Here is a 60,948-nt window from a genome sequence, read left to right on the forward strand (position 1 = left end):
ATAACCATGCTGGTAAAATATGAGGCTCTGGAACTTGCTATAACAGTCTCTGGATGTTAATCTTGATCCATGCAGCAATACTTTGTACTATTTTTCATACCCTGTACAATGCTTGTTTAATTGTGAAAAAATTATGGCAGGCTCGTCTTTAGGTAGACAACACTCAGTTAAAATTTCATTACCAGTACTTTCATAGTTTGACCTGTACAATTCATTTTTGCTTCTAGCAGTAGCTGGTTATTTTATTTTTCATGGTTAATGGGCTGCATGAAATAGGCTAAAAATTTCACAGTAGACAATTTACTCAGAGGTGTATCTTGCATAAAAACTTTCAAACCCAGAATCTCTGTTTAACATTATTTGTGATAAGGACATGCTTAACCTAGTAATAAATGAGAAAAATCCTTTCTTTTGCTGCATAAGGATAAAAGGTACAATCCACCCTAGTTACTTTGTGGAGTCAGTTAATGATTATCACTCTATAAAGGATTGTCCAAAATGATGTAACATAATCCTTTGCAAATCATCTTGAGTTTGTGTTGGATTACAACTCTTTAGTGAAGAATTGATTAAATCGTATCACTAAAATAACTCACGCATATGCCTTTCATATAGATTCGACTACTCTCCCTGACGGTACGTACGAGTTGGTGCTGGAGTCCGAGAGTGAGCAGCGTGAAGCTCAAGTGAATCTAACTGAAGCCACTGAAGACCTGAACCCGAGTTCAGAAAAGCCCAAGGCTAGCTCCGCGCAGGAAGGCAAGCCCCGGAGCATGTCCTACCTATTTTAATTTATGCAACTATTTGTATTCCTGTTTATTATGCATTTAAGTTGCAGGAATTGTTTGGAACCTTAGTTGCATGATCCTAGGTACCTATGCTTGAACACTAGTATGTGTAGGTCGCTAGTTGGCTATGCTAATGGTTCGGTAGAAATCGAGTGATTTCCTGTCACTCGCGAGCTCATAGGAGTTGAATGCTTACTACACACTGCAATATAAGGTTTACGGGCGGGGTTGTTGTACTTGTGATACCCCGTCTGTTTAGTCAAAATGGATAAGGCTACGGTGTGTGGTAGTGGTGGTTAAGCGTTTGAACGTACTAACCACATGCCGAGAATATGGTAATCGGTAAGCTTAAGTACCTGATGGAACCGGCCGTGGAACATACTCCCCACTGTCTGGTCTATGGTTACGCACGGGTGCAGGGCACCCTAGGACGGTGGGCCTGTTTCATGCCCGGGGAAAAAGGGGAAAAGTCGCGTGGGTGATTGCATTCCCCATGCATGTGTTTAGGTCTGCCTGGACAGGTTAACAAATTCGATTCGAATCGTCCGTCTCTCACGGATATTGAGACTGCTTAACCCTTTTTCCACATAGAGTAAGAAGTGGAACAATGATGATGAGAAATATGGTTGAATGATGAAAAATAATTGCTTTTCACCATGTATGCTTTAGGATAGATGCTAATGTAGAATGGTTAATCATAATAGAACTTGAAAGCTAAAATCGGAAAATAAGGACTTACTGCTTTTCGGCAAAGACAAACCCCTCAAGCCAAAAGCCTTGCATGTCTAGTTAGAGGGTTAGTTATATCCGAGTCGGGTAAGCCTTGCTGAGTATTAGTATACTCAGCCTTGCTTGTGGCTCCACTTTGTTTTCAGGTGATACTTTGAAGATCAGATAGCTAGTTTGACTTGGCCATGTGTTTTACCTCCTGGTTGGTCGGTGGAGTGGGATACGACTCTGGCCAACGATGGCAATGCCGAGTGATGTCATGTACGGGCTTCATCATGACATCATGTATCGTCGTTTAGAACTCGTTTTATTTCCGCTGCAATGAACTCTGAACTACTTTCAATTTGAACTTCAAGTACCCTTCGGAGATTTCGAACTTGGTTTGTAATAATTAAGTTAAGACTCTGTAATATAATATATCTGTAAAATGTTGTACTCTCTGGACTCACCTTCGTGTGGGTTACATGTAAGCTTTGGGTTCGATCGACGCTCAGGTGGATTCTTCGGGACTTTACCCGACAGCACTGCCGAATTACTCCGTTTGAAGTGCGTGACAGCCGGGATTATCTTTAAGATGATGGTTAGCGCACTTGAGCCTGATTAATTTGGGCGGTACTACCACAGAAGACCACGCGGGGGGTCGAGCTGGCGGACAGCGCCCTCCGCACCGTCTCCCCGAGAGCAACCTTGTCGTCGGGGGGGGGGGGGGGACGATGCGGAAAACAGCCGCCAGACCTGGCGCCAGCGCCACGGTCAGGCGTCTCCATCCCCCTTCAAGCTAGGGGAAATCGCAGGAGCAGGACCCCATGGGCCCAATGCTCTTCTGCTGATCCCACTGAAGCTGAGGGATGGTGCGCACGCCCACTCCGGTCTTCCCCCACCGCTCGCAAGCTTTCTTCTAGCGCCAAAAGCCTAAAAAAGCCAGGCTGCCCCATCCGGGGGCCGGTCACAAAAGGGCAGAGTAAACATTACAAGATTAGGGCGATACTGGAAGAAAGAGCTGAGAGGTTGGAGAAGAAAGGGAACCCCATGACCCCTATTTATAGCTGCGCCGGGCACAAAGCTTCAAGCTTATCAAAGAGCGGAGGCTTGTATCGCCTGTGATGAAGCGGCGCTCCACGAGCAAAGGATGTCCTCGATCCCCGCGCCGAGACACGACCGAACGAAATAAAGCAGAGTTGAGCCCCTGGACGCTAAGCGGTGCAGTGTCGGCTCTGGCCGGCTGCCCTCGAACGGCGCGCCGCAAGGCAAACAGGAACGCCGGGCCAAGGCCCTACGTGCGGGACAGCGTGATGGGAGCACCAGCTGCCGAGCAGCGGGCGCCACCGTCGCCCTGGCCCCCCTCAGTGCGCGGACACGTCTTGTCCTTCAAATAAACGAACAAAGAGGCGCGCACCTCGAAGTACTCCCCCCGCAGACATACTACCCCGACCGCCATGTTGTCACATCCGCCGGGCTGGCGCTCAGGCGCGTCTGACGGGTGCGCGGCATTGACTGATCACGACAAAGGGGAAATCGCCGAATCACCCTTTGGCCGAATCCATTGACTCGACCAAAGCCTCGGGGGCTACTGTCGGGTGCCACGATTAGGGACACCCTAATCGGGGTGCTAAGATCGCTTTAAATACGAACACCTGTTAAGGCGACTAGGCCCACAAAGGCCCACGGCCTGCTTCCCGTCCGAAAAAAAGGAAAGGACTCAAAGAAGCACATCATGCGGCCCATTCGCATCCCCCTCGCACCCGCTGGACAAACTCCGCCTCGCTCGAGGGTAGCGGATCTACCCTCGAGCGGGTGACTCATTTTCCGCCTCGCTCGAGGGCTCCCCTCGGGACCCTCGATCACACAACACACCTCCGCCTCGCTCGAGGGTAGCGGATCTACCCTCGAGCGGGTGACTCATCTCCGCCTCGCTCGAGGCCGTCTCTCGGCACAAGGGACAAACGGCCCCGCCGCCCAACCGCTCGCCGTACAAAGGCATTAAATGCCAGCCACTCCGCCACGGCACCCAGGACAGGCGGCGTCAGACTGCCACTCCCACAGTGGATGTGACCGGGGTCCCATCCGCTGACTTCGGTCACCGCTCCGCCGCCCCAGTTGTTGTAGCAACACAGTGGGACCTGTGATGCGGGACAAAACAGGCCCGACACTGCTCCCGTACAGTTCTGCCGACACCGACCATCCGGACTCACCTCCCACTGGGGAAGGGGTCCGGCGATGTCACGTGTCCTTCCGAGAGGGGCACTCAGCACGCACGGGCGGAGCACCGGACCTCCCCCCTTGTGGAGTCCGGGACCTCCGCGCGTCCCCAGGACCTCCTAGTATGCACGCCCGCACTCCGACCAGGGGGTCCGGGGCCGCCGCGCGCCCCACTGCCGCTGGCACATGCAGGACCCTAGTCCGCAGGGCCCACCGAACGCCGCCGCGCCGTATATAGAAAACCATACATCAGCCACGACCACGCCGCCTGCAGGGACACTGTAGGACGATCGGCGCGATCTTCGCAGAACCAAGGACGAAATCCAGGACGACAGCGACGCGCGCCGCCTTCCCACAGTGTACTTCCTACAGTATCCGACCACTGTACCCCGCGATTCAGGGGAAACGACGACTTCCATGCCCCCACTCATGTGCACCACCCCTCCTTGTGACTATAAAAGGAGGAGGTGGGCTTCCTTTAGCCGGGTTGGTCTCTCGCTCTCTGGCTTCTCTCTTCCAAAAGGACGTTCAGGGACTACTGAGTACTCATCTCAGCCGACTCCACTTCTAGCAGAGACTTGAGAGCTTCCCTCCCTCTCTCGCCTTGCTTGTATCCCCTGCTACAAGCACTCCGGGTGCAAGATAATACAGTGCCCTCGCACACCCCCTTTGCTGGACGTACGGCCCCGCGGCCGGAACCAGGATAAACCGTGCATTACTGTGTTGTCTCTTACATCATCATCTAGGACGAGGAAGCACGCCGCATTTACTAGTTGGGATCCGGACCCCCTGGGTCGGGACACCTACAGTTTGCACATGATACGTTCTCTTTTTTAGAGAGGGCATAACTCTTTATTCATAAACAAAGTTATAAGAGTTATAAAGATCTTGAGGCGGACTTAACAGCCAAACTAGCCCGCCAAACTCAACATAAACCGCACTCCTTGAGATGGTATGAGCATCCACATTAGAGCGCCTATTTTCATGAACAAAATCCGCGGTGCTAAAAAGCGTTGCTATCTCCCTGATTATATGGCCATGAACGGCCATTCCATCCTCCTTGATTCCTATGATCAAATTAACATTATCCTTTTTATCACCTTGATTATACAGGCTTTTATCTCCCAGATTTTATTTTTTGTTCTTTTTATATTTTGTGTTATAAAGATTGTGTTGTCTTCTGCAAATCCGTGTAGAAAATATGACTCTGACAACCAAAAACCTTAGAAAACAAAGAATAAATAATTTAACTCAGTCACTAGTAAATCTTACTTTAAAGTTCGTACGGGATCCCGGTTTTTACTTAGCACGGCCCTGCAACGGCAGGTGCCACAGCCTTTGCTTCAATTCTTCGAAATTGCTGCATCGACAATGATGGCCAACGCCAGCAGCAAAGGAGCCAATCTCCGGCCCAATTAGCTTACGATTCTTTGGATGCGGACAGTTTCCTCATGGGCCGAATCATGCGTGTTTTTGTCCGCACTAGAAAAGGCCTCTTAAGGTGAAGATCAGAGAAGAGAATGGGGCCTCCAAAAAAAAGATAAGAGAATGGGCCGACCAATCAGGACGCAACGAAAGCCGAGGAGGAGGAGGACCCAGCAGCCCATCTGCCTCTGCCCACCGGAAGAACCCTCCCCCATTTCCTTCCTTCTCCGCCCCCGACTAAAACCCCCAAGGCCTCGCCACTCGCCGCCGGCCGCCGCAACCACTCGCCTCCCGCGATGGCTCACCTCCGGCTCCTCCTCTCCCACTCGCGGCGCCACCCGCAGCCGCACCGCCTGCTCCCCCTCCTCCACTTCTCCTCCGACGCCGGCTCTGGCTCCGCCCCGCGGCTGCCGCGGCCGCCGCCGCCGCCCATCAAGCCCGTCTCCTACGCCCCGAAGCCGCAGCAGGAGGCCCCGCCCGAGGAGCCCGCCGCCCCGCCGCCGTCCCCGGAAGCTGCCCGCGGCCCCCAGCCCCCGCTGCCGCGGCGGCCGCAGCAGCAGCAGATGCCGCCGCGGGAGTGGACGCGGCAGGACATGCGGTTCGTCAAGGACGCGGCGCCGGCGATCTCGCCCGTCTCGTACCCTTCCAAGGTCGCGCCGCTGCCGGAGGACCGCCCGGCCGGCGGGCAGGCGGAGGGGGCGCCCGAGGAGGGACTGCGGGGGGAGGGGGAGCGGATCCGGATGGACGCGGCGCGGGCCGCGAGGAGCATCTTCGGGGTGCCGGTCGAGGAGGAGCAGGTGCCGTACCCGACGATCATACCCGTCGTCAAGCGGCCGCAGAAGGTCGCCATTGATCTCGCTGACGCCATCTGCCTACTCAAGGTCTGCTATGCTCTTTATTTTTTGAAAACATAATGCACATAGTCTCCGCAATGTTGGCAATGAGAGGAGTATATATAGTATATCCTCTAAGGTTGTTTCATATTAGCGGGTTTTGAGCTTGAACTGGATAACGATTGATTGGGCGAGTTCTATAATAGAACTCATCGCTATGCTTGCACATGCTAGCTTTTATGTGCACGCATTTTGTTTGATTTGCAGTCAAGTAAATATGGTGTAGTGGTTTACCATTACTGTAAAATTGTGAAACCTCAACTGTAATGTGCATAGTCCTATGATCTATGCTACAGAACAACCACAAGCAGATGGATTGCGATGTTTCATGACTCCAGTATTATGCAGATGTATGACCTCCAAGTTCCAGAAGACAATGCTGTAGTGCTTATGATGACAGTGACCTTTTTGTTTACTTAAAACATGAGCCAAAATTCAGAACTCAATTACGTCTTAGCCTCAAATAATGTAACCTGCCCATCCTTGAATACCTTCTCATTTAAGTCGTGGATGCTGAGAAGTGTGGGTACAACACATAGGTTCTGCTAAATTGTTGACCCTGGAAATTCTACTCTATAGCTTGGCTCATTTTTGTTTTCTATTATGTTCATGCTTTTTGTGATGCTGGACTTGAATGTAATGTGGCATCTTTCAAATTTTCTTCCTTTGAAGTTATCAAATGATAATTTGTTCTCCTTCTGCCTTCCAGACCAGTACAAACGAGAAGAAGCGGAATTTTGTTGAAACGGTTGAAGCTCATGTGACCTTAGGTGTTGATCCACGTCGCGGTGACCAGGTATGCATGCTACTCTGCTCTCTGCTCTTTTTTACTTGATATTATTGATTTTGTTTTGCTCCCTCCAAGATCGAACTTTGTCTGTTACTTTTTATAACCTTGTATTGTTAAGTATTAATGAAATGAAACTACAGCATTATAAAATGTACTTTTAAGGATATACCTAGTGATGTTTCTTGTATGCCCTGCCGTGGTAAATACTTTATTATTTAATAAATTTTGACTGCATAAAAGCCTCGCATAAGAACTATTTCTGGAAATTCTTGAAGATGTTCTTGGCCTTGAACTACTTAGAGTGTGAAATCTTCGAGTTTTAGTTTGCATGCCTTTAGGTCCATGAATTGTCTTGTTAGGTCCAAATATAAGCTATTTGGATGGTAGAAAAAGTGATGTCTCCATGAGCCAAGGGGCTTGGCATGTATAGGGGTTTATCAATGCTCTATAGTGCCCCCACTTAGTTAATGAAAATAAATGGCACAATTAAGGTAACCTAAAATACTAATGCACAATTTAGAAGCAACACCCAACAATTATGATGACATATGGTGCAGTTTTTTCTTAATTATTGTTTAAGCTTTGCTTGAACTGCAGCTATTGTGGTGTCAGTGATATTCACTAATGCTCATCTCTACTCACATCATCTTGACTAGCTTGTTCTATTACTCTGTTGGTTCAGCATAATCGATCAGTTATGACAACACTTACCAATTCACGGAGAACTATTGCTTCAATAATTTGAGTTGCAATAACAAAACGGACAATACCTCTTTCTGCTGATCGCGAATCCTTAAAAGCAGGGTAGAAACCACATAAGTGAACAACAATATTGCTAACATGATTTTGTGAAGATTTGGTATTTTTCTTGTTGGCCAAGTCAAATGCACAATAATTTTTGTCACAAATATGTTTAACTAGTGCCCCATCAATTCAGTAGCTAAAATGATGCACCGAACCAAATGGTCTGGTTGTGATTGATTGGTTGCTGGAAACTTATCATCTGACATACTGACCATACTTCTACCTGGGTTACAGATGGTTCGTGGTGCCTTAACATTACCTCATGGCACCGGCAAGGTATGATGGTATACTTTTTGAATACTACTTAGTTTATTATGTGTATTTTTTCCTGAGTTTTTTGTTTATTTTTCAAGACTGTTAGGGTAGCGGTATTTGCTGAAGGTCCTGCAGCGGACGAAGCTAGAGCTGCTGGAGCAGATGTTGTAGGTGGTGACGAGTTGATTGAGGAGATCCGCAAAGGTACATTGACTCCCTCTGTTGCTGTACCATATCGTTCACTTTCCATCTACATGCATGTTTTCTTGTGTACTGTGTGTTGTATATTTGAGGAATATTTCCATGAAGTTGAAAGACTACATTTTTCTTCAGTTATCACTCAACATTTTTATAGTTACCAACTTACCATTCATTCTTTTTGAAAATCCTCAGTTACCATTCATTAATTTGTCTTTACCTCGTTCAGTGTCTTATTGTCTTGGTATCCTATAGTTATCTTTTAATCAGTGACCCTTTAGTTTCCATCATCAATATTTAATGCTATTTGGATTTTTATTTATTTCCACCTATGCTTATGTGTACAGGAGGAGGCAAACTAAGCTTTGACAAATGCATAGCAACCCCGATGTTCATGCCCCGTCTTTCAAAGGTAACACCATAGCACTGTGAAATTATTAACATTAGTTTATCTCTGATTGATGTATATTAACATCCTGGTTGCCTTCCCTTTTCAGGTTGCTAGGATATTGGGTCCGCGTGGTTTGATGCCTAATCCTAAGGTAAGAATGTTCACCAGTTTTATTGAAGAATCATCCTCAACATTCTGCTGTTGGTGATACTTATTGCTTTATAGCTAGGGTCTGTGACGAATGATGTTTCAGGTGCTGTCAAAGCAGCAAAATCAGGCCGTGTTGATTTCAAAATAGATAAAACTGCTATAGTGCATGTTGGCCTTGGAAAGGTATGGAAGATCAGCACTAATCCCAATAGCCCTAGCGGCACTACTAAGATTTTGGGTTGCTGAGTGCAAACTTTTTTGTTTACTGGCTCATCTTATTATTGTTTTGTGTTATTTGCAGGTGAACTTTTCTGAGGAGAGTTTACGTGAAAATATTGGTGCTTTTGTGCATGCGCTTTTACTTGCTAAGCCAGTGGGTCTAAAGAAAAGTAAGTGATGTGTTGACTCTACTTATGCTGGCATTCTGTTGTACACTTGACCTTACAAGCAAAAATTACCCATAATTTGTCAGTTCCCAACATGATTGCTGAACAGTTCTTTTGTGGTGTGTTCAGTGCAATGCTGACAAATTGTCAATTTTCTTTTGATCCTCTGTCAGCTACTGTCTTGCTTCCTTCTTTAACGTTCTTGTGTAGTTCCCCTGATAATTATGAAGCTATCAAATGTACGAACTCTGAGCATGATTGTTGTGTAGTTCTTGTGTAGTATAATTTATAGCTCCTATATGGACTTTTTGAATACCAATGCTATCAACATGGCATGAAATATGTTTTCATGCAAGCTCATTTGGACTCTGTGAAAAGCTATCTGATTATCTGATATGGATAGTAAACATGTCACCTTTTTTTTCTATAAGTGTATATTTACGCATTTTAGATGTTCACAGTTCCCCTGGTAATTACGATGAAGCTATCAAGTCCAAGCTGTTAACATTCTCCCTTTCTTGCAGCTTCAAAATATGTAGGATATGTGAAGAAGTTCACACTGAGTAGCACAGTAAGTTATCTTCTTGGCTGATACTTAGTGCTGAATCCTTTTGTTGCATTTCCTAGGGATGCCATGGATTACTTACAGAAAATAATAAAATTATTAAAACCAACTATAATTTTTATTCTGGTGGAGTAGAACCGGCTGTTGTACCTGGTAGTTGCCCTGTGGTTATTTGTATCTACATCATGTGTGTGCTAACAAACCATGCTTTGTGTGTTTGCTAAACGTACTTCCCTTTAGGCACAACATATTCCATTCTAAATTCAATAGTAGTGAACTAGTGGTTCATATTTCTTCATTTGTCTATACAGTGGAATTTTTTTGTTATGAATAATGGAGGTTTGTTGGGACATCCATGAAACAATAGGCCCTATCAAGTACCATATTCAGTTCAGAATGAGACATGTTTTTAAAACTATACTAATAAAGTTCATAATGGTGGATGGAATGGTGCAATCACTGAATACAGTATTGCTACTGGTTGGATGTTCCTTTACGCTGTACTGTAGAGAGAGATGTCTTCTTAATGATTGCAACCAGCCGCCGTAGAGTATCTTTGCAGTGGATCAAAAATGAATTGTCAGTCACATTATTGAATTGCAACGTCTAATTTCTATCAAGTATCTTTTTGCTTCTAGAGTTCTTTCAATCACTAGTTGATACTAGTTGCTAAGTGTTTCTTGGGCTTCACAATCTCTGAGCAAAACTAAAAGTTGAGCATATTTTTGCATGTAAGCATGCCCAAGAGTAACCATAGGTGGATTATCACGAGTTATTTGATTTGTCCTTTTACTGGCATGCATACTTTTCTGTGTGATAAACTTCAAGGCCTTTTACGATAAAAAAAACTTAAAGGCCTTTTTGATGCATTTTCTCTGCAACTTGTTCTTCTATTTTTCTTTTCTGACTGGAGTAATTTCCTTGCAGATGGGACCTGGATTTCCTATTACCATACCATCATTATCTGTTGCTGCTGATCATTATAACAAGGTGCAAGTCAGCTAAGACAATACAATAAAAAGGTGAATGGAACTTTCTTTCTCCTCTAACCGTGGCTTGCAGATGGTAGCCTGTTTGGCAATGGACCATAACTGATAACCAGGTTGAGAACATTTGGGTGGTTGGCTATTTTGCTACTGGGGATGATAATTTTGTGGACAAGAACATTCGGCAAACATTATCTCGTTAGATCTCCTGGCATTTCACAGGGGATGTTTAGTTTGTCCTTGGGTCATGCATTTTTGTGATTGTTGTTGCTGGTCCACTTTTGTCATCCAAGGTTTTCGCATGTTGTATGAAATGTAATCGCGAATTCCTTACTATAAAGATTGTAGTTTTAGGGCATATCTTATTTTTGATAATAAGAAATGAAGTATTGAACCATGCTTCTGAATACTTGTACTCGAATCAAAGGACCTGGAATGTGCATCCACAAGTGAGAATGAGCTAACTGGCACAATGTCCTTGGGAGTTGCTATCAGTTCCTGTCGGTCGGTCCTAGCGTTTTAGGACCCTAGAATGTTTGCTGCAGCTGATGGTGTCCACCTCGTTATCTTATCCTGTTGTTGCATGTGGGACAAACAACAAACCACATACCTCATGTCTGCTTGGCTCATCTGGATAGTTGGTCAAAAGATTTTCACTGCTCTGTTGGCTGATGGTGCCGCCATTTCAAAGCAGATGGCTACAGGTGTATTTCCTCGTCTTGTTGCACCAATATCGGATGGCCTGGACTCGGTGCGGCTTAGGTTTATTACCGAATGTTTTGGTGACCAGTGACGGCTCATCATCTGGCAGAGATCGATGAATCCGTTGACACGACGTCGACATCCATGCTCCACACTTTCCGTTCGATCGAAGTCAGGTCTCTTCACTTTCGCATATTTTTCATATGAAAGCAAAATTCTTCTAGCAGACACACGCATATGCGATTTTTTTTTGTGTTTGCGAGAGAATTTACGCCGTTTCCTTTCATCTAGTAATTTATCCGAAGCTAAACACTGAACGCTGCAAGGTTAACTGCCGTGTTTTTTATTTGGTCGGCACTGGCGTGTGGCTTCCTGATGACTCCGGCCGGGTTCGTTACAGCCGCCATCACGCTCGTGCATGCCTACATCGAATGGATGGCGGCAGCAACAGCACTCTCTCCGGCCGGCCGGCCTGTCTTTGTGGACTCCGCCGCCGCTGCATGCAGCTGGCTACCAGCTAACGCGCATCCCCCATGAACCATATGATGATGGGATGGAGTTGCTGAGCCAACCCATTCTCTGACGACGACGACGACCGAAGAAAGACGTCCAACCAAACACTACTAGTAGCAGTGCGTTGCAGCTGCTATAGCTGTAGACCTAGCACTACGGGCCAGCGCTACAGGCTCAGCATGCACGTCAGCGTCAACATGTATTGCGACTTGCGACTGTTGCATCCACTACCGTAAAAACCATTTGTTATAACACCTTGAATTTTTTCAAAGGCAGGCCGTTGCTATAAATAGAGCGGAGCCGGTGTAGCCTTTGATCGTCTCTAAAAATACATTTTTTAGAGACGTGACATCATCACCGCCTCTAAAATGGTGGCATTTCCAGGGGCGGGTGCTGATCTCACATATCCCTAAAAATGCTTTTTCAGTGATGGGTGATGGTATTGGTATGACCCGCCCCTATAAATAGCCTTACGCAAAAAAAAATCATAACTTTTCATATGATCTCGAATGAAGTCAAACTTTGTATCAAAATTATAGAGAATGGTGAGATCTAAAACTTCGTAATTGATAACATTTCATTTAAGGTCATTTAGTGGTCAAAAAATTATTAAAAGTTCTCTAATAGCTATAACTATATAGTATCTCATATAACTCATCAAGTCATACATGGAGGTTTCCGCAATCTTAACCTTTATGTATACTGAAATAAACTTGACATTTTTTTTGTTTCTATAGTTCCCTAAAAATAGTATTTTAGCTATGAGAAATGACGCGGATCTACACTTGCCTCTAAAAATACTTTTTGTAGTAGTGATCATTGCTTGTAGCCAGAGGCGTAGAGAGTCACCACCAACGGAGATAAGCTTTGGAGGGCATATGGGGTTAATTTGGAAGTCCACACTTCGAGACAGTGCCTATCTTGAATGAGTGATATGTGATGCATATATTGGAGCTCCAGTTATTTCAAAAAAGAAAATTAAAAGATGCATAGCATCTATCGGAACCTACAAGCGAAGGTACGTATGGGACAAGGTGCTAGTGGAGTGCCCACGCACATTATAATATCCCTTGTGTCTCTCCTCAAAAAAATAAATAAATAATAAAACATTCCCTTGTGTCATCAATTGACTCCAGTGGACGGGATTGCAGCCGACCGGCTACCATTCAGTCAGTCATGGGTACATGGGTACATGTGGTGGTGGAAAAACTTTGTCATATTCAATATTAAAGAGAATTGTGTGAAACATTTTCAGTTCTTATATATATCTGACCAACTTATTCGTTTATTTTTTTGAAGAAACGTCCAATTTCCTTTATTTACTCGTATCAATCTTGTGCTGAAGAAATTGAGATGCAAATCATGGCTGAAGATGGATCCACCCGTGTAGTGGAGAAGCACTTGGAGAGCCTTTTGAAAGGACCATGATGTCGCCTAAAGAGGGGTGAATAGGCGCACCTACAAATTTTCACTCATAAAATTGTCTGTCTGTCAAATCCGGAACTTCCGGGTTTCAAATCCGGGGCTAGACAGTAGGTGAACTCGGAACTTCCGGGTTTGTCAATCCGGAACTTCCGAGTTCACTCAGAACAGAGTGAACACACAAGAGTAGTGCTAATAAATGAATGTAAATTCAAACCCTAATTGTAGAGTCTGCTCAGAGAAGTTCCTTGAGCAGGTTCACGCAGATCCTGCACATACGAAACAACAATATCTCCAAGACACAAGTGTCTAATGGAGAGCTCCTCAAATCCACAAAAACAAATGTAAATGCAATGAACACAAGGATTTGTTTACCGAAGTTCAGATTCACCCCGTGCACCCACGTGTGAATCCTAGTCTCCGTTTGTGGAAGATTATATCGACCCCAAGGTCAAGCTATTTCCTCCTTCCACTATATGACCATGCGCCCTTGTGGCACAAGATCGGTGCTGCAACAAACTTGCCGCTGCTCACCACAATCTTTGGGAGCTAGCCGGCGACGCCTAGCCGTGTAGGAGGCTTCACCTCCAAGAGTAACAAATGCGAATCACACAAATCACGGTTAATCTCAAGTGATCAAGGTTTGCTGTGCTCTCTAGTGCTCTCAAGCAATCACTCTCTCAACCCAACTCAAGGATATACACTAATCACACAATCTCACAAAGAGAGGTTGGGGAGAGCTCAACTATGGCTACCAAGCTTCTTGGGACGACCAGCAATCAACAGAATAGAGCCTGGAACAGCAGCCCACCAAGGAGGAGGCTAAGAGATATAAATAGCTGGTCCCAACAAAACTAGCCGTTATGTGACAGCTAGAACCCGGAACTTCCGGATTCTACAACCCGGAACCTCCGGGTTTTCAAACCAACTAGCCGTTAGTGCCATGTGTGCCAAATCCGGAACTTCCGGATTCCAAATCCGGAACTTCCGGATTTGCCCTGGCAGCAATGTTAAAATGTGTACGTGAGACTTTTGTGTCTCTCTCAACTCACATGGGTTACTTGAGCACTGAGACTAAACCAAAGACCATTGTGATGCATCCCTCTTGATAGTACGGCATACCTAAACTCAAGATCAAAGATAAATTATATTTCAAATTCTTGAGCTACTCTTTTTCATCCTATGGCGTGTGTTGATTAAACACAATCTGAGGTGTGCATCCAACTTGGCTTCTTTACTTTGAGCACATCTTCCTTGAGCTAGGGACCTTGAACCTTTATCTTTGAATGAAATCCACTTCTAGTTCAAGTCACCGTCTTCACAATAAGATTCTAGAAAGATTGGTACTTGCCAACATGAACACCACACATGACCAAGATTCTTCAAGTTAAACCCAAAGAACGTTTCGTTACCCTAGCATTGGTTCCTCGGCACAACTACAATTGCTCTTCTCCAAGCTTAGTACCTAGAAACTCATTCCCGAATTCCAACTCTTTATCCTTGCATCACATATAGCTTCATGTAGGCTTGTATCACATTTAACTTACAATGAAATCCATTTTGATCATGCCGTCCTTTCTTCAGTACTTTGTGGGCATCAATATCTTCATTCTTTGAGCATACCCACTTTGAGCTAGTGACTTTTAATCTTTGATTTGCATAGGAGTGAAATCTAACTTGATTCACAAGTCACTTTTTTACTTGAATAATGACACTCTTCAACACAGGGCTCTCCATGACTCTAGGATCTCCGGCCTTTGACCCGTATCGATTTCTTTGCTCCCCCAAGCCGTCGCTTGCGTAGCCTCTTGAAACACGCCTCTCGGTCCTCTACCTTTATCCTAGCCGTCCATCTTGAACTCATATTGATTTGTGTCATGCATGAAATCTTCATTGTCAGCAAGCTTTCCAATTTGAGATATCATATATGCATCAAATCATGTCTCATTCTCTTTTGCCTTGCTTGCTTCTTTAGTTAATAACCATTTATCACATGTGACAAGATCTTCTATATTTGAGATTATGCATAAGCATATCACATCTCATTCACAAAACATTTACTTGTCACTTTAAATCCCATTTTAAACCGAAACAAGCCTTCTCATATTGGAGCTTTTATATCAACCATGAATACCTTGTTCTATTTTTCTTTTCTTGTTTTGCTTGTCACATACACATTTTACCAATGGGATAAACACACTTGCTTGCAACACATGAGCCATCTCATTTAGTACCCATTACTTAATTAAACACCTGCTCATGATCTCATGCAAACAAGTTAGTCCTTTAATCGTGTTGTCAATCAATACTCCAAAACCCACTAGGGGCCTAGATGCTCTTTCACCTTTCCCGTCCTTAATTAATTAGTGCCTAATTCGGCATATTCAAGAAAAAAATATCTATGCAAAATTGTTTATGTGCATTGTAGGAGAAAACAATAATGGTCCCCTGCTAGAGTTTTTTTTTTCAATACAAGACCAAACCATACTCGCACATGCAAATATATTGTTTATGCAGAATATATGTTTATGCAAATATGTTGTTTACGCAGAATATATGTTTATGGTGAAACAAGCATAGCTCAACTGGTAAGGTTTTTTTAGTGAAAACTGCCCATCTGGATTTGAGTCCCTGACTCGGCACGAGTGCTCATATTTTTCTGAATTTATTCCAGAATTTATCCGACGCTATTTTTTTAGTGGAAGGCGACATGCTCGTCAACAGCGAGGCATCTATGGTGACTTTTTCAATATTTATCCGACACTATTATTTTAGTGGTAGGCGACATACATTTGTAGGGTTGCGTCTGTGTATTTATAGTGATGTGCATGCATGTGTACGTGAGCGTCGACATTTGTATAGTGTTTTGTAAAAAACATATGGTAGGAAAAGGAAAATATAAGACCTTCTAGTACGAGGCCAAGGCATGATATGCGCGCGCGCACACACCCTATGTTGTATGTTTAGATATCCCTAGCTTAAAAATCCTTCTTTGTTACTCAAATTCCAGATTCAGTAGTTTTAGAACCATATAGATTTTTGGAGTTTCTCCGTTCTCTTTGCCATAAAAGTTCGATTTGGTGGTAGCTAGAGCTGTTTGTTTAGGTAATCCTATCTCTTTTATCTCCCTTTTAAGTACCTTACTTAAAAAAAGTAAATCCCAGAACTTCCATTTGTCTACCCCCACAGCATAATCTCCCCAATGGTGGTTCCAAGAGCGACGTCGAAGGTAGTGTAGTGCAGAGCCGATGGCCGCTTGAAGACTCCAAGTTGAGCACGCCGATTGTGATTGTGGCCCAAATGCGAATATGGGATAATAAGACGACATTATTGATTTCTCTATAGCGACCCATTGTGGGCATTGAGGCATTCAGCTCATCTTCTGAAAGAAACAGGCCAAAACTTTGCAACTCTTCTGGTCTTGCCCTCAATTGGATCACAGGATGATGCAAGAACTGCTCCCAAATTTCCACTTCCCGGCAGCCATGGTTGACCACAAACGCATGGTCCGACACAGATTCGCATGCATGCAACTTTGCCTCGAACCACTATAAGTAGGGGGCAGTTTGTGTTGCCCATCTCAAATCCAAGCTGCAGAGACCTTACTGCTTAAGTATACGCAGCTTCAGTTCACTGAGCCAGCAGGCAGCAGCACAGGTTGCCATGGCGGCTCGGGGTCCTGCCTTGATGCAATGGCTGCTCGCCGTCTCCCTCCTCTCCTTGGCCGCCAACGCGCAGCTCTCGACGACCTTCTACGCGACCTCCTGCCCCAACCTGGAGAGCATCGTGCGGGCGGCCATGACCCAGGCCGTCAGCAACGAGCAAAGGATCGGCGCCTCCCTGCTCAGGCTCTTCTTCCACGACTGCTTCGTGCAAGTGCGTTATAGAACTCTCGCTCAGTCTTTCACACTGTTCTTAAATTTCTTAAGAAACACTACGGCTAACAAATACACTGTTTCTCCATTGTGAACAGTTCAATTTAACTACTGTACATGCTATGAATTTGTTAATGCTCAATCTAATCAAGCATACTAATGTGTGTGATGATGACAGGGATGCGACGGCTCGATTCTTCTCGACGCCGGAGGGGAGAAGACAGCCGGCCCGAACGCCAACTCGGTGCGCGGGTTCGAGGTCATCGACACCATCAAGAGGAACGTCGAGGCCGCGTGCCCCGGCGTCGTGTCGTGCGCCGACATCCTCGCGCTCGCCGCGCGCGACGGCACGACTCTTGTACGTAGCTGTTCGTCAGCAGCACGAGTGACTGATTCAGTGTAAGGCTAATAAGGGGGCGCACGCATCTGATACTTTCCTTTCTGTTGTTGCTGCTGCGCGCAGCTCGGCGGGCCGAACTGGAACGTGCCGCTCGGCCGGCGGGACTCGACGACGGCGAGCGCGTCCCTCGCCAACCAGAACCTGCCGCCGCCGACGGCCAGCCTCGCCACGCTCGTCTCGCTGTTCGGCCGGCAGGGCCTGTCGGCGAGCGACATGACGGCGCTGTCGGGCGCGCACACCATCGGGCAGGCCCGGTGCGCCACCTTCCGCGCCCGCGTCAACGGCGGCGACGCCGACATCGACCCGGCCTTCGCGGCGCTCCGGCAGCGGACGTGCCCGCGCTCCGGCGGCGACGGCAACCTGGCGCCCATCGACGCGCAGACCCCGGCGGCGTTCGACGCGGCCTACTTCACCAACCTGCTGTCGCGGCGGGGGCTGTTCCACTCGGACCAGGAGCTCTTCAACGGCGGGTCGCAGGACGCGCTGGTGCGGCAGTACAGCGCCAGCCCCTCGCTCTTCAGGAGCGACTTCGCGGCGGCCATGATAAAGATGGGCAACATCGGGGCCGGCAACGCCGGGCAGATCAGGCGCAACTGCCGGGTCGTCAACAGCTAGATGCATGAAGGAACTAGTCTCTAGCAGTATAGCTACAGAATTCACAAGAATAATAAGATGTGTGAACGACTACGCAAGTAGTGATCGAGAAGCAGCATCACTTGTTGCATGGCCAGGTTATCGAAACTGTTCACCTGGCCATATTCGATGGATTGCCCATGCTGGGTGTGTGCGCCAAATGAAGGCACACCAAAAGTTTCTCTTTTTTTTTGCGGGTAAGTTTCTCCTGATATATTATACTAGTTTTTTTTCTTTTCTCCACTAGACATGCCTACCTATTTGTCTTATGATTGTTGTGAACAAAATACCATATCTTTGTCGAATAAATTTATCAACAACTAGTGAAGGTGGGAGGATATAATGACTTTATTCTACCAGGATTCAATATCTTTTTTGAAATACAGTTTTGACGCACAGTCTATAGACACGGAGGCACAATCTCCCAAAGAACAAACCTACGTTTTGGAATTTCTTCCAAAACCGGTTTTTACTGTAACAACTGGTGAACACATGCATATACCGGTAATTTAAATTTTGTTCAAACGAAATTCAACAAATTTTTTAAATTTTAGCCAAAATTCTGAAAATTGTGGCCAAGATTCCAGCGGAATGTTGAGTGGTTGCCTTGAGAAATTTAGATAGCAGATCTTGATATTGATGAATATGACAGATATTTTATTGTCGACGGGCACATCACCTTTCAAGTTTTGGTTCCACAGTGAATGGTTTGAATGATTTTTCGTAGAGTTTAGTCAAAAAGAAAAGGATCATTTAGCTTGGCCTTATTAGGGCCTAAATCTCTATAATACGATTCACGCACCAAAAGGTGCGATGTCATCATGCCACGTCAGCAAAAAAAATCGTGGCCGTCGATCTGCCGACGAACGGCCCGCGGCCGCCCGAGCACCTCCTCCCCGCGGCCGGCTCGTCGCGGCCGCCGCCCGCATGCGCCGACCGCCGCCGCAGGCCGCGCCTCCCGCCGCCACGCCAGGGCCTCCACCGCAGCGCGCAGGCCTCGACCGCCGCGCGCATGGCCCACGCAAGATCCGGCCGTGGACGGAGGTGGGTGGAGGGAGGAGGAAAGAGCGAGTAGGGAGGAGGGAGGCCAGCGGCGGGCTCCAGGCGAGCGAGGGGAAACGAGGACAAGGGAGGAGGCCCGCCGCCACCCGCAGGGCCGGAGCGCGAGCGGCGGCCTCCAGGTGACGGCGGGGGAAAGAGGACAAGGGAGGAGGTCCGCCGCCTCCCGCAGGGCCGCAGCCGCGCTCCGGCCGCCGTGCGGGAGCTCGACCGCTGCCGCTGCCGCTCCGCCCCTGCTCCTCCACCTCCTCCACTGCCGCTCCGCCCCGCCGCTGTGCTCACGGCCGCAGCAGGGGAGGGCCGCGCCGGCGCTCGACAGGAGATGCCGAGCTCGCTCACGGCCGCAGCAGAGGAGGGCCGTGGCTCCGCGCCGCCCAAGGCTCCGGCTCCCGCCGCCCCGAGCCGCCTGAGTCTCGCCGCGCGGCCCCGGTCGCCCGCGCGCTCGGCGTCGTCCGCCGCGGCCGCCCGCTCCAGCCGCGCCGCCACGGGGTACGCGGCCGCGCTGGCCGACGCATGCGCGCGCGGGCACGCTGCGCCAGGCCGCACGCGACGCCCACGCGCTGCTGTCCCGCCGGCACAGAGACAGAGCAAGCTCCGAGGAGGAGGAGCTGGACGCGCGGGTGGCGGCGCTGGTGAGGATGCTCGTCGGCAAGGGCAAGGCCGGGATGGTCGCCGAGGTCCTGGCCGAGTTCGCCGCCATCCTGGGGTCGGCTCGAGGAGGCCGTCATCTTGGTGTATGCGCGGGACATGGCTGTTCCTCCGCCCCGGTCGGCGCTCGCTATGCTGCAGCGGGGCAGGGGAGCGTGTTGGAGGCGGCGGCGCAGGTGTGGAGAAGCCACCAGTCATAAGCACAGCCCCTCTTCCCTTCCTCTGTAAACACGGTCCAGTGAAATAAAGACAGAGAAAGGCAACACCCCAGATCGGCTCATGAGTCCATGGGTCCACTGCCAGTTAACCTGACTCCACTCCGGACCCCGGCTCATGAGTCCATGGGTCCACTGCCAGTTAACCTGACTCCACTCCGGACCCCAGGGTCAGTTGCCGGAGAATTGCTACGAGCACCTGGAAAATGTACACAAGATTGTGAAACTCCATCTTCCATGTATAGGAAAGTTCCCAGAAAATTTGTAAATAAACTAGGTACACCCAAGGCTCTACCCAAATATTTCGACCACCATTGCATTCACCAAATTTCCAGAAATATTTCCCAGAGAATATCCCATGTATCTTTTTCATATTTAATCTTTGAAAAATCATACCTCGCTCATCCTAACTCGGATGATTCCACCTCCATAATTCCTCTAAAATCATGCTCCACAGTGTGGTGACTGTGTAGTTTATAATTCTCAGTATTTTATGTTTGCCATAATATTTGAATTACTACTCCATGCTTATTTGACACTTTTCTTTCTTCAAGTGTTCACAAAATGCATCTCCAGATAAACATTCATTGCGGATATCATCACAACCTCACACTTATATGAATGAAAAACTTATATTCCTATTTTCATTGACATAAACCTGAAGTCTCAACTACTAAAATCAAAGGGTCCTCTACTTGCCAGCGCGGAAGAAAATAGGAAAACGAAAAGGGTGAAAAAAAGAAAAAAAAGAAAAACTGCAACACTGACCTCCGAACAAAAATAATACGAAGATAACGAATTGATATATTCATCCCACCTACGTTACAATCTGAAAAAAAATACATCAAACTACGTACATTCTTATTCCAAGTATTAAATAAATTTATACCAACTAGAATACGTTCCAATCATTACTACTACAATAGCAACACTATACATACAATTCGATCACCATTTTTCTATGGTTTCTCATGCTACGTCCACAATAACACATCATATTTTAGTATAACCACTAACTTCTAAAAAAAAGCCTTTTATTGCCACGTTGGTTGTTGGGCCGACGAGGTCACGTCTATGGGCCAAAAGGCATTCACATTAGCGAATGGCCGAATGTTAGGTCCAAGATCTTAGGTAGCCAAAATTTTAGCATAGTGCTTAGGTTTGGGACTAGTAATTCAATGTGAATTTCACATGTCAATGGAATATCCCAATATGCAAAAATAGTAGAAATTCCATGTTTAAAAACAATCACGAAAATCTATCACATTTCAAATATGACCTTTTACAACTTTTATCACATTTCACGGAAATATCTCAATATGCAAAAATAGCAGAAATTCTCTGTAAAACATGTGGTGGGAACATTTGGGACCATCTATTTTTTCCCCTATAGAAGAGGCTATGAAGACAGATGATTGAGGATACTTTCCTCATGTCGTCATGCACGTTAATAAAAAAGTTCATTATATAACATTTTTCTTGGTAAGGCATTATACAACGAATTGTATTTTTCTCATCGAAATAGCGCTGCTGCCATTTTTAAAAATAAAATAGAAACGTGAAGAAAAAGATAGGTGGCGTGCGAACGTGCACGCGGATGCTCGAATGAATCGAACGCAACAAACACTCGTGATCACTGGTGGGCAGTTTGATCGCCCAAGGTTTGGCTCGTGGATGTACGATCGTGGGCGTGGCGTGTGGAGCCGTGGACCAGGCCAGGCCGCAGATGAGGACGCGCACGGGGCGGATCCACGGCGGCGGGGCATCTCCCAACAGGCATTCCGGCAAGTGGACGCGTGATCGGCTCGCAAAACTAGGAGTCGCCTACGAGTCCCCTCCCCATGCCTCCATGCAGCAACTTGCACGCAAATTGTTCAGGTTCATGCCCCATGCTCCGGCCTATCTTGTTCTTTTTGCCCCTGATATTTCTTTTTGTTCAGGGTTCAGTCTCAGATTGGCACATGAACTGTTCAGAATTTCACTCCAGATTTGGCGAAAGAAAAAGATTCTTGATTCATAGATAAAGCACTTACGTACTTCACATGTAGAAATTACATTTCCCAACAATAAAGAACTGTATGCAGGATTATTCCTGCCACGTAGCAAGCAAGGGTGATCAGAAACAATTGCACAAACAAGCCTACCAAACAGCCATTTTGGCTGCTCGCTACTCAGAACCCGACCAATCGACCGAGTTGGACCAACTTGTACTGCAACACACACAACTGTTCTTGTCTTTGTTGATGATCCATGCATCCTCCAGCAGTTGACGCTAGTTGACCTTCCTGCAGTTGAGCCTGACCTCCCCCTGCGCCCCCGTGAGCGGGCTGATGGCGCCCATCCTCACCATCGCCTTGGCGAAGTCGGCGGCGAACATCCCGGCGTTGCCGCCGTACTTCCGCACCAGCGCGTCCTGCGACCCGCCGTTGAAGAGCTCCTGGTCCGAGTGGAACAGCCCCTGCCCGCTCATCAGGTTCCGGTAGTAGGCGTTGTCGAACGCCTCGGGGGTCTGCGCGTCGATGGGCGCCAGGTTGCCGTCGCCGCCGCCGCCGGCCTGCTGCGGGCACGTCTGCTGCCGGAGCGCCGCGAAGGTGGCGTTGATGTTGCTTTCCGTGTAGATGCGGTCGCGGAACGTGGCGCACCGGGCCTGCCCGACGGTGTGCGCGCCGGAGAGCGCCGTCATGTCCCGCGGCGACAGGCCCTTGCCGCCGAACATGGAGACGAGCGTGGCGAGGCTGGAGCCCGGGCCGGGGAGGTTGGCGTTGGCGTCGCTCTGGCTCGCCGTCAGCGCGTCGCGGCGGCCGAGGTACACCGTCCACGTCGGCCCGCCGAGCTGCATAGATATTGCCAGGTGGGTCAGCTAACTACCTAGCCTTGCATTGCACATTGCTGACAGAGCGTCAGAGCTTGTGAACGGATCGGAGGCGCGCGTATCGATCGTACGAGGTTGACGGCGTCGCGGGCGGCGAGGGCGAGGATGTCGGCGCAGGAGACGGTGGCGTTGCAGGCCGCCTCGACCTGGGCCTTGATGGCGTCGACGACCTCGTAGCCGCGCACGGAGTTGGCGTTGGGCCCGGCGTTCTTCTCGCCGGTGAAGGTCGGCGTGTCGTCGAGCAGGATGGACGCGTCGCAGCCCTGCAGCAACCAGCAACCCATGCAGCATCTTCCCGATCAGCACAGTATACGACCCTTATCTGATAAGGTAGCAGCTATAGCAGGTACATGATCGCAACGCAACGCAATCAATACAGTGGCACAGTGCCCCCTACATTTACGAAGCAGTCGTGGAAGAACATGCGGAGGATGGACGCGCCCATGCGCCGCTCCGCCGCCACGGCCGACGCCATCCCCGCCCGCACGATGCCCTGCACGCTCGGGCACCTCTTGCTGTAGAAGCTCGTCGACAGCGGCCCGCCGGCAGCCACGCCGCCGCCGGCGAGGAGGGGAGCCAGCACCACGGCGACCGTCATCAGCAAGCACCTCACTGCCGTCGCCATTATTTCTCGCAACTTGCAATTGCAAGAAGTACTGCTACGACACAAGAAGCTAGCTTGGTACTGAGAGAGACACTGAAAAAGCAACCAGCAGAAGGAAGATTGCAGCAGTGGCTGCTGATGAGGAGGGAGGGAGCAGGGCTGTGGCCGCGTATATATAGTGTGTGCGTGGGGGTGGGGTGCTCGCCTGAACTCGCGCTGGATCGGTTGACTAATGCGCGCGGCGTAGGCTGGCGAGAAGGTGGCGGTGGGCAGATTAGAGTTGGACTGTAGTGATGGTCCGGAGCAAAGACAAAGCATGATTTGCAGGGATGGGATCGATGTAGAGGACGCTGGTTTGGCGCGTCGCATGTGTTCGTTCGATCACACGCGTTTCTATATTGCATCAACTTGCTGTGTGCGCAGAGTATATTGGATGGAGTGGTTTGTCTGAATGCCTTGGCTCCGGGTAGTATGTGCATATGAATGGGGATGATGTGTGGTTGACTCGCTCTTGGAGATGATACAATCATGTATTCGGAAAGAGGTTGCTAAAATTAATTAGACCCCGTTTGGATCCAAGTGCTAAGGGATCAAAGTGCTAACCTTTAGCACTAAGGTATCCAAACAGGCCAAAACTAGATATCAGTGTTAACATGGACTAAAGTTTAGCGCTCAACTTTAGCAACTGCAAACAAACCCTTAACAGCACATAGACAATCTCGGATTTTTGTTGGGATAAAAGTCAACTGAAAATTAGCCAAAACACATAAAAATGATCCATGACGCTCATCATTTACTTAAGATCGAGCGAGAAAATTTGTAAATATCTGGAGTCAGTCCCATGCATTTCGCTGCTGACTCGGTGCGAACCAAACGTGCTATATTATACGGTTATCTTGTGCCTCCAGATCGAGTTAGGCTCGAAACGGGAGGAGATGAGTCCAAGCTGAGCGAGCTGCGAGCCCAACTTTGCACTTGCTTATTCCTAGACAAATGCAGCTCTGCAAGTCCAGCTCCAGCCTATCAAAGGCTTTGGATCCGATATGCTTGCAATCCCAATCACGATTTTATATTTATGTGCTTCCTCACCTAATCGCAATATGTTTGTTACTCATTTTGCTCCAGCTGAGCTGTTAGTTTGGTACGCTTGTCAGAGCTAATCATGCTACAATAGTCAGACATTTTTTTCTTGTCATGTATAAACTATTAGTCATCAACCCATGCTTCCGCATGGGCTAATTAGAATTAATATAAAAATAATACTTATAGCTAAATTATAATTACCCATCTCACGCCATCATTCATCTATTAAATATTCTAACACATGCTCTAAAATACATATTTATCAATATCTAGTTACAATAGATTTCATTTTGCATCGCGCGCGCGCGCGCGCGCACACACACACACACACACATATATATATATATATATTCCTTTCTACACTCGCTTGTAGCTACTCCCACATGTGGTATCTCATGATACATGACGTATCTGATCCAACAAAGAGTATGTATGTGGAGTATGTGTTCATACTAGAATATCTATGATGATATATATGTTGGGTATGTGACCATACATAGAGTATATGGACATACTTATTTTATATACTAATACTAAGGTATAATCATAGTATATTTAAAAAATAGGACTACTTTTGAAATTTTTTATATACATGCCTTTGAAGTATCTTAGAATAAGTATATGAATATACTCAAAGTGATAAATAAGTATGCGGACATACACACGATGGTATACTGATGATGAGAGTAGCTATACGCGAGTGTAGAAAAAACTCGTACCATTTTTTGTAGATTGGTATTGTTATATCTTCCATCATACATGAATATATGGTGGCACATATCATTTACAGTAATTTAGAATTTTATATTGGTGCATATTTTTTATAGTTTATTATAACTATATAGTTTAGATTCAGATTTAGGGGTAACTTTAATTTTTAATAATGACATAATTGGATAATTTATATGCAAATTTAGGGGGTTTATTTGCATTATTTTTATATAATGGCAGTTGGGTAATTTACACGAAGATTAGGGGTTACTTTAGATTTTTTTTATAATGACAGAGATGGGTAATTTAGATACATATTTAGGGGGTTATTTAATTCTATTTTTATAATGGTAGAGATGGATAATTTATTAGAAAAGATAACAAATTCAATGGCTATTATAATTAGAGTTGTCATATTGATGGCTAGATGTTTCTAATTTTTATGAGAATTTTTAGAATTTTTCTATTTTTTGTAGAATGTCCACTTAGGATCCTAGGTGGCTTCATGTGAAGACTTGAAAGGAGCCTCCAATTAGTAATAGTATGGTAGAGAAATTAAACCGCAAATAGATTATATATATTGTCATACTCGGTTTATAAAGGCAAACCGAATGCATCTCATATGTGCGCCAGGATCAGTTTACGCACATATGATTGACTATAAAGCGAATATCACAATGAGTGTAAGCATAAAGAGAATATTAAATAACATTATTACAAAACCGAATGTCTTAAGCGAATAAATAAACATCTATAGAGTAGCAGCGGAATCTTCTTCAACACAGGCAGATGACTTTTCAAGGATGAGTATATTTATGGTTGGTACTCAACAAGTGGGAGGAAAACAACTATAATACATGCAAGGCTAACACAAGGAATAGCTGACACAGTTTAACTGCACTCAGCACTTTTAATTGATCATGTTTTATTAGCAAGCTTTAACTAAATATAAGTATATACCATTAAACCCACAATATAAGCATATATGAAGATAAACAACATAACCATAAGTAAGAGCATCTATTTAGATCAACTTCAAGTTCACTTATCATGTGAGAGTCCAATCCGCTCGTGACCGTGAGCACGGCTGATATATCGGTTTTACACTCTGCAGAGGTTGTACACTTTACCCACAACTCGTGTTTCCCATGTCGCCCGGGTTTGCAAGGCCCTTAAACACTTCTTTTGGTGAGTGGCTAGGGATTCACTACGAGGCTTTTGCAAAGAATCACTATATGTACGCACTGGTCCCTTGCTTTCTGCGGTACCTCAGAAGACGAAGCTTCCTTCACCCGCTCCTCAAAGGTTGACAACCCAAAAATCCACCAATCAAACGCCCCAAGCACGACATATAGATCATCTAGTTACTTAGCCAAGACCAGAGCCATATGATATTGTGGTTGTACTATTTTTTTGGGTGGTTCTCCATGTTCCAATTAAATCATATACTCTTGATTAACAACATTAAGCCATCATGAACATGAAGTAAAACAAGTATAGCTGTTTGTAACACAATTAACCCACCATAACCAAAGTATAGCAACTAGCATAGCTACCCAACATGAAAATAAACCCAAGTTGATCAAGGATAAAGGTAAACAACACTAGGCATATCCTTAATTAGGATCCCATCATATTATAGACACATGCATGTACATAAAAATAAATGTGATTTATTTGGTGTTTAATGGGTCAAAAGCATGATCAAGGGTCCACTTGCCTTCCTCAAACTGCTGTTGGTCTGATCCTCTGAAGTCTTGGTCTTGCTGCTCCTCGAACTGCGGATTGTCTATGGCACCAAACACGCACATGCAAGCAAACAAGTGCAAAAGATAAGAAACTGAAACGAACCGGGTTCCCGAAAGGGCAACCCGACTCCCTGTATCGTCATGATAGTCCCTGGATCAGTCGCTATCACATACAGAACTCATTTCAGACAGTAAACATAGTCATACCAGCGATTACAGAACATTCATGGGTTTAATTTATTACAGCATTCGGGATAACAGTAATAATCTCCGAGTACAAGCCCGCTGGGCTAATTGTGATGCAAACAAAAAGCGAAACAGTAGCTAAACTTCTGGTGGGACTTCCATCTGGATCCTTCTCCTCCACAGGCATTATTGAGTGTAGCACATCTTCAGTCGTACCACCCGTCGTCGTTGTTGTCGTACTCCGAGTCGTACCCTGCATCTATCCGATCTATCCCCAAGGACGGGATAGGTCCATGTCACCATCCGCATGAAGCGTATATGTGGATGCAATAAGGTAAAAAGTAATACCAAGGATAGGCTATGATTTCCTATGCAAGCATTTATAATTAAGTCATCCAATCTCCTTCTGACGCGGGCAGCTCCGGCATTCCGGACTCCTAGTCAACTTACTTCTACTACAACAACTGCCCAAGTTCGGTGCGGGAAATCCCTCTCCTCGTACCTCAGCTGCTATCCGAGCAGGAAAGTGGACTAGAGGGAGGTAGAAAGTATATGTGGATCTAACTACATTGTGGTGCCAGATCAAGAGTTGTACATGACCGAGTACGCGGCTATACGTATAGTTTTCACCCTGTAGGAGTTGTACACCTGTACCCACTCGCCCCGAATCCAGCCGGCAAGCAACTCCGACTATCTCCGAGGCACCAGTCAACGAAACTAACGGCTACGGCACCATCCTGCTCCCGGTCTGGGGTGCGTCCTCCTGCAGAAGGTCACCCGAGGCTGTGAAGTAATCTAGAATGGAATCTCCATGGATCCTGCGATTAGGGGCTCAGGGTCTCGCCCATTCCCCCTGACACTGAAACTCTATCCTCCTACAGGTATAATGCCGCGCGTAGCTAGCTCGGGCTGGGTCCCCCCTCATAAAGGATAAGTGGTGTGCACGTTTGACATAGTTCTGTCACTAGGGCCACAAAGTTAAGTCCTTCACCCGGCCGAGGCGAGCGTCTTCATCCAAGTTAGCATTCCGTCAACACGGTCTGCAATCGATACCCATCACAGGCATCGCCTCCAAACTACACCTCTACTATGTTCCCACGGGAACGGTCTAGCACCCGCCATAGTTGCCCTTCACCCAATTACAGGTGCTGCTCAGGATCGCGCCCAACGCCCAATCCCCGGCTCCCGATCCGAAGATCAGGGAAAGGGTCCGCTCGCCCCTGCCGTAACCTAACCACCAACGTAACCTTACTAGCCTTCAAGGACTATATCATATATATGTTCCCATACCCCAATCTCACACACAAAGTAGCAATAGCATGTATCAACAATGATATGTATGGGAAACAAGGAAAACGGTAAGCAAATGGCCATGCAAGCTTATCTCATCACTCAATTTAGGGGCGTAGCGTATCTAGCAGCAAATGCATAATAGGTATTCAAAACATGGATGGGCGTGAACCTGGTGTCTCCTCGTAGAACTCCTGGATGTCGAGGTAGTCGTGGCCTCCGGTCAGCTCCTCGGCGTCAGGTCCTATTTGTAATTACCGGAAATTATAAGGGTCAAAGTGCAAAGATGCACAAAACTCCCCAAAAGAAGATCCAAAACACAGCAACTCCTATTTGGTGCTGGCGGGTCGGGGCCGTGCCGTGCCGAGCTGTAGCGTCATTGCAGGGGTACGGGTCGCCGGCGTGGGGAAGCTCCGGCGGCGGCGTCTTGCTTTCCCCTTCCTTCTCTCCTCCTCTATTTCTTCCCCTTCTTCTCCTCTCTTGGCAGCGGCGGTGGAAGGGGAAATCCCCGGGTGGCTAGGGTTTTAGGTCGCGGTCGTGGGGGTTTTATAGGGCGAGAGGCTAGAGTTTTGGCTCGGACGTCAAAAAGGGACGGCGGTGATGGGATGGCCGCGGATTGGGGGTACATGGTGGCATCATGGGCTCTGTGGCTAGGGCTTTTGACCGGCGCGGGGCGGAGTGCGCGCGCGGCGTGGGCGCGGCCGACCGCGGTGCCAGGCGGTGGCGTCAACATGGGCTTGCGGCGAGGCGTTCCGTGCGCTATCGCAACGCGCCGTGGCGAAAAGCAGAGGGTGCGGGTGGTTGTGAGGAGGATGGGAAAGTTGACAGGAGGGACCCACCTGTCAGTGACCCTAGGCAGCGAACGTGTGAGGGGAAGGGGTGATCGGGCCGGCACGGGGGTGAGCTGGGCCATGTGAAGCAGGCCGGGGTGCGTAGCAGGCCGGTGCGGGCTCGCGCTCGCGTCCGCGCGTGAGAGCGCGCGAGCCGAGCCGTAGGGGCGGGTTTGGGCCGGAAGAGGAAAAAGGTTAGTGGGCCGGCTAGGTGGGTTTAGTTCCGGGTTGAGTTAGAGGTTAGGTTAGCTCTTTTTTTTTAATTTGAATGGTTGATTCAAATTAAAAACCACCCAATTCAAACAAAAATCATTCAAATCAATTTGAAACAAGTAGAGCCAAATAAACTCTAAAATTCAAATGTAGCACACTAGCACTTTAGGTCCTTGTGTTGAATTTACAAATTAAATCCTTGTGTTGAATTTACAAATTAAATCCTAATAGTTCAGGAAGGGATAGCATTAATCCTTAAGTGCTCCTAGCTAAAAAACACTTCCATGTAAAAAGTTTTTGAAAACTCGTATTTTTGAAGAATATAACATTCCGTAAAATTACGAGATGTTACAGTGCCCCCCCCCCTCACGAGAATCTCGTCCCCGAGATTAAGGGTTTACTTGGGTTTCAAACAAGTGCAGGTACTTCTCCTTCAAGTTGGCCTCCTTCTCCCAAGTGGCTTCTCGTTCTGTGTGGTTGCTCCACAAAACCTTGCAATAGGGTATGGTGGTCCTCCTTGTCTCCTTTACTACCCTATCAAGTATTTTCTCCTGATATTCCATATACGCGAGAGTATCTTGCAAATCCACTGCTTCTGCGGGTATAGTTTCATCTCGCACTCACAAACATTTGTGTAGCTGAGACACATGGAAAACTGGGTGTACTCCGGTAAGTTCTTCTGGCAACTGCAGCTTGTACGCTAGTTCTCCGATTCTCTGGATCACTGGATATGGACCAACATATCTCAGTGCAAGCTTCCCTTTCACGTGGAACCTCCACGTTCCACGAAGCGGTGATACCTTCAGGTAAACGTGATCTCCGACTATCTTCAAGTTCCCTATGTCTTTTGTCTGCTCTGGGCTATCTTCAAGTTCTCTCGAACCTTGGTCACATTCTCGGCTGCTTCTTCGATCAACTATGGGCCGAAGAAAGGCCGTTCTCTGACTTCTGACCACATCAGTGGCATTCTGCACTTTCTGCCATATAACACCTCAAATGGTGACATCTTGAGGCTAGCTTGGAAGCTGTTGTTATAGGTGAACTCTGCATATGATATGCTCTTTTCCCAGTCTATGCCATAGGTCAGAACACACACTCTTAGCAAATCTTTGAATATTTGGTTGACTCTTTCTCTCTGGCCATCTGTCTGAGGATGGTAAGCAGAATTGTACTCAAACGTAGTCCCAATGGACCCAATGGTCCTCTATCTGACACTATACTCTTGGTGCCCCATGTAGTCGCAGAATGTTGTCGATGTATAATTCTGATAATTTGGCAACCCTGTATGTTTCTTTAATGGGAATGAAGTGAGCTACCTTGGTTAGTCTGTCGATTATCACCCAAATTGAATCGTGTCCGTTCTGGGTACGTGGTAATCCCACGATGAAATCCATGCTGATGTCGTCCCACTTCCATACCGGGATATCTACAGGCTTAAGCAGTCCTGCTGGATGTTGGTGCTCGGCCTTGATCCTCCTGCACGTGTCACACTTAGCCTGATACTCGGCTATGTCTGTCCTCATATCGTTCCACCAGGATCGATCTTTGAGGTCTTGGTACATCTTCGTACTCCCAGGGTGTATGGAGTACTTGGAATCGTGCCCTTCTCTCAAAATCTCTCCCCGGATCTGCTCATCCTTCCGAACGCATATGCGGTCCTTCAACCACAAGGTTCCCTGCTCGTCAACTCGGTAGTCAATAGCTTTTCCTTCTTTCATCAGTTCTTGTATCTCCTGAATCTCAAGACACTGCTTCTGGGCTTCACGAATCTTGTCCTCGAGATCATACCTTATGATCATCTCGCTCAGCTGCCCTTGCTCAATTATCTCAAGCTTCAGCTTATCTAGCTCATCGCACAACTCGGGTTGTTCGTTACGAACCATCACGTTGTTGCAGTAGCTTCTTCTGCTGAGCGCATCTACCACTACGTTGGCCTTGCCGGGGTGATACTGGATGTTGAGATCGTAGTCTTTGATCAGCTCCAACCATCTTCTTTGCCTCATGTTCAATTCGACTGGGTGAAGAAGTATTTTAAGCTCTTGTGGTCGGTGTAGATGTCACATTTGTTGCCGATCAGATAGTGCCACCAAATTTTCAACGCATGCACAACTGCGGCGAGCTCAAGATCATGGGTCGGGTGGTTCTCCTCATGCTTCCTTTAGCTGGCGTGAAGCATAGGCAACAACCTTGCCCTCTTGCATCAGTACACACCCTAGACCTTGGCGAGAAGCATCACAATACACCACAAAGTCCTTCCGGATATCCGGGAGTGTAAGGACCAGGTTGGTAGTGAGCTTAGACTTGAGTTCTTGAAAACTGGCTTCACATTTCTCCAACCAGACGAAGGGTACACCATTCTTGAGCAGTTCGGTCATTGGCTTGGCTATTTTCAAGAAGTTTTTGATGAACCGGCGGTAGTATTCGGCCAATCCGAGAAAACTTCTGATATCAGTGATGTTCTTCGGTTGCTGCCATTCTGTCACGGCTTCTATCTTGGCGGGATCCACTGCAACACCTTTGGCTATCAGGACATGTCCCAGAAATGCAACCTTTTCTAACCAAAACTCACACTTGCTGAACTTGGCGTATAGCTGGTTCTGCCTTAGCTTCTCGAGTACAATCCCCAAGTGCTCTGCATGATCTTCTGCAGTCTCGGAATAGATCAGAATGTCGTCAATGAAGACTACGACAAACTTATCCAATTCTTCCATGAACACCTTGTTCATCATGTTCATGAAGTAAGCTGGGGCATTGGTCAGCCCAAAAGACACAACAGTAAACTCATATTGGCCATATCTGGTCATGAAGGCTGTCTTGGGGATGTCATCGGGGCGAATCTTCATCTGATGGTAACCGGACCTCAAGTCTATCTTGCTGAAGTACTTGGCCCTCTTGAGCTGATCCAGCAGATCATCAATTCATGGCAACGGGTACTTGTTCTTGATGGTTACCGCATTCAAGGAGCGGTAATCAATGCACATCCTCATGGACCCATCTTTCTTCCTTACGAACAAGACTGGTGATCCCCACGGTGAAGCGCTAGGTCGGATATAATCCTTATCTAGCAAATCCTTCAACTGCTTCTTTAGTTCTACCAATTCTTCCACCGACATTCGATAGGGCCGTTTAGCGATCGGAGCTGTACCTGGTACTAGCTCGATCGCAAACTCGATGTCCCTGTCAGGCGGTAGTCCTGGCAACTCTTCCGGAAACACATCCAGGTACTCACATACTACTGGTACATCTTGTAGTGTTTGCTCTTCTACACTATCTAGGTTGTACAACCGAGGCACCTCTCGGGACTTTAGGGGTTCTACTTCTATTTTTCTTCCACTGGGGTGTTCTAAGGTTACAAGACTTGGTGAGCATGAGATGACTCCCTTATGTTTGGTTAACCAATCCATTCCTAAGATTAAATCTATCCCTTCTGACTTTAACACAGTCAGATCAGCCGTGAAAGGCATCCCATGGATCATGATCCTCACCCCTTTGCACTCAAGGGTACATCTAAGATCTCCTAGAGGGGAACTGCTTAGTATGGGTCGGCTTCTAATGGTCATAGGGAGGGAGTTTTGTGAAGCAAACTTGGTAGAAACATAGGAGCTAGTTGCTCCAGAGTCGAACAACACCAAAGCTTTTGCACCATTGATTAGGTACATACCTGTCACCACCTCTGGCACTTCGCGGGCTTCCTCCTCGGTCATGTGGTTTAGGCGACCACGGTCGGCGGTGCGAGGCGTCTGCGCGGGCCGGCCAGCGGGTGCTGGGCCGCGTGCAGGCATCTGGGTCCTCTTGTCGGGGCACTCGAAGGAATTGTGCCCGGGCTTGTGGTAGTTGAAGCAAACAACCGGAGCGGTACCGGCGTTAGCTCGCTGCCCCTGCTGGAAGTGGTTGTAGCCTCCTCCACCTTGAGCTGGTCCCCTATTGTAGTTGTTCTGGTTGCCTCCTCCTCCGAAGCTCCTGTTTGGTGGAACGGAGCTGGAGCGGTAGTTGCTCCTGGATGGGGGTGGCGATACACTCCTGGTCTTCTGGAAAGAGTGGTCGCGGATCGGCTGATCAGCCCGCCTCTTCATGTTGCGCTGGCGATCCTCCCAGGTAAGCCTTTCCTTCTCAGTGGCAATGAAACGGTTCACCAAGTGGCGGAGCGTGGGGAACTCGCATCCGGCCACCAGCTGGCGAATCCCGTGGTGCAAGCTGCGCTGGAACCAGAACTGTTTCTTCTCATCAGTGTTCGTGTCGTCGGGGGCGTATCGCATCATCTTCATGAAGTGACGCTTGTACTCCTCCACCTTCATGGTGCCCTGGACCATGGTACGGAAATCCTGGGCCTTCTGAATCATCACTTGCTTCGGCACATGCTGGACGCAGAATGCCTTAGCGAACTCCTCCCAGGTGATGTGAGCGGGGTTTGCGTGGGAGTCGCAGTAGCTATCCCACCAGGACTTGGTAGGTCCCTCCAGCTGGTGCATGGCAATGGTGACGCACTCCTCGTCATTGCAGTCAGTGAGGTCGAGCTTCATCTCCATGATCCTGAGCCAGTCGTCGGCGTCCATCGGGTCCTCCGAGTAGCTAAATGTCGGCGTCTTCAGTCGAATGAACCTCTCGATCTTTCGGTGCAGGCTCTCCTCCTGGGGGGTGGGGTGTGGTCCCCTGTGCTAGACCCCTTGCTTGGCGATCTGGGTCAGGCGCTACATCCACTGAGTCTGAGCGGCCATAACCTTAGCGAGGTTAGGCAGTGGTGGTGGCGGTGGCGGCGCTTGCTGCTGCTGAGGCGCTGGTTCCATCTCGATCTCTTCGTCGACTTCCTCATCCTCATCCTCTTCTGCCTGCCCTGCGTGCTGTTGAGGGGCTTGTGCAGTCGGGTCTGCGCCCCTGCCATGCCCCGCAGGCGGTGCTGGCGCGGGAGCACGTCCGCGTCCGCGGCCACGTCCACGGCAACGTGCAGCGATAGCAGCTTCCTCACGAGCGGCTTCCTCGAACCGGGCCATGATTCGGTTGGACCGGCAGATCGACATCTTCGGAGAAGAAAAGACGAAGGTTCAAAGGTTTAACGAATGTCACTCATAAAGAAGAGTTATATAAAACATAGTAACTATACACTCAATGTGAAGAATGAAACAAAAGCATAAAGCATCAACATAAGATCCATCCACTCAGTCAAACATGCATGTAGTACAAGAGACACCAGTGCTTATTCGAGGCTACTCCCTAACCCTTGGATAGCACACCCAACTCACGCTCTAGAGATACATCGTGAAAACTCAAAAGGGGTGACTCTTAAAGATTACATGACACATCATGACAACTCTGCCGTCATTTTAATCCTCGGCACAACACTACTCATGACTCTCATGCCAGAATGGGTCATCGGCGGCTGCTGCTCTACAACTACCTTATTCTAGCACTACTACTCACACACCCTACTCTGGACGGGGGCGCTTGCGGAACGGGAGCAACCTCTTGATCTCCTTGGGGTAGTTGCTGGGGAAGATCTTCCTAACGGTCTTCAGGCTCTGCAAAACCTCTGGGGTCTCGATAGCTGGCGGCAGGATCTCGTAGGGGCAACAGTGCAGGTGCAGGTCCGTAGAAATGGGCTCGAAGTCCTCCTTATGAATCTCTGTCCTACTCTCCTCCGAAAGCTTGTCCTGCAACTCTAGTAGCTCCGACACTCTCACTGCATCGGTCATCCTCCACATCTGCTCCAGACGGTCGGCCTTGTCGCGCTAGTATGCAACAACGCGGAGCAGCCGGGTGAGGTTGTCTTGGTTCTCCCTCTGATGGGTCTCCAGCTCAGTGACCTTGTCACTGACGGTAGTCTCCAGGATCTTCCTGTCGGCGATGATCCTGTGAAGGTCCTCCATCTGCCTGGCCATCTTGCGGCGCTCAGCCTCTGATCGGCGCAGCTTCTCCTCAGCTTGTCTCTAGCGTCCATCATCTGATATTTCTGTAACTCGGAGTCGCGGACCTGGCGAAGCATCGACACCAAGTAGGTCTGAGCGAAGGCCATATTCCTATTCTCTCGCTCCAACTAGGGTATCAGCCTCGCGTGGTCCCGTGAGATAGAGTCCAGTCGGCGGACATCCTCGACGGCGCTCTCCAACATGTGGTCGGTGCTAAGCAAGTACATCCCTGTGGTGTGTACCAACACTCTACCTCCTCTCTCCTCCTGGACTGGTGCTGAGAACGTCTCCAGACGGGTGACGTCAGGGTCCTCTCCTGGTAGCACTGCTCGAGGAAGAAGACGGTAGCTGCTGTCTCGAAACTTGCTCTCCCAGTACTGGGCAAGCACCTTCTTCACCATCCGGTAGGCGGCGAGCTGGGCACAGGTGGTGGCTATGGTCGAAGCTGCCTTAATGGACAAGCTGGTCGAGCCGGGGGTAGTCGGGTCGGGCATCACGACCAAGTTAGCGTCGTAGCTCTCGTAGTCTCCTTCGATCACTTTCTCCATGGCAAACTTGACGCGATCTCTTGAGATGTCGGCCTTCTTGAGGACTCCCCGTAGTCTAGGGAGGCCAAGCGGGCGGTCTGGGCCAGTCTCATGCGCGCGCATGCCGGCAAGGCCATGACGAGGCCATGACGGGCCGGCGGCGGTGGGGCAAGGCAGTGACGGCGGTTCTCGGCGCCTAGGCGGGCGAGGCCCGACCTTGGGCACTCTTGCACGCGCTCGTGCACGGCGGACACCAGGCAAGGCCATGGTGTGCCCGTGACGACAGTGCAGAGTGAGGTGGATGGCCTAAGCGGCAGCGCCATGGTACGCCGGCGGGGCGAATCGGCGTGGGCTCGACCAAGGCGAGCAAAAGCATCGCCTTGGTGGCCCAGCCGGGGCTGCGCGCATGCACGTGGGCTTCGGGTTTACCCGAGCCTCGGCATGGCCGCGCAAGGCATGGTGGGGCTAGGTGAACAGGGTTGGCGACGGCGGGTTGCGGACTACGGCGTGGCGCGGCTTTTCGGCTCCCGCAGGCACACACACAAGGGAACGGGGTTCCTAGGGGCTTGCTACCGGCGGCTCAACGGCGGCCAAGGCACACCGGCGGCGAGGCGAACAGCGGCGCTCACCCGTCGGGCTCGAGGTCAGGGTGCTCGGTGCAGCGACGATTTGGTGCAGACGTGTCGGGGCCGTGTCGTGCCGAGCTGCAACGTCGTTGCAGGGGTACGGGTCGCCGGCGTGGGGACGCTCCGGCGGCGGCGGCTTGCCTTCCCCTTTCTTCTTCTCCTCCTCTGTTTCTTCCCCTTCTTCTCCTCTCTTGGCGGCGGCGGTGGAAGGGGAAATCCACGGGTTTTGGCTCGGACGTCGAAAAGGGACGGCGGCGATGGGATCGCTGCGGATTGGGGTTACGTGCCGACCGCGGTGCTAGGCGGTGGCGTTAGCACGGGCTCACGGCGAGGCATTCCGCGCGCTGTCGCAACGCGCCGCGGCGAAAAGCAGAGGGCGTGGGTGGTTGTGAGGAGGATGGGAAAGCTGACAGGCGGGACCCACCTGTCAGTGACCCTGGGCGGCGAACGTGTGAGGGTAAGGGGTAATCGGGCCGGCACGGGGGTGAGCTGGGCCGTGTGAAGCATGCCGGGGTGCGTAGCAGGCCGGTGCGGGCTCGCGGTTGTGTCCGCGCGTGAGCACGCGCGAGCCGAGCCGCAGGGACGGGTTTGGGCCGGAAGAGGAAAAAGGTTAGCGGGTTGGCTAGGTGGGTTTAGGCCCAGGTTGAGTTAGAGGTTAGGTTAGCTCTTGTTTTTAATTTGAATGGCTGATTCAAATTAAAAACCACCCAATTCAAACAAAAATCATTCAAATCAATTTGAAACAAGTAGAACCAAATAAACTCCAAAATTCAAATGTAGCACACTAGCACTTTAGGTCCTTGTGTTGAATTTACAAATTAAATCCTAAGAGTTCGGGAAGGGATAGCATTAATCCTTAAGTGCTCCTAGCTAAAAAACACTTCCACGTAAAAAGTTTTTGAAAACTCGTATTTTTGAAGAATATAACATTCCGTAAAATTACGGGATGTTACAGAAATAGTACACCAAACAACATAAACAAAACAAAACAAGATTACTAAACTATTGTACACGTTGCAATGATCGCGTGAGCGCAAAGATCATAAAAAACGGACTTAAAACGAGAAAGTTATAGCTAAAACATGGTTTAATGGCTAAAATGTAATTAAACCTTATACTCAGGGGTGAAAACATAAAAGAAAGGACTATTTTATAAATTCTTTTCAACAGCAGAGGATGGCGGGTTAATTTCGATAAAACAGAGGGGTTTATTTGCAAAACGAGCTCAGTTGACCGGCATTTGACTTGGTTGACTTAGATGGGATCTAATCTGGGCCGTTGATTCGAGATCTGACGGCCAGGAGAGGTTGGGGCGAGCGGCGGCGGCACTGAGCGGCCGGCGCACGGCGACACTTGGCTGGGGGCTCGCCGGAGTGGCCAGATCGGCCATCCAAGCTGGGTTTCGGCTCGGGTTTTGGTCGGGGAGCACGCGCGCGGCACGGTGAACTCATCAAGGGCAGCGGCGCGGGCTAGAACAAGCAGAGCAAGGCGCACGGTGGTGCATGGTGGAGCGGCGGCGACGGCGAGCACTCCCAGGCGATGCAGAGCGAGGAGGAGGGGGAAAACGAGTTGTCGAGGATCCTCACCTCGACGCGAAGCTCCTGGAAGACTCAAGATCAACTGGAAGCGGCGGAAACGGTGGCGCTGCGGCGACTCCGATCTCGAGCTCGTCAATGGCGGCGGCGCTAGGGTTTCGCGAGGCGAAGCGGCTGCAGCTTGATTTGATAGGGTTCAGGGGGCATGGGGCGGCGTTTATATAGGGGCGGCGGGCCTCCTTGGCATGCGGGCCACGCCAAAGCGGCGGCACGGGGTGCGGCCGGACTCTGCAGAGTCCGTGCCCGACCCGGGGTAGGGGAAAGCCCTGACGGGCGGGCCCCGCGTGGCAGAGAGAGAAAGAGAGGGAGACCGAAGCGGGCTGGGCCTTAAAGAAGAAAACAAACGGGCCGGCGGAGGGAGGTTTTGGTACCGCGGGAAGAGAAAGAGAAAGGGAGAGGGAGAAGGGGAGTTGGGCCGTTTGGCTGAAAAGGAGATAGGGAAAAAGAAAGGTATTCCATTTTCTAAAACGATTCAAACACATTCAATTTAAATTCAAACTCAAAGAATTTGAATTCAAACCGAACCACAAACAAAATATGTTGCAAAGGCAGCATGAAATGCAACAAAACCTATTTCCTTACATTTATTTTGTGGCTAAATAATTTATTTAACTCCCGGCAAATGCTCTAAATTCAAGAGAAATCAATTAAAACCTTATCGAACTTACAAAAAATCTAATTAAATTTATTTACGCTCCTAATTTGAAATTACAGGTGTTACAAACCTACCCTCCTTAAAAGGAATCTCGTCCTCGAGATTCAGCTGGGCTAGCAAAGAGCTGGGGAAATTCTGCCTGTAACTCATCTTCTCTTTCCCATGTTGCCTCATCCTCTACATGATGACTCCACTGAACCTTACACATCCTTATCCTCTTGCTCCGAGTAATTCTCTCTAGTGTGTCCAGGATTTTGACCGGATACTCGGTATAAGTCAGATCATCCTGCACATTCAGTTCCTCCAGTGGCAATTCCTCCTCTGGCACCCTCAAACACTTTTTCAATTGCGATATATGGAACACATTGTGCATATCGGACAATCGGCCCGGTAGCTCTAGCTCATAAGCTACTTCACCCTTCCGGGCCAAGATCTTGAATGGTCCGATGTAGCGAGGTGACAATTTCCCTTTAACCTTGAATCTGCGCAAACCTCTGATAGGTGACACTTTGAGATACACATAATCTCCTTTTTCAAAGATCAACTCCCTACGTCGAGTATCTGCATAACTCTTCTGTCTAGATTGTGCCACTTTCAGATTCTCTCTGACAACTTGCACCTATCGCTCGGCCTCTTTAATGATCTCAGGGCCGAACAACTGGCTTTCTCCTGTCTCACTCCAGTATAATGGAGTCCTGCACTTTCTACCATACAATGCCTAAAACGGTGCCATCTTCAAACTGGCTTGATAACTGTTGTTGTACGAAAACTCCGCATATGGCAAGCTCTTATCCCAACTGCCTTCGTGCTTCAGAGCACAAGCTCAAAGCATATCCTCTAACACATGTTTGGTCCTTTCTGTCTGTCCATCCATCTGCAGGTGATAAGCTGAACTGAAATTCAACTTCGTATCCATTGACTCATGCAACTTCTGCCAAAACCGAGACATGAACTGAGTACCTCTGTCAGACACAATCTTCTTTGGTACCCCATGCAAACAGACAATCCGGGATATATACAACTCTGTCAACTTGGCTCTTGTATAAGTAGTCTTCACTGGAATGAAGTGAGCTACCTTTGTCAACCGATCCACGATGACCCATACAGAATCATAGCCATCCTTTGTACGTGGTAACCCACAATGAAATCCATACTGATTTCTTCCCATATCCATTCTGGTATTTTCAATGGTTGCAACAAACTGGCTGGCCTCTGGTGTTCTGCCTTGACTCTCTGACACACATCACATATGGCCATGTGAGCTGCAACATCACGCTTCATGCCATACCACCAGTATCTTTATTTCAAATCTTGGTACATCTTAGTACTACCTGGGTGAATCGAATAGGCTGAATCATGGGCTTTCTTTAGAATCATCTCTCGCAGATGATCCACCTCTGGTATACATATCCTCTTTCTGAACCACACAGTTCCCTGTTCATCCTCGGTGAAATTAGTTGTCTTGCCTTTCTCTATCAACTCCTTGTTCTCCTTGATCTTATCATCCTCAAGCTGACCCTTCCGTATCTCTTGCTCAAGAGTCAGCTCAACTTTTATAGTGATCCCTTCAGTGTGACCAATGAAACCAAGGTTGAGTTTCTCAAACTCCCAACACAATTCTTGAGACATCTAGCTGACCATTGTGGCATTCGCATAACTCTTGCGACTCAATGCATCAGCATCCACATTAGCTTTTCTGGGGTGATAGTGTATCTCCAGATCATAATACTTTATGAGCTCTAACCATCTTCGCTGTCTCAGGTTGAGGTCATTTTGAGTGAAGATGTATTTCAGACTCTTATGATCGGTATATATCTGACATCTATGTCCCAACAAGTAATGTCTCCATATCTTCAAGGCATGTACCACAGCTGCCAATTCCAGGTCGTGAGTGGGGTAATTCTGCTCATGCTTCCTTAACTGATGAGACGCATAAGCAATCACATGTCCCTCTTGCATCAACACACAACCTAATTCTTGCCGGGATGCATCACAGTATATATCAAAGCTCTTGTGTATGTCCGGCATGGCCAACACTGGTGCTATAGTCAACCGTCTCCTTAACTCCTCAAAACTGGCTTGGCACTCATCTGACCATACAAACTCTTTTCCTTTCTTCAGTAGTGAAGTGAGGGGTTTCACTATCTTGGAGAACCCTTCTATAAACCTTCTGTAGTAGCCTGCGAGTCCCAAGAAACTCGTGATTTCTGACACGGTCTGAGGTGGTTCCCACTTCAACACATCTCTGACCTTCCCTGGAACAATAGCAATTCCTCCATTGGTGATGATGTGCCCAAGAAACGACACCTCATCTAACCAGAACTCACACTTGCTGAACTTGGCATACAACTGATTTTCCCTGAGCTTCTACAGAACAAGCCTCAAATGTTCCTCATGTTCCTCCTCATTCTTGGAGTATACTAATATATCATCAATGAATACCACTACGAACTTGTCAAGGTACTCCATAAACACCTTGTTCATCAAGTACATGAAGTAAGCTGGAGTGTTGGTCAACCCAAATGACATCACCGTATACTCATAGAGTCCATATCTTGTAGTGAAGGCAGTCTTGGGAATATCTGATGGTCGTATCCTCAACTGATGATAGTCTGACCTCAAGTCAATCTTGGAGAATACCTTGGCTCCTCTCAACTGATCAAACAAATCTTCTATATGAGGCAAATGATACTTGTTCTTTACAGTGACTTCATTCAGTGACCTGTAGTCTACACACATCCTTTGCATACCATCCTTCTTCTCAGCAAAGATCACTAGAGCTCCCCAAGGTGAAGAGCTAGGACGAATGAACTTCTTTTCTAGTAGCTCTTTTAACTGTGCCTTAAGTTCTTCTAACTCACCAATAGACAATCTATATGGCCTCTTAGCAATTGGTGCAGTACCAGGTAAAAGATCTATGATGAATTCAATGTCGCGTTCAGGTGGCATACCTGGCAAGTTGTTGGTGCTCCTTAAGTACCCCTTTTATCCCCTGTTTATCCTTGATAATGGCATGAATTTAATATCAAAATCACTAACCGTCCTAACCCTGGCTTAATTATTGGTCATTTTCACACTTGCACATATATTTTGGAGGATCTTCGTTTTTGCAGGTTTTTGGCCTATTTTGGAGCATGAAATGACGAGGCCCGTGATCGAGCGCTGACACGGAGAAAGACGAAGGCCAAAGCCCAAAAGGAGGACCAAAGCCCATGTTGATTCGAAGCCCATTCACGCACATCCATCCTCAAAGAGAGCCCAAAGGACCGAGCCCACGAAGATGAGATCAAGATACTTCGGGATTAAGCAAAGCAAATGAAGATTTAAGGAAGGATTCCCTATCCTATCCTTCCCTCGAAGATATCTCCAAGATAACAACGTCCAAAGGGGTGCAATCGTGAAGGACAGAAACTCTAGAAGATGAGAGGAGTCTACACGTGAAAGATGAGACCGAGGCGAGCCCGAAAAGGGGTAGGCCGGCCGGCCTAGGCCTATGGGGCCGGCCGGCCCAGCCCGTTTTCGAGTTGGTTTGGCCTCCCCTTCGACCGGTGGCTTCCTAGGCTTATAAATAGCTCGCACCTTATTCAACTCGGAGAAAGAATCCACCCAGAACTCGACGAAAACCTAGGGCCAAGACCGGAGGAGGCTGACGGCCGCCGCGAGTCTTCGAGGGTACCTAGGAGATGGCTTAGGCCACCCCTAGCCGCCATGGCCTCCCTGCGAGGTTATGCCATGGTGGAGTTCGGGAGTCACCCCCAACATTCGTCGGGGTATGTACACACACGATGGTGATATCAATCTACTATTTATTCTAATGTCTCGACTTTGGTCTACTTCAATGCATGCTTTCTTTCTCATATGTGATGCATCCATATGTTCACAGTAAGATTAGATCTATTCGTGGTGATTAGTCTATATCTTGCGGATACGTTGAGGTAGCGTGTTTTAGCTAGTTGGTTGATTACCCCGGTGTGGTGACAGCATGGCGGAGGGAAAAGCCCTAGCGACGACATGATGTGGAATAGGATCGATGGCGAGTATCATGGGAGTCGTGGCGCGGCCACCAAGAGGATGAGCACTTGGTGGGCGTTTGGGGTAAAGCTTTGGGAAACCTTAGGCGTTAACACGCACCTCGCACCGGCGACCATGGGAAAGTAGGCCGCTTGCGAGCCGTCTTTCTGAGAGATGATTTCGTGTACCTTTAGTTGAGATGCAATCTATGTTTTGATCACCTTTTTGACTAGAACTGCACCTAGAGACGATAGGCCCTAGCTCCTTGGTTGTGTTATCTCATCTACGGTTGTGGGTGTGATGAACACTTATGCTTCATTCATATCTATCAAGTGTTCAGTTTATATGCAATCTTCGCTTCATGTTTAGGTTAGGTTCGATAGATTAGATGGTAAACTCTAGTCGGTTCGCTTCCGATCCACGGATTGATAAACCTTGGGGGAGTACTCTAAGGGAAAAGCTACCACGATCCGTGCGCTTGCGGTACGTAAATTGGCGCTCTAAGGAGCGTCAACACAAGTCATTAGGGAAGACATCTGGATACTCACATACAACTCTGATATCTTGAATAGAATTCCCTTATAACTGATTCACTGTACAATCTGCTGCGGCTGGAAGTGTTGCCATGAACTCAAACCATTCTCCGGATGAACTGGTAAGAATCACTGACCTCTTGGCACATTGAATTACAGCATCATACTTGGCTAACCAATCCATCCCAAGAATGACATCAATACCCTCAGAATCCAGAGCTATATGTCTTGCATCAAACTCTCTAACCATAATCTATATTTTAATACCCAGACACTGATATGCAGCCCTCATGGTTCCCCTAGGTGAGTTTACTATCATAGCTCTAGGCATGGTGCAAAGGGGTATAGAATGCTTGGCTATGTATTGAGTAGATATGAAAGAATGTGTTGCTCCAGAATCGAATAAAACTAATGCAGGGGTAGAGTTGACTAGGAACATACCGAACACGACGTCCTGTGCCTCCTGTGCAGTCTCTGCAGCTACATGATTCACTCTCCCGTGGATGAAGTTCTGTTGCCCTCTGTTGCTCTGCGGGGTCTGATTGTTGTTCCTGGGTTGCTGCTACGGAGTCTACCTCTGTCCACTAGCATTGGTCTGAGTAGGTGTGTTCTGAGGATTATTGGTGCAATGGTTCGCATAGTGACCATGTCCACCACACTTGAAACACACGATGACCCCAGTAGGGGCTGTGTTGCTGTTCCTCACGGGAGTACCGGCGGGAGTGTTTTGGCGATTCTACTAGGGGTTGGAGCATTGTGCTGACTGCTGATTTTGTTGGTTCTGCTGAGTTGAGCACTGGTATTGATACTGATTATGCCCAAAGCTGACATTCTGTCCTCCTGGGTGGAACTAGTTTCGTTGCGGGGGTCCAAAGCGCGGGCGTGAGCTGCTGGACTGGCTTTGTGACTCGAATTTCTGCTTCTGCTTGCCCATCTCCTTGCGAGCATTCTCCACTGAGATGGCATTCTCCACCAGCTTTTGGAAGGTGTCAAAGGTATGCACCAGCAACTGATACTTGATAGGTGCATTCAACCCTAACCTGAAGTGGTCTTGCTTCTGCCTATCCTCGGCCACGTCCGCGGGGGCATAGCGGGACAGCTGGATGAACTTGTCCCGATACTCGCTCACGGACATTCCTCCTTGCTTCAGGGCTAGGAACTCCTGCCTTTTGAGCTTCATTACACCCTCGGGTATGTGGTGCTCCCTGAATTGAGTCCTGAACTCTTGCCAGGTGATGGTGTTTGGATCAGCATGGGCGGCGATGTAAGCATCCCACCAGTCTGCGGCAGTCCCTTCCAATCTACCTGAGGCATACAGTACTTTCTCTCTATCTGTGCACTGAACTATGTTCAGCATCTTCTCAATGGTCTTGAGCCAGTCATCAGTGTGAAGAGAATCTGGTGAATGGGAGAAAGTAGGAGGCTTGTGACTCATGAAGTCACTGTGGCGATCCCTCTGTGGCGGCTGTGGTACTGGAGCTTGGTTCACTTGAGCATGTAGATTGGCCATGGCATTGGCCATTTGAGTCAATAGCTGAGTCTGCGTAGCAAAGAATTGATCCATCCCTGCTGGTGGTCCATTGTTCTGGTTGTTGCCTCCCCCACTCATATTGTTGGGTTGGTGGTTGTTGCCGCTTCTCTGGCGCTGCACTGGTGGCTGATCAACTCCTGATCCAGACCTGGTGTTCACCATCTGACCGGTTACACTAGTGAGTCTCATGAACAAATCATGGTAAAATATAGGTGCAAGGATGAGATAGAGATAGATAAAATAAAATAGATAACCCCAAGCTTTACTAACTAGCTAACTTTATTAAAACTAGATGCAATTATGGTCATCACTCTATAATTCCATCGCAATCATTACAAAGAGGCAACTCACAAATATTTCACAAAACCAAAGATAGAAGCACACTGATAATCTAACACACTTAAACAAATGTTTTACGAACTAACGATTACAAACAACTATTACAAGACTCATCCTAAACTCTTAAGCCTAACTCCTAGTAGAAACGGTTCTGGTAGCCACGGTCTCCGAAACGGAGCCTCTTGTGCGGGGGTGACAAGACGGGGACTGGAGGCTCGTCCTCTGGAACAGGCGGGGGCGCCTCTCCTGCAAGCTGGGCCTCAAGCTGGCGGATCCTATGATGAGCTTCTCTCAGCCAATCCTGAGTGTCGTCCAGCTGGTTGGTCATGTTCTCCAGATCTGTGTTGACTCCGGCGAGAGCCCTCACAGTGACATTGATGCGGCTCTCCTCGTCTCCTCCAAGCATCAACTTTGTGTCCTCCATTCCACGAGCACGGCGAGGAAGATGCTGATAGTCTGTGTTCTCCAAGTCTCGGCGGTTGGTGTGGCAGAGGGACCAGAGAGCCCTCCTGGCGGCACAGCTGACTGCGGCACGGTAGGTCGCCATGGGTGTGGATGAGTCGTGCATAGAAACAGTCCTCTTGCCTTGGCACCTATTATCCACCCTGATGTGGACACGAGTGACGTAGTAGTCACCGAGCGCGGGGTCTTTGTAGTGCCATGTCTGGTACATGGGAGCCACAGTGTTGTTGAGCTCGTCAAGCACGTCCCGGAGCAGCAAGGGGAAGTGACCCTCCTCGTTAAACGAGGTGTAGACGAAGTACGGTGCCCTCTGTGCTGGCGGGCCGTCATCCTGGTCATCTTCCTCATCATCCTCGCCTTCTGGGTCCTCTAGGTCTCCTCCAGCTAGTGCTGGTGCTGGAGCTACTGGAGCAGGTGCAGGTGGTGGTGCTGGGTCTTCATCGTCGGATATCTCCAGAGGGTCCTCTTCTACATCGGATTCTTCCCACATGCCTCCACCGTAGTAGCCATCGTACTGGATGTCATCGCTGTCATCATCTCCTCCTTCTCCAGCGATGGCAGGCGCTGGAACCTGAGCTGCGAAATAGGCCAGTGGCGGGGCTAGATCTTCGTGCGCTGTGTTGGCGACGGTAGTGATGTCTGCATATTCCCATCCGCATCGACTTCCCTGATGTGGCCTTCTTGGTCCTCTGCGAAGAAGTAATCCCTCCCGGGTACTTCCTCGACTTCCTCCTCCGGCTGAGCTGGAACAGGTGCAGGCACTGGGGCAGGTACTGGCTCAACAGGTGCAGGAACTGTACGGTGGGCAAAGACACGACCTCCGGTGCTCTTGCGGGCAGTCTGCTTGGTTCTGGCCACCTGAAGAACAGGACAGAAAGGTTTCGTTTAGAACATACATATTGAAAGAAAAATAAGTATGTGATCAAGGATGAGATAAAAGCTATCAATAAGGATTAAGTAAATAAGCATGAAATAGCATGGTTACTAAGCAAGATAGATCTTAATTTTCGACCATTTCTATCTAGGCTAATGTCCTACAGTCAACACTGCTCTGATACCACTTCTGTCACACCCGGTTTATAAAAGCAAACCGAATGCATCTCATATGTGCGCCAGGATCAGTTTACACACATATGATTAGCTATAAAGCGAAAATCACAACGAGTGTAAGCATAAAGAGAATATTAAATAATGTTATTACAAAATCAAATGTCTTAAGTGAATAAATAAACGTCTATAGAGTAGCAGCGGAATCTTCTTCAACACAGGCAGATGACTGGGAGACATACGCCTTGAAATCCTCGAAGTCTTCTGGATACTCCGGACAATTGTTATTGTGGTCTGAGCGGCAATTATGCAAGGGTGAGTACACTTATGGTTGGTACTCAATAAGTGGGAGAGAAACAACCATAATACATGCAAGGCTAACACAAGGAATAGCTGACGGGGTTTAACTGCACTCAACACTTTTAATTGATGATGTTTTATTAGCAAGCTTTAACTAAATATAAGTATATACCATTAAACCCACAATATAAGCATATATGAAGATAAACAACATAACCATAAGTAAGACCATCGATTTAGATCAACTTCAAGTTCACTTATCATGTGAGGGTCCAAGCTGCTCGTGACCGTGAGCACGGCTGATATATCAGTTTTACACTCTGCAGAGGTTGTACACTTTACCCACAACTCGTGTTTCCCATGTTACCCGGGTTTGCAAGGCCCTTAAACACTTTCTTTGGTGAGTGGCTAGGGATTCACTATGAGGCTTTTCCAGAGAATCACCATATGTACGCACTGGTCCCTTGCTTTCTGCAGTACCTCAGAAGACAAAGCTTCCTTCACCCACTCCTCAAAGCTCGACAACCCAAAAATCCACCAATCAAACGCCCCAGGCACGACATATAGATCATCTAGTTACTTAGCCAAGACCAGAGTCATATGGTATTGTGGTTGCACTATTTTCTTGGGTGGTTCTCCATGTTCCAATTAAATCATATACTCTTGATTAAAAACATTAAGCCATCATGAACATGATGTAAAACAAGTATAGCCGTTTGTAACACCATTAACCCACTATAACCAAAGTATAGCAACTAGCATAGCAACCCAACATTAAAATAAACCCAAGTTGATCAAGGATAAAGGTAAACAACACTAGGCATATCCTTAATTTGGGTCCCATCATATTATAGACACATGCATGTACATAAAAATGAATGTGATTTATTTGGTGTTTCATGGGTCAAAAGCATGATCAAGGGTCCACTTGCCTTCCTCAAACTGCTGCTGGTCCGGTCCTCCGAAGTCTTGGTCTTGCTGCTCCTCGAGCTACGGATCGTCTATCGCACCAAACACGCACATGCAAGCAAACAATTGTAAAAGATAAGAAACAGTACACCAAACAACATAAACAAAACAAAACAAGGTTACTAAACTATTGTACACATTGCAATGATCGCGTGAGCGCAAAGATCATCGAAAAAGGACTTAAAACGAGAAAGTTATAGCTAAAACATGGTTTAAGAGCTAAAACGTAATTAAACCTTATACTCAGGTGTCAAAACATAAAAGAAATGACTATTTTGTAAATTCTTTTCAACAGAAGAGGACGATAGGTTAATTTCGATAAAACAGAGGGGTTTATTTGCAAAACGGGCTTGGTTGACCGGTATTTGACTTGGTTGACTTAGATGGGATCTAATCTGGGCCGTTGATTCGAGATCTAACGGCCAGGAGAGGTTGGGGCGAGCGGCGACGGCACTGAGCAGCCGATGCACGGCGTCGCTTGGCCGGGGGCTCGCCGGAGTGGCCAGATTGGCCATCCGAGCTGGGTTTCGGCTCGGGTTTAGGTCGGGGAGCACGCGCGCGGCACGGCAAACTCATATAGGGCAGCGGCGCAGGCTAGAACGAGCGGAGCAAGGCGCACGGCGGTGCATGGCGGAGTGGCGGCAACGGCGAGCACTCCCGGGTGAAGCAGAGCGAGAAGGAGGTGGAAAACGAGTTGTTGTGCATCCCTACCTCGACGCGAAGCTCCTGGAAGACTCGAGATCGACTGGAAGCGGCGGAAACGGCGGCGCGGCGGCGACTCCGAGCTCGAGCTCGTCAATGGCGGCGGTGCTAGGGTTTCGCGAGGCGAAGCGGCTGCGGCTTGATTCGATAGGGTTCAGGGGGCGCGGGGCGGCATTTATATAGGGGCGGTCGGCCTCCTTGGCGTGCGGGCCACGCCGAAGCGGCGGCACGGGGTGCCGCCGGACTCTGCAGAGTCCGTGCCCGACTCGGTAGGGGAAAGCCCTGACGGGCGGGCCCCGCGTAGCAGAGAGAGAAAGAGAGGGAGACCGGAGCGGGCTGGGCCGGAAAGAAGAAAACAAACGGGCCGGCGGAGGGAGGTTTTGGGCCCGCGGGAAGAGAAAGAGAAAGGGAGAGGGAGAAGGGGAGTTGGGCCATTTGCGCTGAAAAGGAGATAGGGAAAAAGAAAGGTTATTCATTTTCTAAAACGATTCAAACACATTCAATTGAAATTCAAACTCAAAAAATTTGAATTCAAACCGAACCACAAACAAAATATGTTGCAAAGGCAGCATGAAATGCAACAAAACCTATTTTTCTTACATTTATTTTATGGCTAAATAATTTATTTAACTCCCGACAAATGCTCTAAAATCAAGAGAAATCAATTAAAACCTTATCAAACCTACAACAAATTTAATTAAATTTATTTAGGCTCCTAATTTGAAATTACAGGTGTTACATATATGGGAACATATCAGGTGCAAACCAACCTCTCCGTAAAAATTCTGTAAGAATTCTAGTTTATTTGGTAGGGACTATATTGAGGATCTGATTTTCAGAATTCTGTAAGAATTCTAGTTTATTTGGTAGTGACTATATTGAGGATTTGATTTTCAGAATTCTAGTTTATTTGGCAAAAGAAGAAGCTATAAAACTAGACATCGACGATATGTTTTGGTAATATGGCGCACTAATTACCATGAACACTGAAATGACAACACTAAAATTTTCCTATTATTTTATTACTTGTCAGATGTTGTTTGTCGCAATGGTACTCCATTTTCCTTCTCCTCTATTCTATCACTTATAAAGGTCCCACCTAAATAAATGCTAGATCTCGTTTTGATGATGATCTAAGGACAATGCACATGGATTTAAGGGATCTGAAGTGCTAATCTGATTACCCTTTGCAGGGAGTCTGATTACCCTTTGCAGGGAGTCTGAATCAGTACCTTTGTGAGCATCTCCTTTAGTGCCTAAGAAATATAGCAAAACAACTTGCCTTTGGGACCTTACCAAAAACTATTTGGAAGAAATAAAATACCCAACAGTTCCTACAAAAAAAAATTCCCTAAAAGTAAGAGCTACCACATTGTCAATCTATAGCCAACACTTGGTGTTGTACAAAATTGATCGCATTTGAATACCACAATGCGAGTTCTTGTTACAATGTGAAGGCTTGGATAGTGGAACAAAAGTAATTGAATGGTTTAGGATTAAAAGATGGTCACATGCCATTTTTACTCATTACAGTGGGTTAAAAGTATGGGGCTGTTCGGCTGATCTGTCTGGGCTGAAGTCGGTTGATTGCTGATGGGCTTATCAGCCCAGCCGTTCAGCTGGTCCAGGCTCAGCCGTTCGGCTGGCTGACCTAAATCGGCAGCCGCCCCTCCTCCTTACAGCCCCCCCCCCCCCCCCCCCCCCGCATCTCCCCAACATCAGAAAAAAATTGCCTCTCTCCCATCATCGCCGCCGTTCCCTCCACCTCCTTGCCCGGCGTCGCCCTCCTTCCGTCGTCGATGTTGGCCCCCTATTGCGGATCCATGTAGGGATGCCCCTGGACTGACGGCCCGGCGGCCACCTCAGAGGATCCCGCAAGGAGCACCCGACTGCTGCTGCGCCGCATCAGTCGTGAGTCGTGACCCGCCGGCGCTTTCGGCCTCTGAGCGCCGCCTTGAATCACGCGAGGAGCGACCGGCGCAGGGCTAAGGCCGCCGCCGCCATCCGCACCTCGCCAAGGGGCGCCCCCGGGCCCGCAACCGGCATCCGCGCGTGGCATCCCCATACGGCGCTGGGAGCGGATTCCTGCTTCCGCCGCTGTCATCCACGCCGGGCGCGGACGGCTGCTGCCGGCATCCGTGCAAGCCGCGGACTCCTGCCTCCGGCATCCCCATCAGTGCAGGGAGTGGCCTCCTGCTTCCGCCGCCGTCATCCGCGATGGGCGTGGACGGCTGCTGCCAGCATCCGCATAGGCCGCGGCCTCCTGCAAGACCTAGTCCCTCGTGTACGCCTCGCAGATCCAACACAAGCACCTCAGGTCTGTGACTTGCTTTGTTCGAAACCTTTCGTGATTGTGTTACTTTACTATTGTTGACTATTGTTGATTGGTGGTTGTATAGCCATAGCATTTGATTGTTCGATATGCAATATACGATGCTGAATCGATTAGTTGCTAATATCCATAGGTTCTTGCAATTGTTCAATTCAATTCAATTCTACTCTCCTTAAATGTTTGTAGATTGTTTCCATATGCAGAGGCCTCTAAAGGATTTCTAGCATCATTGGGTCCAAAGTGGCTTTGTCTTGCTGTTTGTGAGTAGCTAGATCAATGCTGAACAAATCGCCATTATGCCCAATGAAGCGACCTTTTTTTATGTGGCACTTTTCTGTATGTCATCAGTGTAGTTTTGTTTATGTGTCAATGTAGCTAGGACTGCACATTGGGGATTTCTTTGATACATTGGGCACGTAGAAGAACAAAATCTGCAAAAATTCGGTGGGAACATGGGTAAGCTCAATGCAGTACCTCTACAGCATCTTCTATAACAAACATTTGTCCTGAAATGATTCAGTGAACAGGTTACTTCATTTTGCCCTCTAGTTACTGTCATTGTTTCAATGATTCAGTGATGCACAACAATACAATTGTTAAAGCACAACATACCACTTTGTTTTTTTTTTTGCATCATAAGCTGCTATAACTTGTGCATGCAGGCGGCCTACAATTCATGAACTCAGGCTGGGTACCATCGGGTGGTTTCTCAACAGTCCTCTAAACTGGCACCTTCGTCATCAGCTTCGTGGTCACCGCCGGAAGCTATTCTGTACAACTCGTGTGCCAAACGAGCGAAGCGAGAAACCAAGGCAAGTATTTGTTTCTCAACTCGTCTTCTCCACGCACTTGTAGTTACGGCGTTGTACCATTTCCTATTGTACCTCTGTACTGTATCGGAACAACAGAATCCACGGTAGCTATTACACGTTCCCATAGATGCCAAGAGATCATGCACATTGGGAGTCCTCAGAGACAGCTCTTCTGCTGAAACTTGCCATTGAGGAGAAGCAGAAGTCCAATTGGAACTAGTTCGGTGTAACTAAGGAGGGCTGGCGCAACATTTATCCACACTTCCCCCAATACACACACAAGCAAGTGACCAACAAATTCGACGCTCTAAAATGGAAGTACAAAGAATGGCATGATGCGCAATCAGCCTCCGGTCTCGGACGGGACACGACCACAGGGGGCATAGCCGCTGAACCAGAGTACTGGCAGACCTAGTACGGCTTGTCTAATGATCCCTACGACTGTACGGAGCCCGTGGTAAGTTTACTACTATTGATACTGCTACCACTCAGTTCTATGTTGTTATGTTAAGATTCATAATTTCACGCACAGACTAACACCTATGTTAACTGCAGGAAACAAGTAACGCTGCTGCAGATCGTGCCCACCCACCGGCTTTCCTGAATGAACTACATGCCCTCTTTGGCGACTGGGTCACCAACTCTGGCACGTACATATCAGGAGGTGGCATTGGTTCATCAACACCTCCTCATGTTATGAGGCAGCACGATCATAGTGGCCCTGTCAGTTATCACTCTGGATCCAAAAGGGGCCGTGGCGACCAAGAGGTTCATAGCCCACATAAGAAGTGCTGCGAAGTTGGAGAAATGTTGGGGAAGATATCGGACAGCTTTGCTGCACGGAGTTCATCTAGGGATCGTGCCCGGAACCGTGAGCAGGAAGAGGTTGATTATGCAATGCAACTCTTAGAAGATGATGGTGTGCCAATCCCTTCGGACCTCTACTTCACAGCTTTGAAGTCGTTCAAAAGCTCTGTGCTCCGAAGAGAGTTCCTCAACATGTCTGGCCCGGAAGTCCATATTCCTTGGCTCACCTGGCTCAAGAACCAGAACCAGAACCAGAAGTAGTCCTTGCGGCTTGTTTCGGCTGTCGTTTAAATGCCTCTGTTATGTACTGTGCAAAACTATGTGTGTAATAATTTTGAATTTGTTAACGGACTTGGACTCCTTGTAATAATCGTGCTGCTATGTTGTCTTACGACATGAGCATGTTTTCATATATGTAACAATGCATATTGGTGGTGCATAGGATTATTGATTCATCCTTACAAAATAGGACCTGATCATAGTTCCATTTGTTTACCTGTAGGTGCTCAGGGAAGCTGTAAGCGGTGGGTACTGCATTTGTTTGCAGGACGCTGCTGCATACCAATTAAATCCATATAATTAAAGGTAATGATGCATTTGATTTGAATTTCCTGCTTAATTTGTCATGTACTTCCTTCCTAACTTGTTTTGATTACAATTTGTCATGTGTTACACAGAGCTTTCCATTGCAACTCCAAATCTGAATTGCTACTTCAGGTATTGACACAACAGTACATTTTCTGTTATTTCGGAAGTACATTTTCTGATGTTCCTGTTTAGTACAATAAAAATCATAAGTACATTTTGTGAAGGCAGAACAATCATGGAGCCCATAGTGACAATTCTAGTGAGAATAGTTTCAATGAATTGACAAATGTTGCTCTGGTGGTAGGTTATGCAATGTCTGCGATGATGGTCCCGGCACCGCCAACATTCAAACATGTGCTTGTGCCGGACCTCACCGGCCGACAGTGGGTAAACAATGTGCTGAGTAATCGAAACATATGTTTTCTCAACTTTCGTATGCCGCCCGAGAACTTCTACAAGTTGCATCACATCTTAACCAACTACTATGGGCTACAACGAACTAGGGACATCTCAACAGAAGAATATTTAGGCTTGTTCCTGTGGGTTGTGGGGACTAAGCAGTCAATGAGGCAAATGCATGAGAGAATGCGGAGGGGACTGGGAACTTGTAGCATGATGATGCAACATGTGCTCAAGGCAATGATGCCTTTTGCAGATGCGGTGCTTAGGCCGATGGACAGCAGTTATGCAGAAGTGCCTGAGGAGTTGGCAGAGTACTCACCTCTGTTCAATGGCTGCATAGGAGCCCTTGATGGGACGCTAATTGAGGTGAGTGTTCCTGAAAGAGTTCAAGCTGACTTCACTAATAGGCATGGGTGGAGAAGCCAAAATGTCATTTGTGATTGTGACTTCAATATGATGTTCACGTATGTTGGCGTTGGCACGGAGGGTTCAGCGCATGACATGCGGGTGTTGAAGCAAAGGGCTCTCACGGATAGCAAGTTCCCGCACCCACCAAAAGGTTTGTTTGCAAAATTAAACCCTGATGCATGTACAATTTATGGTTTGTAATGAAAATGTGTGTATTTGTGTGCAGGACGCTATTATTTGGTGGACTCCGGGTATACTTGTCAAGAGGGTTACATGCCACCACATCCAGGAAGGAGGTACCATGTGAAGGAGTTCAAGAAAAGGAGCCTCAAAACGCAGAGGAGTTGTTCAACAGGCACCATTCAAGGCTGAGAAATGTTATTGAATGGAGTTTCGGAGCAGCAAAAATGAAGTGGCAAATGTTGGATCGCGTACCTCATTATCCACTACTAAAGCAATCACAGCTTATAATGGTTGGACTGGCACTTCACAACTTTGTGCATCAGCTGGAAGGGCCTACACATCCACCGAGGCATAGGGTAGGTGCTGGACTAGGCCAATTGAGTCAAATTGCCTCAATAGCTTTGAGTCCTGATGCACCTACACAAAAAGTCCGAGAGTGGATTACGCTGGGACTTGGACTCATTGGGAACAAGTATGTGAAACTTGTTTATCAGTTGACATACATGTCTGCAATGATCATTATTTAGTTGACTGCCAAAGTTTGTACTAATGAATCAGTTGTAAACATGCAGTTCCTGGGAGGACATGGAGGATGAGGATTTTGATGAATGAGGTATGGAAGGGGCTGGGAGAATGGGGATGAGGGACTGGCTGGTTGAGGAAGAGGGTTGCAGATGGCTTTTGGAGGTTGATGAATTTGCCTGCGTACAATGGGTACTGCTTGAAATTAGTTTGATTAGGTGAATTTATAAAGTAATGCAGTGGCAATTTGCCTAGGAGATGGATGCAGTTGTGAGACCTGTAGCTATGCCATTAGTGACTCATGACAGCTACAAATTTTGTAAATTGTCTACTTATATGTATGATGTAGCGAACTGTAGAGGCCTTAAGGATGGGGTTATAAGTGGTGATGATTAGTTGGAATTGCTGTGATTAGTGCCTCATTTGATAATTGGTGTGGTAATGAGTACTAGTGTGAATCTGCTGGTGCTGCTGTTCAGTTTGAAATGTATAAACTGCTGTCGTTTTTTGAACGGAATCAACCGCCATCAGCCTGATTTCAAAAGTGTAAGCCCAGCACTGTTGGCAGATGGCGGCTACTGTTCACATTCAGCCAAAATCAGCCCACAAACCGATCAGCCGAACAGCCCCTATGTGCACAAACTTGTGGGTTAGTCGGACAGCGTGCTAAATTTAAAACAACGATATTTTTGGGTGATAAACTAATTCTATCGGAGCTCACCGGTAAAACAGAAATATCGGAATTATCGGAAATCTATCATTGATAAAGTAAACCTCGCAATGCGAGTCCACTAATTACATCCAAGGACCTTCATATATCTAAAATTGATTTCACAATTTAAATCATATTCAAAAAAGATTAGTTGGTATCGTTAGCCCATACGAAGAGGCAGAACCATTAAAAATATACGCATGTGGAACAATTGCATCATGACCCACCCAGGAAAAAAAATTCGATGGACCCTGGGTCTAGGGGCGCCGGCGTGCGCCCCCACGCCCTATGTCCACCATTTGCCATTCGACGCCCGCTGCCATTCCAGCTCCGCTCGGCTCCCGCGTGCATCAATTCGGCTCTTGCGCAGGATCACCAGATTGAGACCATGTTGCAGGATCACCAGATTGAGACATACATAGACTCTCTGGAGCGCCGGCGAAGCAGCTTCCGACGCCGTTGAAGAAGCAACTCCCATCTGTGAACGAGGCTGGCGGAGTACCTCCCCTAACAACCCCAACTCCTCTGCTCTGCTTTGATAAAAAAAAAAAACTCCTCTGCTCTGCTCGCCGAAGTCCTCTGGTCCACCGCTCCGCTCGAAATTCTCTGCTTGGTGACCGCCGCCGAAGCTCCCCCTTGGTCCTTCCTGATCTACGTCGCCGCTCGCCGCGAATCCGCCGAAGAATCTGCCCCCTTGGCCTTCCGGGATTGCACCACTGCAGCCTTGCGCATCCGAGCGGAATCCGCCTTGAGCAAATCTCGGGCCGCCGCTGCCTTCTCTGCCTGCTGCGGCATGGTGGCCGTGAGGATTGATGCCGGATGGGCGCGCAGAGGGAAGGGAGAGGGGATTTATTGGGCAAGATGGCGCGAACCTTTGGCAGCAAACGAAATCCGCGACCGCGCGCAGCGGATCCTCGCCGCCGTCGGCTTGCCGCATCGAGTCGTACGGTCCTCGTACTCGTACCACGCTGGCGCTGGTCGTCGAGTCGCCTGGGAGCCCGCGCTCGACCCGGCGACGAACTGAGACGACGGGGGCCTCTCTCTCCTCACTAATTGCTCGCCGCGGGTTTTTTTTTTTTTTTGCAAAAAAAACGGTGCATGCCGACGGGTCCGGCTGTGCATTGTACGTGCCCTCAGTTCGGCTCGCAAAGCGCCTGCTGGCCTTCCGCCTGCACTCGCGCGCTCGGCTCGCTGACAAGGATCGGTCATCAAACTTATATTTACCTTTATAACAAACCAAGAGAAACATGCAGTGGTTGCTACATAAACCCCCACACACACCATGGATCGGTCATCAAACTTATATTTACCTTTATAGACTCATCACACATGCACCCCCTAGACAATGAACAGCAGATCAAAGAGTACAGCAAAAGAGCACGGTTACATAGATTCATGATTTTGCACTCTATTAAAATGTAGCTTTCTCACAGCAGTTTGCGCTGTAGCATCTTGATCAATTGCCATTAAGAGACTTGTGTATCCTCCTGGTATGTATGGAGCAGCCATTGCAGAAGGATTTGCAAATAAATTGAAATGTGGCATTATGGAATAAGCATATCCACCTTGAATGTGACGAGCGAATCAGCAGCGTTACCTAGGGGTTTCGCGCGCGGCAACATGAACTACCGCTTGATACCCTCCGCCCGTCGTTGTTGTCGGGTAGGGCTTCGTCGGCCATTGCCGCGGCGACGTGAACTGTCGTCGTCGCCATCACCAAGTAGGGCTTCGGGCCTTGATGATACAATAGGAAGAAGACGAGTCGACGCTAGCTAGGAAGCCGAGCGAAGTGTTGTGCAGCTAGAAAAGGAGGTGAGCTGAGCCAGGGGGCGCCTTGCGCAGGAGCCGAATTGATACACGCGGGAGCCGAACGGAGCTGGAATGGCAGCAGGCGTCGGATGGCAGATGGCGGGCATCGAGCGTGGGGGCGCACGCCAGCGACCCTGGACCCGGGGTCCATCGAATTTTTTTCACCCACCCACACACACAATATACATATGCAACAAACAACTATAATATTATTTTCACATTATGGGGAGACTGGCAGTCTATAATTATCATCATTTTATTCCCACATAATTATTGAAGTTCATATTATCTATTATCTTATTATTTGGTCAAGAAAAGGAGACTCCATGTTCGCTCTCAAGGTCTAAAAAATCTCAAGTTAATCGAAAAAAAGAAAAAAGAAAAATTATCCACCACTACATTACGATAAAAACTGAACTAAATATTCCTACGTCTAATTAAAAAATATCCACCATTACCATTATTAAATAATTAAAATCAAAATACCCACCGTAGCTCGGAGATTTTGTATTGATTGCATGAGTCACCTAGCTATGAGACAACATTGTATCATCACGTGTCCATATATATAGGAGATATATTTATTTATTTTAAATATATAGGTGACATCAGCGGCCGCGTGTCATTTTAAATATATAGGTGACATTAGCGGACACGTCACGCCGGCGCAGTTCTGTCCCCAGTCACACGGAACCAAGCAGGGCATCCACTGCCATTCGAACTACCGCTGTTTGATCGGCCGTGATTCCTCGAAGCTGTTTCAACCACGCAGCCTCTCAGGTGCTTGATTCTGGCGTCTTGAAGTCATAGATTGATTTCTTTTCGGCGCCAGCGTCTTGCAATCATTGGTTGATTATTAATCTGCCCAGCCTCTTCCAGTCTTCACAACGATTCATCGGCTTCTTGATATTGCAGATTAATTAATCTAGAGACATGTATCTAGACAAAGAGGTGCTGGTGCAGTCCTTGAACGTGCAGCAAGACACGTACCTCTATGGCACCATCGGCAACGACATCAAGCCCCATGAGGGCAACTCCGTCGGCATCGCCACCATATAAGTAAGCTAGCTTCTCTGATATGACCTTGATTTCTAGGCTTCCAGCCATAGCATGCTACATCTTTGCACGTCGAACTCCCTGCATGGTCGTCTTCTAAAAAACTATACTAGCATGTTAGTTGACAAGCTAAGGGCAGAGTATCAAACTATAAAAAGATATTTAATTATTAAAGTAGAATGTCTTTTTAACTAATACAAGCTAGCAAGGTGGCCCGCGCTAATAGCCGCGCGGGTAGCTAGTTTTTATAATATAGGATCATGACATTCCGGGGCAATGTCTGAACTTTTTCATATATGGTGTTTATAGTGCTATGGAATTATCCCCTTCTTATGGGCTACATAATGTTGGAGCACACAGCATGAACATCATTGCTTAAGGGCACAACGCCCTGACTGCGCATTGAGCTTTCTTTCTCATTCTTCAAGATGTGAGGATCTCCCCCTACTCACACGTAAATGTTTTTTTGTTTATTTTCTTCTTTCCTTTTCTACGACAATGCAACCTGTGTGAATTGCTTCTAAAATACCGTGATAAATTTACTCATACAACTGCAATTATATTCCTTTCAATGTTGTTGCATCCTTATGGCCTGCTCTGTAAGATTGTGGCGAGCAAGCACAGAATTTTAGCAGCCTGCAGCTCTTCGCTTGATCACCCGAGTGGAAGAGTTGCACTCACCATTCCAGGAAAACGACTTTTCTTCTTATAGAAACAAAAGAAACTTGACTAACGCAGCCACTAATTCTCAGTTCACCTTCCGGCAGTTCAATCTGACCTCTGTCGGCGTCCCGGCCGCCGGCATAAGGCCTCCCATCTTCACCATCGCCTTGGCGAAGTCTGTGGCGAACATGCCGGCATTGCCGCTGTACTTCCTCACCTGTGCGTCCGTCGGCCCGCCGTTGAAGAGCTCCTGGTCGGAGTGCAGCAGCCCGCGCTGCGCCATGAGGTTCCTGAAGTAAGAATTGTCGAAGGCGTCCGGCGTCTGGTCGTCGAACGGCGCGAGGTTGCCGTCGCCGCCGGTCTGCGGGCACGCCTGCCGCCGCGCCGCCGCGAAGGTGGCGTTGATGTTGGGCTCCGTGTAGATGCGGCCGCGGAAGAAGAGGCAGCGCGCCCGCCCCACGGTGTGCGCGCCGGAGAGCGCCGTCATGTCGCGCGCCGAGAGGCCCTTGGCCGCGAACGCCGAGACGAGGGACGCCGCGCTGGAGCCCGGGCCCGGGAGGTTGGCGTTGGCGGCGCTCTGGCTCGCCGTGCGCGAGTCCTTCCGGCCGAGCTGCACGTTCCACGTCGGGCCCCCGAGCTGCAGCGCACGCAGAGCAGCGTCAAGAGGAGGGAACGTGTTGTGCTGCGTACAGTGGACACTTGCTAATTGGCAAGCGACGTGCGTGTTCTCTCTTGGCACTGGGCGTACGTACTGACCAAGTTCACGGCGTCGCGAGATGCCAGGGCGACGATGTCGGCGCACGAGACGATGCCCTTGCAGGCGGCTTCGACCTGCGTCTTGGTGGCGTCGATCACCTCGTACCCGCGGACGGAGTTGGCGTTGGCGCCGGCGTTCTTCTCGCCGGTGAACGTCGGCGTGTCGTCCAGAAGGATGGACGCGTCACACCCCTGCGCACATGATGAGCTGATCACCAAGAAGCAGCAGCAAGGCAACCTCACTGACAGTGTATAACAGAAGGATGGTAGATGCGGCCGACATTGACGAAGCAGTCGTGGAAGAAGAGCCGGATGATGGACGCGCCCATCCGGGGCTCCTTGGCGACGGCCTGCGCCATCGCCGACCGCACGATGGTGGCCAGGCCGGGGCACGACTTGGCGTAGAACTTGGTCGAGAGCTTCCCATGGCACGGAAGAAGCAGGCAGAGGAGAGCGAGAAGAGCCAAACTCCTGGCGAGCAAGATACCCATTTCTGGCCGCCGACGAGACATGGCTCGCCGCCGCCGGCGCACCGCAAGCTCGCCCACCTCGATCTAGCACCAAGGAGTGGCCCTGGCCATGTTGGTGTTTATATAGCGCTCGACAGCTCGTGATGGTCACCGTGCCACAGTCCGGTCTGCGCGCCAAAATGTAGGGCGCACTTGGTGCCGGCGATTATTGGTCGTCGACGCGAGTGGTGGCGGCCTCGGCCGCGGTTGTGCGCGGCGCACCAGCGTTGCCTGGCATCCAACACCGGCGATCGAGCAGCGCGTCGGGCTGGGTCGGTCCTGGCTTTTGGGGAACAAAGGGGGAGGGGCGATCGGGGCCACCATGGCTGCTTTTGCTCTTTTTCTCTGGCCGTCTTTGCGTGCTGGGGGAAGGTTCGGAACATGATAGAAAGGTAACCTAAAACCCTGCATTTTAGCCGCTTTTTCGCTTGTAACAGGGCGTGAGTGGCATACTGCGTGCAGTCGGTGCCTCGCTTGTAACTGATGGCACATGCGAGAGAGTCATATATATTAGTCCTGGAGGCCGTTGGTATTGTAAATTGGCTCCGTTTGGCATTTTATTGATATTTCTATAAGTTAATTATTTGTTCCAGGAAATTCTGTAGCTATTTTTTTTACGAACCACCGTA

At 48.2% G+C, this 60,948-nt stretch overlaps 4 protein-coding genes, 1 long non-coding RNA gene and 1 pseudogene across 5 annotated transcripts; 3 read left to right on the forward strand and 3 right to left on the reverse strand.

Annotated features, from left to right (window-relative positions):
- The first annotated feature begins 5,347 nt into the window (after nucleotides 1-5,347).
- Nucleotides 5,348-11,023, forward strand: LOC120703655 (50S ribosomal protein L1-like). The gene is made up of 10 exons (XM_039987802.1): nucleotides 5,348-6,022; nucleotides 6,744-6,830; nucleotides 7,863-7,904; nucleotides 7,982-8,087; nucleotides 8,429-8,493; nucleotides 8,579-8,623; nucleotides 8,698-8,805; nucleotides 8,924-9,011; nucleotides 9,533-9,579; nucleotides 10,501-11,023. Exons 1-10 carry the CDS (start codon nucleotides 5,438-5,440, stop codon nucleotides 10,576-10,578), a joined length of 1,251 nt encoding a protein of 416 aa, XP_039843736.1. The 5' UTR covers nucleotides 5,348-5,437; the 3' UTR covers nucleotides 10,579-11,023.
- A 5,500-nt stretch (nucleotides 11,024-16,523) lies between these two features.
- LOC120703656 (peroxidase P7-like) lies at nucleotides 16,524-18,447 on the forward strand. The gene is made up of 3 exons (XM_039987804.1): nucleotides 16,524-17,072; nucleotides 17,250-17,429; nucleotides 17,535-18,447. Exons 1-3 carry the CDS (start codon nucleotides 16,860-16,862, stop codon nucleotides 18,084-18,086), a joined length of 945 nt encoding a protein of 314 aa, XP_039843738.1. The 5' UTR covers nucleotides 16,524-16,859; the 3' UTR covers nucleotides 18,087-18,447.
- An 850-nt stretch (nucleotides 18,448-19,297) lies between these two features.
- LOC120702132 lies at nucleotides 19,298-19,870 on the forward strand (annotated as a pseudogene).
- A 2,150-nt stretch (nucleotides 19,871-22,020) lies between these two features.
- On the reverse strand, nucleotides 22,021-23,665 carry LOC120703657 (peroxidase P7-like). The gene is made up of 3 exons (XM_039987805.1): nucleotides 23,296-23,665; nucleotides 22,970-23,161; nucleotides 22,021-22,859 (listed from the first exon to the last, which is right to left on the reverse strand). Exons 1-3 carry the CDS (start codon nucleotides 23,521-23,523, stop codon nucleotides 22,299-22,301), a joined length of 981 nt encoding a protein of 326 aa, XP_039843739.1. The 5' UTR covers nucleotides 23,524-23,665; the 3' UTR covers nucleotides 22,021-22,298.
- Nucleotides 23,666-55,549: 31,884 nt separating this feature from the next.
- On the reverse strand, nucleotides 55,550-56,582 carry LOC120703660. The gene is made up of 2 exons (XR_005687108.1): nucleotides 56,399-56,582; nucleotides 55,550-56,309 (listed from the first exon to the last, which is right to left on the reverse strand). It is a non-coding gene; the product is annotated as an uncharacterized LOC120703660 (long non-coding RNA).
- Nucleotides 56,583-58,762: 2,180 nt separating this feature from the next.
- LOC120703659 (peroxidase P7-like) lies at nucleotides 58,763-60,551 on the reverse strand. Its single transcript, XM_039987807.1, has 3 exons — nucleotides 60,092-60,551; nucleotides 59,811-60,002; nucleotides 58,763-59,691 (listed from the first exon to the last, which is right to left on the reverse strand). The coding sequence occupies exons 1-3, from the start codon at nucleotides 60,320-60,322 to the stop codon at nucleotides 59,140-59,142; spliced, it is 975 nt and encodes a 324-aa protein (XP_039843741.1). The 5' UTR covers nucleotides 60,323-60,551; the 3' UTR covers nucleotides 58,763-59,139.
- Nucleotides 60,552-60,948: the final 397 nt, after the last annotated feature.

The sequence above is a fragment of the Panicum virgatum genome, chromosome 4K, assembly GCF_016808335.1.
Source record: "Panicum virgatum strain AP13 chromosome 4K, P.virgatum_v5, whole genome shotgun sequence".
Taxonomy (NCBI): Eukaryota; Viridiplantae; Streptophyta; class Magnoliopsida; order Poales; family Poaceae; genus Panicum; species Panicum virgatum.

Bases quoted from the DNA above. Each gene is read 5' to 3' on its own strand.
- LOC120703657 (XM_039987805.1), bottom strand. From the start codon at position 23,523: ATGGCGACGGCAGTGAGGTGCTTGCTGATGACGGTCGCCGTGGTGCTG. The intron at 23,162-23,295 runs GTAGGGGGCACT...TGGTTGCTGCAG, and splicing joins TCCACGACTGCTTCGTAAAT to GGCTGCGACGCGTCCATCCT. The intron at 22,860-22,969 runs GTACGATCGATA...ATATCTATGCAG, and splicing joins CCCGCGACGCCGTCAACCTC to CTCGGCGGGCCGACGTGGAC.
- LOC120703656 (XM_039987804.1), top strand. From the start codon at position 16,860: ATGGCGGCTCGGGGTCCTGCCTTGATGCAATGGCTGCTCGCCGTCTCC. The intron at 17,073-17,249 runs GTGCGTTATAGA...TGATGATGACAG, and splicing joins TCCACGACTGCTTCGTGCAA to GGATGCGACGGCTCGATTCT. The intron at 17,430-17,534 runs GTACGTAGCTGT...TGCTGCGCGCAG, and splicing joins CGCGCGACGGCACGACTCTT to CTCGGCGGGCCGAACTGGAA.
- LOC120703655 (XM_039987802.1), top strand. From the start codon at position 5,438: ATGGCTCACCTCCGGCTCCTCCTCTCCCACTCGCGGCGCCACCCGCAG. The intron at 7,905-7,981 runs GTATGATGGTAT...TTATTTTTCAAG, and splicing joins TACCTCATGGCACCGGCAAG to ACTGTTAGGGTAGCGGTATT. The intron at 8,088-8,428 runs GTACATTGACTC...TTATGTGTACAG, and splicing joins GATTGAGGAGATCCGCAAAG to GAGGAGGCAAACTAAGCTTT.
- LOC120703659 (XM_039987807.1), bottom strand. From the start codon at position 60,322: ATGTCTCGTCGGCGGCCAGAAATGGGTATCTTGCTCGCCAGGAGTTTG. The intron at 60,003-60,091 runs GTCGGCCGCATC...TCATGTGCGCAG, and splicing joins TCCACGACTGCTTCGTCAAT to GGGTGTGACGCGTCCATCCT. The intron at 59,692-59,810 runs GTCAGTACGTAC...CGTGCGCTGCAG, and splicing joins CTCGCGACGCCGTGAACTTG to CTCGGGGGCCCGACGTGGAA.